This window comes from Pseudorca crassidens, chromosome Y (assembly GCF_039906515.1).
Source record: "Pseudorca crassidens isolate mPseCra1 chromosome Y, mPseCra1.hap1, whole genome shotgun sequence".
NCBI lineage: Eukaryota > Metazoa > Chordata > Mammalia > Artiodactyla > Delphinidae > Pseudorca > Pseudorca crassidens.
Genome location: NC_090318.1, coordinates 16718916 through 16791004, shown reverse-complemented (window position 1 = coordinate 16791004; position 72089 = coordinate 16718916). Strand labels below are relative to the sequence as shown.

Sequence of the window (72089 nt, the reverse complement as noted above, 5' to 3'; positions counted from 1 at the left end):
GATGGCTTATTAAACCACTTAAAATTCAGAATCACAGAGGTTTAAAATTATACTGACTCGTATCTCATCAGGAGGAGAAAGTGAAGGAAGATAAGCAAAACCAGGCCTGAAATATTGATGCAAACATCTCAAGAAAAGAAACTTGTTCAATTGACAGATAAATAAATCTAATCAGACCACTTTGCCTTGGAGAGTTAAGAGACCAATAGGACAGTATATAGAACCACTTCATTTAGTTCAAAAATCAAAATGTGAATTTGGAAAAGATCATGGGATTTAGAAAAATTCAATTATTTATACCATATATTAATAATGTGAGCGTTCTATGGAATTTATATTTATAATATAATCATATTAACTTATGATTTGAACTTTTACCATTTAGTGTAGAAGAAAGAAGTTAGCTTTTTTTTTTAAAGGACTAATGTTTATTAAATCAGACTTTACAGTAATGAAATTTGGGGATGTTTTGTTTTCAGAGTTCTGACAAGTCTTGACTATCTTAATGATAATAACAGTACTACCTTTGGGAATGTCAGACAGGATGTACTATGGAAATGAATCAGCACACACACATTAACAGAAATATTAGACATCAATGAGAAATTATACTAAGTATATCTATATCACTTTATTTTCGCTTTTCTTTGAAAATTCTGTAAATTGAGCCCTCTCGTGTGGAACACACTGTGTGCAAGATAGTATTTAAAAGCAATTCTTGCCACATCATGTGTATCCTAATGCAAGTAGAATGCTGAAAAGCAAAATAATCTATTTCCATTTTGTAATGCAGCCTGATGTAGAACCTGTTAGACGCAAGACCTCAAGCTTTGCTAGATGTAAAACTGAAGACCCCTAAAGGGATAAATGAAGTAATCTTTAGGTATGACATTTAAAGTCTTATTAGGTGAGCCATGGCTGCTGGGCCTGCGCGTCCAGAGACTGTGCTCCGCGGAGGGAGAGGCCACGACAGTGAGAGGCCCAGGTACCGCCAAAAAAAAAAAAAAAAAAAAAAGCCCAAGACCAGATGGCTTCACAGGCGAGTTCTATCAAATAGAGAAGAGCTAACACCTATTCTTCTCAAACTCTTCCTGATTATATGAGGCCACCATCACCCTGATACCAAAACCAGGCAAAGATGTCACAAAGAAAGAAAACTACAGGCCAATATCACTGATAAACATAGATGCAAAAATCCTCAACCAAATACTAGCAAACAGAATCCAACAGCACATTAAAAGGATCATACACCATGATCAAGTGGGGTTTATCCCAGGAATGCAAGGATTCTTCAATATACACAAATCAATGTGATACACCATATTAACAAATTGAAGCAGAAAAACCACATGATCATCTCAACAGATGCAGAGAAAGCTTTCAACAAAATTCAACACCCATTTATGATAAAAACCCTCCAGAAAGTAGGCATAGAGGGAACTTACCTCAACATATATGCCATATATGACAAACCCACAGCCAACATCCTCTTCAATGGTGAAAAACTGAAACCGTTCCCACTAGAATCAGGAACAAGACAAGATTGCCCACTCTCATCACTATTATTTGACATAGTTATGGAAATTTTAGCCACAGTAATCAGAGAAGAAAAAGAAATAAAAGAAATAAAAGGAATCCAAATCAGAGAAGAAGAAGTAAAGCTGTCACTGTTTGCAGATGACATGATACTATACACAGAGAATCCTAAAGATGCTACCAGAAAACTACTAGAGCTAATCAATGAACTTGGTAAAGCAGCAGGATACAAAATTAAAGCACAGAAATCTCTTGCATTCTTATACACTAATGATAAAAAATCTGAAAGTGAAATTAAGAAAACACTCCCATTTACCATTGAAACAAAAAGAATAAAATATCTCAGAATAAACCTACTTAAGGAGACAAAAGACCTGTATGCAGAAAATTATAAGACACTGATGAAAGAAATTAAAGATGATACAAACAGAAGGAGAGATATACCATGTTCTCAGATTGGAAGAATCAACATTGTGAAAATGACTCTACTACCCAAAGCAATCTACAGATTCAGTGCAATCCCTATCAAACTATCACTGGCATTTTTCACAGAACTAGAACAAAAAATTTCACATTTGTATGGAAACACAAAAGACCCGGAATAGCCAAAGCAATCTTGAGAAAGAAAAACGGAGCTGGAGGAATCAGGCTCCCTGACATCAGACTATACTACAAAGCTACAGTCATCAAGACAGTATGGTACTGGCACAAAAACAGAAATATAGATCAATGGAACAGGGTAGAAAGCACAGAGATAAACCGAGTTACACATGGTCACCTTATCTTTGATAAAGGAGGCAAGGATATACATTGGAGAAAAGACAGCCTCTTCAATTAGTGGTTCTGGGAAAACTGGACAGCTACAAGTAAAAGAATGGAATTAGAGCACTCCCTAAGACCATACACAAAAATAAGCTCAAAATGGATTAAAGACCTAAATGTAAGGCGAGACACTATCAAGCTCTTAGAGGAAAACATAAGCAGAACTCTGTATGACATAAATCACAGCAAGATCCTTTTTGACTCACCTCCTACAGAAATGGAAATAAAACCAAAAATAAACAAATGGGACCTAATGAAACTTCAAAGCTGTTGCACAGCAAAGGAAACCATAAACAAGATGAAAAGACAACCCTCAGAATGGGAGAAAATATTTGCAAATGAAGCAACTGACAAAGGATTAATCTCCAGAGTATACAAGGAGCTCATGCAGCTCAATATCAAAAAAGGAAACAACCCAATCCAAAAATGGGCAGAAGACCTAAATAGACATTTCCCCAAAGAAGATATACAGATCGCCACCAAACACATGAAAGAGGGCTCAACGTTCACTGCAGCTCTTTTTACAATAGCCAGGAAATGGAAACGACCTAAGTGTCCATCAACAGATGAATGGATAAAGAAGATGTGGCACATAAATACAATGGAATATTACTCAGCCATAAAAAGAAACGAAATTGAGTTATTTGTAGTGAGGTGGATGGACCCAGAGTTTGTCATACAGAGTGAAGTAAGTCAGAAAGAGAAAGACAAATACCGTATGCTAACACATATATATGGAATCTAAAAAACAAATGAAAAGTCACAAAGAACCTACGGGCAGGACAGGAATAATAAAGACGCAGACCTACTAGAGAATGGACTTGAGGACACGGGGAGGGCGAAGGGTAAGCTGGGACAAAGGGAGAGAGTGGTATGGACTATATACACTACCAAATGTAAAATCGATAGCTAGTGGGAAGCAGTCACGTAGCACATGGAGATCAGCTTGGTGCTTTGTAACGGCCTAGAGGGGTGGGATAGGAAGGGTGGGAGGGAGGGAGACGCAAGAGGGAGGGGATATGGGGATATCTGTATATGCATAGCTGATTCACTTTGTTATAAAGAGGAAACTAACACACAATTGTAAAGCAATTATACTCCAATAAAGATGTTAAAAAAAAGAGAGAGGAAAAATAGGGGTCAGCATTTGTCTCTCAAGTTATAATGTTTGAGGACAATGGTTACATACAATTTCACCTCTTTACTAAAGGAAGGATTGCGTACAAACTCTCTGTGCTCTTGATGAAGCAATGCCCAAAACACAAAACAACACAGAAGGTTGGGGGGCTGGCTACCGTGGGGCCCCTGCAAAGCCAACCTGCATACTCGGACCCAGCACCTCTATCCTCCTCTGGTCAGATGCTGTTTCCACCTTGTCGTCCTGGGATAACGTTGGGGGAATTCATGCCTGACATCCCTCATCCTAGGACCCATCTGAGATGAGCTGGTGAGCAAATTAAATGTGGAGGGAGCCTGCAGGAGGCGTCGGAAGGACATGGAATGGGAATGGGAGGAAGACTAAGGACGGAAGGGGAGGAGCGCCCACGTTCTCTCTCTTCCGACAGCTCTCCATCCTTTCTCTGAGCTTAAACGTGTCTGTGTTACGACCTAATGACAAAAGAAAACATCACGAAGGGAAGCACCCGCTGACTTAGTTCACAGGTGTACTTACGGACACAGACTGGGGTGTGTCCGGACCACTTGGGGTCTTGCAAGCATATCCGGACGGAAGTCCCCATGAGCCGGAAACCGGGGTTTGCACTGATAAACCACGGTGTCCCTGTAACTGAAGCCGTCGCCGCTTCAGAAAAGGATGGAAGGATCTCCAGTGAGAGCCCAGATTCCTGAACTATCTGTGCAATTCCAAAGGAAGGACTGCTATCAGAAAATCAGTTCAATTTCAGAAAACGTCCATTTGAATTATGTCTGAACTGATGTCTAGGGGAAACTGTCGCATACTCAGTTAAACACAGAAGTCCAGAGCTCAGGGGAGGGACATCCTGCAGACGGAGCAGATTTAGGAAAAACTAGATTACAGATGGAGGCTGAAACCCAACAGGTGGCTGAGCTTGCCCGTGAAGAGTATGTACAGCAAGGAAAGAAAGGGCCCAAAGACAAAACTGGGGTGAACATCAACACTTAAGGGGAGGAAAATAGTACTGATGTGAGGACTCTCAGGGTGTCAGATAAACTTCAGAACCAGAGGGCTTCCAAGTGGGGAAGGAAGTTAGAGGAATTTTCAGTCCTTCGTGAGTTGAAGGCTGAGGAGTGACAAAGCTTCTTTGCCTGACCAAACTTTAATGCGGGTCCTGACACTTCTCTCAGGCCCACCTGTGCACCTCCTGGTAAAAGCCAACTTTAGCAAGCACCCTGCTAAGTCACCCTACAAGGACCCTCCAGCCTCAACACCTGATCCAGTTTCTCATCCCCACCCGCCACTGGTAGGTGGGTTGAGCCAGAGCCCCTCCAAGCCCTGAGGTTCCCTCTCAGGAATGTCCCACCTGTGCCCCCTCCTTGCCCCTTGGCTGTGACCCCCACTGGCCCACATGGCATCCGGAGCTGAGTCGTATCCTTTGTAAAATCCCATCACCCTGGTCCCTGCACGAATCGCTAGGGACCTAAATGAAGTCTGCCTCATTATCTTTAAGGAGCGTCATGAATATTCTTTCTCTGTAACAGTAGGAAGGTGCTGTGTGGCCCGGGGAAAACTAGGAAAGGCGGGATTCCCTTCTTCTCTTTCATTCTCCTTCCACTTTCTCTCCTTCCCCTCCATCCGTCCTCCTCTCTGCCCCTCCCGCCCACCTCTCCCCTCCTCACGTACATGGAAAGAGTATCTTGTTAACAAACTATGGAGCATTAGGAGTAACTGACATGCAAAGGATGTGAGTCACACAGGGGTTTCGGATAGACAAGGAGAGTTCCTGAATTGTCCGCCAAAACTCGCTCCTTAGGCTGGAGCGGCTGCAGAGCGTTTTGGGGTGGATTTCCCCTAGCCGCTACCGCCCCGAATAGAGCACCCAGCTGCCAGTGCTTTACTCAGAGCACAGGAACCCCAAAGCTGAGAGCATGGCCAAATGACACTCAGGGTTAATGCCACCATTCTGGAAGAAATCACAACAATACCCTCTATTTCTGTTTAAGGCAATGCAGCTGCATTGTGTTATCCTAGGTTTGAACTAGATCTGTTATCAGCAGGATGACTTTGCAGAGGACAGGGGGAGAAAACCGCATCGGTGATAGGTATCCCTCTTTGAGCAGAATCTCTGCCCCAACGTTTGTAAGAGGTCGGGTCAAGTTGTGCTCGATTCGCTTGATCTTTTGTCCCCTCTGCAGCTTTTACACTCAGCCAGATCCAGATCAGTAAAGCTGATTCTGACCAGAAGCCAGATCGCCTCCCCCCACACCAGGCATGAAACAAGCAGGGAACTGGGAGGAGGCTGAATGTTCTCCGCGGGTTGAAGGGAGAGCTTCTGAGGCTGTTATCCTGAACCACGGATGCGGGCTCCTTCCCAGAGGCTGGGCTTTGCACGGCGATCTCCGTCAGGTAGAGACATGGAGCCCCACTCACATCCCCGAGACAAGAAAGGAGCCAGAGCCACCACACATGGGCTTACTACTGCAGGGATCCAGCCACTTCCGAGGTGAGAAGGAAAAGATGTAATTTCTAGAAGCACACACCAAAATAACACACTCCAATCCTCAAAGAGAGTGTGGGCCACCTGATTCCTGGCTGTTACTCTAGAGAATGTCAAGCATTTGGGGGGTATCCTGAACCTGATCAGCACTCCAAGAGGAGGGACCCGGGCTCAGGGTAACCGAGATGCTGAAAAGGGTACATTGCGACAGAAAGTCCCCATCCCTCTCCGTGATCTGCACAGCCTCACTGTTGACTTAGACAAACACAACTGGCTAGGCTCACTTTTAAACCTCAATCGTAGTTTTTTCATCTAAGTTTTCAGTAAGAGCACATGATTCAAGGCTGCATCCTCTGTTGAAAGCCTGGCAAATAAGCACTCCTAACGGCAAGGAGATAGCTGTACACTCTAGAAACCAGATGGCAAGGTTGACAGGCTTGTGTGGAAACAAAGGCTTCCAACAGCACCTCTTCTCTGACACGTGGCCACTTCAGTTCTGGGAGGAACTGGCCTTAAAGACCTAAAGAAAATCGGGGATGTCCTTCAAAAACACTCCCTTTCAGCTCAGTGCCTGAAGGAGAGAAGAACTGACAGCATCACCTCAAACTTCACTTCCTATTTTAAGTAAATGTGGACGATGTGACTTCTGGATGAAGCTGGTAGAGAACAATCTGTTTGTCACTTGTGTAACTTTCCAGCCCTCAGGTGAGTTCCTCTTTAAAACATTCAAAGCCTTAGACCAATTACGGGGCTATTCAGAAATATAGAATATTTCACGTACAGTATTTAACCAAAATTTCAAGAGTAATATGTCAAAACGTTGTAGAAGGGAGAAACTGTATGAGGCGGAATTTGAATTCAGTATACTCTGAGCTCTGTTTCAAATTTAAGATTCTGTTATCCTGTGATAATACTGGGATATGTCCTTTATGAGTTTTTTAATATAGCCCCAGTTTTGTTATAGACACACTATGTAGAAAGCATTTCTCTATCTTTGTAACTATGTTCAGATATCTGCTGACAGTCTAACATGTATTAGTCACTCATTAAACATTTGACGAAGTGAATAGAGATAAAGTAACTTCACATTTTCAAAGCATTTCCAAATCCACTGTCTCCTAGGTGGCTTTCCTTTATTGGAAAAAAATTGAATACTGATTCACTTTGTTATAGAGCAGAAACTAACACACCATTGTAAAGCAATTTTGCCCCAATAAAGATGTTAAAAAAAAAAAAAAGGTGAGGAGCAGGGGAACTTCCCTGGTGGTCCAGGGGTTAAGAATCTGCTTTGCAATGCAGGGGACACCAGTTCAATCCCGGGTCAGGACTAAGCCCTCGAGCCACAACTAGAGAGAAGCCCACGCACTGCAATGAAGGGCCCTAAGACCCAACGCAGCCAAAATAAATAAAGATTTTTTAAAAATAAAACATATACTAGGAAACAAAAAGAGGTGAGGAGTGGGGAGGGACTACGTGTAGCCCAGCTGGGCTAAGCACAGTGATGAATATGCATTGTTTTTTAATGAGCACAGGATGGTCCCACAGAGGAACACTCACTGTTGTACTCCAAGTGGTGGTGTGCTTTTCAGAGAGCACTGAATACACTCCAAAGTTTGGGTTTTACTTTTCTCCTACAATAGCTTTGGAAATACCTTTTGCTGGAAGCATCTCACATTCTCTATCTGGGAGCCTGAAAGCTGAGCCCTATGGCAGCTGCCACATTTTTATGGGCATTTTGGACAGTTCTTTGCATAATATTCAAATAGTGACAGGAGATTTGCACCTGGGCTCTACTGTTTCCCGTGGCTCCTGGGGACAGGATTTTTGCAATAACTCAATCTCAGACCAGAAGACAAGGAGGAACATCCATTTATGGCCTGCAACGATGGAAAAGCAGAGGAGAGAAATACAGAAACAGAGACACACAGAGCCTACCTATGAGAGGCAGTGGTTCCTGCGAAACAGCTATCAGGGTGGAAAAGGAAGGCTGTGCTTTGTTTTTCAGGCTGGCATCCCCCAGGCGAAGAGAATTGTGTTTGGGATTAGGGTTGTCCTCAGACCTCTTATGCCCTGCAGCAGAATTAATAATTTAGCAGGCAAGTCTCCTGCAGTTTTTGGTTCCAGTGCTGTTTTTTTGGTGGGCTTTCCATGGGTTTAGGGGCCTTCCGCCCTGGTGAAGGGGAAGATCTCTGAGGGGGGGTGGGAGTGGATTTCATGGTGGAACTGAAACTCACCCAACCGCCTCCTTCAGCACTCTGGGTTCCCTACAGCCCCTGCCTGCAAGCCGCGCTTGTCCAAATGAACTTCCGACAGCCTCACGTCAGTCTGGTCGCCATGAAGCCCTGGATAGTATGTAGCACTGCACACTCCCTGTCACTTGTATGCAGCACAAATGAAGACAGCTTTGAGGTTCATAAAGTCTGTTCAGCTGATGCACTTCAAAGGAATCTCTTTTAAAATAAAAGCTTGCTTGGAGTTAAATACATTTTGCATAGTAGAGAAAAATGAAGAATAATTGTTCTCTCCCTAAATTTTATTGCTGTTGACTTTAAAACCCACTTTTTTCTCAAAGTTTTCCCATTTGAATATGACAATATTTTGGTCTTCAAAGTTTTCCTTTTTTTGCTACCTGAGAAGTATGTAAACTGTCGCCATAAAGTTTTTAAGTACATTTAAAATATTAAATGTAGTTAAAACATAAGGATCTTAAGACTGTGGGGCTTATAGAATAAAAAATAAAATGTAAACTCAATATTTGTTTCACAGTTAACATACAATTTGTTAGCCACAAGGAGAGTTTATTTCTTCCTTTGCAGCAGAAATTCATTTTTTGTCAGTTGTAGGTTATACCATTATGAGTACTGAACACAAATATGTAAGATAACTGTTCTCTAAATTTAGTGTGAGCATCTAAGTGCTATTTATAGGTTCCTTCTGCCATGCCAGACCTGTAAAAGATTCCTTTTACCTCGAATCTTTACTCTCACTTTAGTGACTGATTTGATAAACAATCCAAAGTTTCCATTTGGTGTTGATCAAATATTCAATACCACTACGACTATGCAGAAGCTTTACATGTCATTTAGCCCAATACTAAAATGCACTGCATATAAATATTAATTATAAATGTATGAATCGATTTGACATCCACTCTCATTACAGCATGTGTGGAAAGGTGAAGAAAGGGGGCACCTCACTGTGATCTCCAGCAGCTGAGTTTACTTAGGGTATCAACGAACAATACTGAAGTTACAATGCTCTTATGTCTGAATCCCTGAAAGAAATTTAGAAAAGACACTTAAAAAACATTTTTAAGTTTTACGTTTTTCCCTTATCAGCATCTCTTCTTTGAATGTATCTTAAATTTTGCAAATGATGATTTCTGACAAGAAAAGAAAAAGCAACTGGAAAATTTGCTTATTTCCCCGTCCACTGCTGAAAATGACACATTGTGTGACAGGAAGTCTCAATAGGACACTTGGCAACTGATTCCTAAATTCATCTGTATACGTAGCAGGACCCCATAAAACGGCAACACTTATATGAGAAAATAAAGAAAATTATCTGTTTCCAGTCACGGTGGGCTAACTTAGACAAAATCCTCCAGTGAGTAAGTAGAAAAAATGGACAAACTATGTTTAAGAAAATCTGCTTGAAGATAACAGGGAAGGTACTGAAGTTCTATGTGGCCAACATCAAGGACAAGATCGAGCCCCAGCAAAGGAAACCTGCAGTGAAGGTCTCCCTAGTTCTGAGAACATTGAAATTGGAAACGGTGGCCGGTGCACTGAGGTGCCAAGGGCATCTTCCCTCAGACTCGTGGGTCGCGGCCTGAAACGTTGAGGTCAGGGGCCACCAAGGGTTGGACAGAGGGGATGCTGACAAAATTCAAAATGTGCTGCCAATTCAAAACCAACCCAGAGTTGCCCTTGGATTCATGAGGTGAAACGTTTCAGAAGAACATCACTCCTGTAAAAACCAACAGAAAATGCTGAATGATCTACAGAAGGCTTAGTTGTACTGGAGCCCACCGGAGAGCTGAGATTTCAAGAAGTTCAAATGCACGGACTCCACGCAGGAACAAGCTCTCCAAAGAGCTGGTATATGGATCCCTCCACCTTCCTAGAGCACGGCGGCAGGGGGCTGCCGTGAAGGAGGGGAAGACTTGGACAATTTTTTAGCAGTCCTAGGTGGCTTACTCGGCTGGTTTAGAATCACTGAGCGCTGAAGACACAAGGGAAGTCGGTGCACCCCTCAAGCCCTTTCCCTTGGGCCTCCTCCAGATGTTCATGAGAAAGACTCTTGACACGCCTCGCGTTGTCACACGCTTAACTTCTCTCCAGGGTTCCCAGCCCCACTTGGGAACCGCAGAACAAAACCACAAGTATACGATTATGTTTTCTTAACAAAGTAAAAAGAGCATCTTACACCTTTACTAATATGTACACCAGGTGGTATTGGTAACGTTTGTTTCCCCTTTCGGAATTAAACTCTACATGAAACCTAAACGGAAGAGGATTTTCCAGTGTGTGGGGAAAGGGGGCATCCGGGGTGTTAGGAAGGCTTATTGTGCAGGCTCTGTCTCTGTCTCTCTGTCTCTCTGGTCTATCTCTCCCATCTCTCTCTGTCTCCTGGTCCCTCTTTCTGCCTCTGTCTCTGACTCATTCTCTTCTGTGCTTGTATATAAAAGACTAATCTTGGACACTGCTGGACATGCATCCAGTCGAGGTACAGCCCGTCCCTGAGTTGCCCCCAGCAGCAGCTCAGGTCTCCTTGCTGAAGGAGGGGGAGAATTCAGAGTAGCATGCACGTTAACTCTGATGGAATCATATGAGAAGCTTACTTTACAGGAGAACAGAACAGAACGTGCGGTCAAAGCACAGAGGAAGGGTTATCACCCTGAGAAATGTTACCCCCTTTGATGAACTCAGTGCTCCCGACAAGCACTGTTCCAAGAGAATCACCCGCGAGTCTTGGGGCCGCCCGGGAAGGGCCCTCCAGACCCCCTAGGAAAGGAGGGCACACAGATGCTACTAGGACAAATGCAGCCATGTGTACACTGAGGTCTCACTTACAAGGACACAGAGGAACAAGAGAAAAAGCCTCAAATGCACGTGGGAAGGATGCACAGGGAAATCTGAACTAGCAAGTCATTTCAAGAACAAACTGGAATCCCAGCTTTCCAGGGTCCAGGCTGACGCAGCTTCTCTTGTGCTGACTGTCCTGGTCACACAGGAAGTGCCACGTGCTGGTCTGAGTGTCTCTGTGTCCCGCTCCATCTGACTTCCCACTCTCCTGCTCTCTCCCATCATTTAATTCACTTTTTACATCTTAATTTTGATTCAACTAGTCTGTGTCTCTAATAGTTTATTATTCACTGAACTACATGGTCAGCAGACAGTATTCCCTCATCCTCCCTCTTCTCACCATGGGGCAGACATAAAAATGCAAACACATTTTTTTTGGTGGGGCGGCTCTTTGAGGGGGACGCTAAGCAAACCATTCTTTCAGATACATTTAATGTACTGAGAGCAAGGGCACTTGGAAACTAACATAATCAATTATCAGTTTCTCCACGGATTCTTCAAAAGAATGTCAAAGGAAATGTGTTAGAAATGAACAAAAATGAGACCTTGGCACTACATATCTGGACACTTGGTGAAGACAGTGTATTTGTTTTTGTTCTCTCCTTTAAATTTAGAAGTGCCTCAAATTTGGTGCCTAAAAGGTTAAAGGAAACACAGTGAAAACATAACTTTAACTTAAAACATAACTTAAAACAAAATAAGGCAATACCAGACCACTATACTTTCTGGATCCCAGCATATATAATTTTATAAGCCACATATAATGCAAAATATAACCTCATCTTTCTATAACTATACACATTTTTTCCTACAGCATTTATTTCTGCCTTATAGCAGGTGCCACATAGTCAACAAGGTAAAACACTTTCCACAATTTTCAGCATATCAGTTTTATACCCCCTATGACATCATTCCTACGGTTGCTGTTAAGCCTTGACTTTTAGGCAGTGAAAATTCACCGGGCATATTCACAAGTCTGGGAGCGTCCTAAGGGCACGTTACCCCTCTCCTCACCCTCCCACCTTCCTCTTGGGAATCTGTGGGCAGCGCTGTTAATGCTACCTGACACATCTTCTGGACCTCAGCAGGCTTGGGTGCCTTTGTGGGTTCTTTCCCAAGACTTTCCATGGAGCTACAGGATCCTGCTCTACCCTTGCCTCACCTCTTCTAAGTGTGGAGTTTCCCAGAACATCCCCTGGAGGAGTCTCTCCTGCTTTGGGGCTCCTTCTGACATCTCCCAGTCCAACCACGAGGCCTCGGTGCCTTTAACCTTCTGGGGATCCCCCTCGTCCAGTCTATTTAATTTGAGGACAGCGTAGGCCTTCATTTCAGCTTTTCCCCTTTCCTTGTTCATGTCAAATTTCCAGGGCTGGGCCTTCTGACACTCAAAAGACAGGACACTTGAGGATTAAAAACATGATTCAAGACCACACTGTCTCACCTGAAAGTTTCAAGATCCTGTTTTTCAACTCAAAAGACAAGAAAGTGTTTGCCATTTTCTGCAGTTCATTTGTAGAGTTAGAAACCAGACTCAGAGGCCTGTGCTGAGCTGTCAGCTTTGGCCGCACCCATTAGGCTAAAACTTAAACCAGGTCTTACTCACATGAGGGAAGAGGGTCGGCGGCAGCTTCAAGCCCAGCCTGTGAGCCCAGCGACTCTGCATCTCCGACAGCTTCAGCGGGGTGAGTCCCAGAAGAAGCCACCGTCTTATCCCCCGGAGATAGAGGTCCTGAACTGATCAGTGACGACGAGGCCTCGGGTTACCTTCCCCGTCACTGTGGCTTCATAGGGGCGGGGCTCTCCCTCACAAAGCTTATGGTGCTGTTGAAGGGCCAAGCACTTTGATTTAAAAACAGGGTGGCAAAAAATGGCAAATTTCAGAACTATAACGCAAGGTCATGGGTCATTTCAGTGACCCTCTACAACTGCACAGAACTTTTCCAAGGATCTGAATATATATTACCATGTCTGCTTCTCAGGACAATTTTGTAAAAGAGAAAAATGATTATAATCCCTGCTTCATAATGCAGGTGAGTCTCACGTTAAGAAGCTAACACGGGGATACACATCTATATCAGGGCTTTTAATGTCTGTTTCCGTTTTATATATGCAACAACGTGCTGAACTTCAAACTTTAGCATTTTCCCAAAGCCTGCTACAACTTTTAAAAATTTAATCAAGTTAGCTGAGTAAAATTTATATATATATTTATAAATTTAACTCAGCTAAGTTGATTACATACTCTCTCTCTGCCTCTCTCTCTCGCGCGCGCTCTCTCTCTCTATATATATACATATGTGTGTATATATATATATGTGTGTATATATATTATACATATATATAGATATACACATTATACACACACACACACACATATATATATATAATTTTAAGGAACTATGAAAATCAGGCTCAATTTGATAATCATATAAATTTTTCTTGACATTCAGCCTCAAATTAATCTGTAAAGAAAGAGAGTGTATTTGGGATAGCACATCAGGAATACAAGCTTTCAGGAACAAAAAGAAGGGCCAGATGTAAGGTGGATATGATCTTTGCAAGCAGTGTTGTTTGTGGCAGCCGTAGGGTAGCCCAGGGACGCTGTAGGGTTACTTGCCAAGAGCAGAAGTAGACAGTGGTTATTCCCAAAGCTTTGTAAAGAGTCAAAGTAAAAACTGAAGTTCTGTTCTCATATTTTATTAAATTACGAAATGAGAAATAGTAGCTTCTTTCTGTATCTCTCCTCCCTCCACTGACTTTTCGATTTGGAACCTCTAAGATAAATCCGTTACATGGAATACCAAGTGTGAACCAAGCATGGTGGTATGAAAAATAAAAAAAAGAGAAACTCTTTAGTTTCCCAGTTTGTGGAAGCATAGAAACTCAACAGTATTTTGACCTGTCAGCAAAGCAGATATGGATCTGAGCACACACTGGCCTGTGAAATCCGTCTGCTTGTTGTAATTGCTGTTGTTTAGTCTGTAAGAGTCCTAGGAATTTACGTCAGTGATGTGACAGTGCTAATGTATTCCAGTGGACGAATGTCGATGAGTGTTATGTCACCCTTGGTCCTTCAGTCAACACCATGTGTTAAGGAGAGCCTGGCACCTACAGAAATAAGGATGGGAGCTTGTGCAAATCCGATTTTTTAAACACAGAGTAGGTCAGAGCAGCCTGACTAAATACCAAGATTCATGGACGGAAAAGTGAGAGATAAGATCAGAAGGAGGAGAATCACCAGACCAGCCAGAGGGCTGTGGACACCGTCCCAGAGGTAACTTGGATAGAAATAAAAATATACTAATTTATTCTTCCATTAATTCCTATTGTTTTCTAACATTGTTACATTTCTCCTGATTAGAGTGTATAAAAACCATCCAAATTCAAGCATTACAAAATCCACTCACGTATTAAAAGAGTGGAAGTCTCCCAAATTGGTGCGGTACCTAATAAATTACTACTGCCTAACATTCTGAATATTTCTTTGATTTTTCCTTCTGAATATACAAGTGTGTATAAAATTTTTATAAAAAGTAAATTATGCCTTGTACAAAAATTGACGTTTTATTTTAGCTATTCTAAAATTTTTGTCTCACGTATGGCAAAATGTCGCTTTCTTTTGGCTATTCTGCTTGCACAATATTCCATGTTAAGAAATACAACTATCCCATCATTCTTTTTAAGCATGGTATAGTAGTTTCTTATAAAAATATGCAGCAATTTATTATATTTGACGAGTTATTCCTAACATGTCGCTAATATACACAGTGCTAACTTCTTGTATATGTTTTTTTAGACTTGAGGAAATATTTCTAGAGTATAAATTGCTAAAATCAGAAATGCCAGGGCTTCCCTGGTGGCGCAGTGGTTGAGAGTCCGCGTGCCGATGCAGGGGACACGGGTTCGTGCCCCGGTCCGGGAAGATCCCACATTCTGCGGAGCCATGGCCGCTGAGCCTGCGCTCCGCAACGGGAGAGGCCACAACAGTGAGAGGCCCGCGTACCGCAAAAAAACAAAACAAAACAAAACAAAAGAAATGCCAGGTTATGAAGCACATAATATTTACAATTTTACTAGACATTACCAAAATGCTTTCTAAAATGTAGTATCAATTTACACTTCCACTAAGATTGTAGAAGACAGACCATCTCACTGCAACTTCCCAGTAAGGATATTACCTTTCCATATTTAAAAAAATGAATACTCCAGAGGTGACATTTTATTGTTGTTTAAGTTATCGATTCTGTAAATTTTAGTAAGGTTGAAGATACCTCAATATGTTAATTAGGCCACATTCTTTTTCACTGAATTGCCCACTTGAACAATTTAGTACAACATTCCTGCCAAAGTTCTACATGCAATTTGTTAAGAGGACTCCATAGGCAGCAGAATGAACCTTCTATGTGTTTCCAAAATACATACATACAACATTTGATTGCAAAAATTATACTCAATAATGATTGGCAGCTTGGATATAAATATATATTTTTCTAATGTTCCTTCTTGTTTCCCTTGTATTTACTATATTCTTTAAAAGCATAAACTATGGGACTTTTCCCACTGTTTATTCCCAGAAGAAACTGTTTTGTGCTGTCAAGGCTCTTACAGATCTATAATCCTCCCAATGCAGACCACTAGCGTTCTCAGCCACACGTGCACTTATAAACGTTAGTCACTGGCTTCACCTACACGCTTGTCTGAAGTTTACGCCACATGGACATCTTCTTAGTAATCTTCCAATTACTGCAAAGATGAGTCAGAGTTAAGTATTATCTAGCACAGCTTTCACTCCCATGCCAAGAAAAATACGTCCTACAGCATAACATCTAGAGCAGTTCCAGTCCCTGGTCATACATCCTCCTGGGCCATACTCGTACTACAGATACAGAACAAGCCTGTTCGTTATGTTTCTTTGCCTGCCTAACATATTTTTATTATACTCAAGATGTCGTTTGACACAGAAATACATATATTTTTAACAAACTGATTCTCTTAGGTTATATACAAAAGTATAGCTACTGAACTGACTACTTGTCAACAGAGCCTCCATGTGCCACCACACATGCTGTCGCTGTACACAGTTCTCACTTCCAAAGGCTCAGGGTCTCCCAATTCAATGATTGGGCTACACTCTGGGGACAATGCAAGATGCAAACATGACTGGCAGTGGAACCCAGCCTGGTCGGGAACTGATTTCATTTACATCATATAAGACTCCTCAAAGCATATAAATTTTAAGGATTTCTTTTTAATTCCCACAACATATTATTTGCAGAGTTTAAAAAGCTTTATTTTGGCCTTCTAAACCCTGAAAGCAATGTTAAATCTTTCTAGAAATCAGTATGTCTATTGCTTACAAGTATCTTTAGGAGCTGTATTTCCTCTGTTTCTAGGGCTTCACTTTTGTGTAGAAATTATGGTGGGGGTCATGGACCACTATATGTGTACCAGTTGGTCCCTTCCTGTTGTCTGAATTCTGTGGTGAACATCACACATTGTGAGGAGATCAGCAACAGCAAAGCCCATACACTTAGAGAACAGTAGAGCTGAACTGAGCCTTGCAAGAATTTGTATTGTTAAAACATAATACACAAAAGTGAAGAAAAGTTAACTCCAAAAAGTAAGATAGCAGTTTTCAAATATTTAAAGGATAGATATATCGAGTAGGGATTTCATGTATTCCTAACCATTCAGTCAGAACCAGAACAAGTGTGAGTTACTGAGGGACGATCCATTAGGAAGAATTTGACAGCAGGGATCTCAAAGGTGGATCCGCTTGCTTTAAGAGGTTCTGTATCTCCTGTCTGCAGATTTCAAGCTCAATGGCCAGTAGGAAGCTTTGTGGTTGGGGAAGTCTGAGTGTCAGATAAGGTGGGTTCAAGAATGGCTTTAGGTACAAGTTAGGCTTTGTAAGGGAAAGGCAGGCAGTGAAAATGGATGGAGGAACACATCTGTGATCTGATTAGTTTGCACGTCAACTTGACTGGTCAAGGGTGACCTTATCAAACATGACTTGTAGGTACGTCCAAGAGTCTTTCTGGATGAGCTTGGTCCCATTTTGGTGGAAGGCTGAAGTGCTGCAGCACAATTACCAGGCCCCTGTCCAACAACGCCCTAACCACCACCACGTCTTCTTCCCGAGAGGACACATCTTTGGTTCTCCGTCAAATCAAAACATACTGAATGGGCTATCTTCGGTCTCTGTTTTCCTAACTCCATATTCTCTCACACAATTCTAGCTTTACTTCTCACCATCCCAGCTACACTAAACCTCTCAAGCTCCCGGGCAGCACCCCTGCTAGTCCTCAAATCCAACGATTACTGCTTTGCTCTTGCAGACGTGACATGTCAGGACTGATGGCTGAGCAGCATTCCACGGGGGTAAACACTCTGCTTTTCGAATCTTTTTTTTTGGTTGGCTTTCCTTTCTCCTTCTCCGTCTCCTTTAAGAGCCCCTGCCTGGTGGCTCAATAATTAAATGTTATAGAACTCCTAGGGATCTCTTTGGGGTCCTTTACCCTTCTACCTTACAAATGTCTGCCGTGGAACTGCACAATTTCATACTGTTAAATACCACGTATATGGGAACAAATCCCTTAAGTTCAGACGCGACATCTCCTCCTACTTGTGTAATGGGAATGTCAACATCAGGATCTAAAAAAAACTCTGAATTCCAACCCATCCTCAATCCTATACCATTTCCTTTCTTCTCCAGATCTATAAAGGTCACCATTTAGCAATTCAATTGCTGAAGCGCCAAATTCTTTCTACCATTAGCTCTGATTTTTGTTTCCTCATTTTCAATCCACCATTTTCAATTCCCGTCCATTCGATGTACAAAATGCATCCAGATGTGTCTTACTTTCTTGAACTCCACACTGCTCCAAATCCTTATAATCCTTGAGTGTAACAGTCGCCTGAATCCTCTTTTTACATCCTCTTTAAAATGCTTTCTCCACACAAGGAGCCAGAGTGATCTTCTAAAAAGCATTTAAAGGTGAAGGTGACAGTGTCACTACTCTGTTTAAAATACACCAAACGCTTAAGATAAAAAGCAAATTTCCTGGCCTGGATTAAAAGTGAAAACAATAAAAGTAAGTAAATAAAATCTACCTTATCTTTAAATCCTGTCCTCTTTTACTCACTACACTCCCAGACAAGTAAGCTAGTTTTTACTCTGAACAGAAGTCTGTTTTCACATCACACATTTACTTGTGCTCCTCCCTCTGCCTGGAACGCTTGTCTCCCTGGGGTCTAGCTCATTCTTCCCATCACCCAGGCACTTCTGGACAATGTCCTCTGACTATTCAACATGCAGAAACTCTCAGTCATTCTTTATTATGTCACCTCTCCCATCTAGTTTAATCCTGCTATCACCCCAGTTAGGTGATAATTGAAACACTCTCTTCAGATGGGTCTCTCCTCTAAACTACACACCACAGTGGATAACTCAAGAAGGTAGCAGCTTTGTATTCACAGAAATAATTTAGCCTACCTGAGGAAGAAAGGATTAATACAGTTTCTCTCCTCTGCATGCCTCAGGGATATCTCTATCAAAGATCAAATATTCCATTCAGTTTTCAGGTGAAAGACTTCATTCATTCAAATGTTTTAAAAATAAACTTTGAGTGAATTTACTGTGTACCATGCACTGTTTAAGTAAACAAAACAGACATGGGTTGTGGCCTCACGGATATTAATTCTATTCAGAGAACAGACAATAAGCAGCTTTAAAAAAAAAAGTTCCATTTTTATATGATAAAAAATACGCGGAAAGGGACTTTTCTGGTTGTGCAGTGGTTAAGAACCCGCCTGCCATTGCAGGGGACACAGGTTCGAGCCCTGGTCCGGGAAGATCCCACATGCCACAGAGCAACTAAGCCCGTGCACCACAACTACTGAGCCTGTGCTCTAGAGCCCACGATCCACAACTACTGAAGCCCACCCGCACTCCCCAACAAAAGAAGCCACCTTAATAAGCCCGCGAACCACAACAAAAAGTTGCCCCCGCTCGCCCCAACTAGAGTAAAGCCCACGCGGCAATGAAGATCCAACGCAGCCATAAATAAATACATCAATTAATTAAGTTTAAAAAATACCCAGAAAGATCTCTCATTCTCTGATACACACTATCTTTGTCATTGACACGCTGGCTGCACGATGTTTAATGTAGTTGGATAAGATAAAATCATTATTCTCAGTATGAAACTAAGACGATTCACTTTTTTTATTATCACGGTATGAATCAGTGGCCTAATTAAATATCTAACTCCCGGAAGCCGACCTCTCACCACCAGTGAATTCAACAACGAGGACAAGGATCTGTTTTGTGTCCAATTCCTTCCACCTCTGGAACACTATTTTTGGAATGCTTTAACAAGGCCGTCTGTTCCTGTTTTGAAACAACTGCATTCTCTCAGGCACTGGATTGATAAACTGCTTTTAGTCTAACAATCCAAAGTTGAATTTGGTCATGGTTTTCTTGAAGAAATTAAAAGGCTTAGGTACTTCAAGGAATTTCACTTAAAGCAAAACATGGGTTGGATCCCATCGACATTGGTTTTCGGACCTGGCACGGCAGGATGTGAGGAAACTTGTGTATCTTTTCTCTCGATCACTTCAAACATGCCAGCACCGTGATTTTATAAGCAGGACTGCATGCAACTTTTTCAACAACACTGTACGGCAGGTGGTAATGTCTCAATTTATCAGATGAATTTTAAAAAACAGAGATTCCATGACTTTCTCAAGATTGCATAGCTAGGAAGTGGCGAGGCTTGGGTTCACCCGAGACTAAAATGCGTGATCCTAAACATCCATTCCTCTACTCATCAAGTGTTTGTCAGGTACGAACCTAATACTAGACTCTCCTTGGCACCACTAACATGGAGATGGGTGCACCACAACAGTTTTACACACACACACACAGAGTCACAGACATCTAAAGCAAGAAAACTCAGATTTTAAATATCTGCCACAACAATAAATGTAAGTTTATAGAAGAAAAAAGGCTTTTCGTTTGTGTCATCAACAAAATTCCACTCAATGTTCCCTGCACTTAAACAAAGTGATTTAAAAAAGGATATAGGTGAAAAGATAGACAAAGGCAAACAAAAACCAATGCGAGGAATATGCTTTTGATACAAGCCAAGGCAGATCCAGACCAGAGAGAGACATTTAAAAATCTAAAGTATGCAAAGCACATACAAAAGGTTAATGCTCCCTGTGCCACAAATGAAAGACACAACTTCCTTGAAGCAAAAACTAGAGAAAACACAAAGTTTTGAGGCGGTCAAAACAACAGAAGGAGACACAATATCTACCAGTCCCAGACGAATCAAGTGAATTAAGAAAGTCGCACATAAAAGAGCTACACAACATAATCAAAGAGGCTGAATGATTGTTAGATCACTTTCTTATGCTGAAGGGGCTCTGAAAAGTGACAAACAAGATCATCAGATAGTGGGGAAACTAAAGGTCCCATTAGGTCAAAGGAAGAAAAGAAGAAAAAAGTAAACTTTGATTCTCATGATTTTTCAGGCATTATGGAGTATGCACTATTTTCTTAATAAAATAGATGATAAACATTGTGTTTATTATGTAATGACACTATACTTGGGCTAAAATAATACAATATACACCAACATTACCAGATTATACATTCAACCCACTCTTTCCACCTCACAGAAAAGCAGCATTCAGAAAAATTACTAAATGTATAAAGCAGTCTAACATCAGGACAGAATTCCTTCACAAATACAAAAATAATAATAAATTAAGGCTGCAATAAAGTAATTTTCTGAGTGATTCTCTTTCCAGTCAAGCAGGGAAAGCAGGGTCCCCATGATGAGTTATCAATAATTACGTCTGACTGCAGCAGTTGAAGCAATGTGTGTAAAGTGGCCTTTTTAAAGACTATTAGTCTTTTGGTGAGAACAGTTGTTTGATGAGTTAATGACATTGGAAGTATTATCATTAGTCAATAAATACCAAGACAAATAATTTCAAGTGAACTTTCTTGGCCCTTTATGAGTCAATGGATGTTACCAATACTACCTTGTTGTTTATTCCAGGAGTCAATGCCAAAGTTGAAATGACTGAAAAAGTAGCGTCTATGAAGAGTCTATTATATAACTACAGTTGACATTATTTTCAAAGAAGTTGAGGAAACACTGATTCAGTACAATGCAAAGTTGAATCTGTGTATTGCAAAGGATGGTGGTGAAAATTTATGTAGAACATAAAAAGTCTTACAAAAATGTATAAAATGTCTTTGAAAACGTAAGGTGTCAGAACACCTGTGACTACTGATTCATCACCAGTTATTCTGCAAAAAAAAAAAAAGGAATATATTATGTGTTACTGAATCAGTGGTGTCAAGGATACCTGTGAATTTCTGTCAGAAGTTGAACGCTGACTTGTCCTACACACAGCAAGAAACGGGATGATTAGGTGCAAACCGGACCAGTTAAGGAACTAGTCAAGGACTAAACATATTTAAATTGAAAATATAACTAAAGAAAAGTGCAATGAGGATAGGAAAAAAGTATAATAATCTTAAGTGTCCTTACAATTTAGAAATAACACAACTGTAAATGAAAAGAATCATCAAGAGAAAGACAGGAAACAGGGTGTCTTTGGGGTGGGGGGGAATATAATAGGTGGGAGTCAGAAAATTAAAGGTAATAAATAAATGAGTAGAAAACTAAGAAAGGAAAAATGAGAATAAGGACATTATAAACATATAAAGGTCCACATGAAAACAAAATACAAATATTCCTGAAATTTGGGGTTATATATTGCTGCGTAAGAATCCACCCCCAGTCACTGTGGTTTAAAACTCAGCCACGTTGCTAGGGGAAGGAACACAAGCTCTACTGGTGGAAGGAGTGGTCTTTGTACAAGGAGAGGGGCAGAACTGTGTGGAGGCTGTGTTTGGAGACCTCCTAACACTCAAGACAGTGAAATAAATTCAAACAAGGGAGCAAAGAAATGGACCACATAGAGATACAAACAAACAAACAAAACCCCATATAAAACATAATACACACAGTAAATAAACACAAGACAAGGTTAGCCTGTATCTAATGATGTAGAAACAATCAATTAGACAAACCACCTCTGACACAGTCCAAAAGGTAACAGGCATGCTTATTGCTTCCTAAGTATTATTACCTACAAATGAAACGAAAAGCTCCCAAAAGAACCAGGGAATCTTAGTTCAAATTCTAGCTATGAGTCTCTGCTATCAGCCCTAGTGCAGTAACTAGAATGAAACTTACCCTCCTGCTGTAAACAGCTGGAAAACCCATTAAAATACACGAAAATCAGTTTCATACAGTGGAAAACACCTCTATCAGGACTCTGATTCTTGAGAGAGGTGACACAGATAAGATGGTTTCTACAATTACCCTGTTTTTCTTGGAGGAACTTTTCATACCCACTACAATGACTAAACAGGTTTGAAAACACCAAGGGGTGGTGAGAATGTGGGAAACCTCGTATGTTGCTGGTGGGAATGTAAAATGATGCAGCCAATCTGAGAAATACTTTGTCAGTTAAAAATAAAAAAATTTAAAGTGTACTTCTCATGTGATCCAGCTATTACACTGTTAGGTAACATATGGAATTTCTTAAAATTATGTAGACTGCCTAAATTTCACTCAGTCTTTTACAAAATGACAGTTGAACATCTTTAACTTGGTATTTTATAAGTGAGCCCACTGCTGGTTGGGGTGTTACAATAAATTTAGTTGGTTCCCCTTTGTAGAAAACAGGTAGATTCCTAGACAAAATGTGAAAAACAACTATTTCAGTTTCCTTAACATTCGACCAATGCAGACGACAACAAATTGGGAAGCGTTAATTCTTAAAAAACAAACAAAAAACTGTTACAATTTTGGGCGAGTTTTGTCCGTGAGTCTCTAGCTTTCCTGCTCAACCGTCATAGCATTCTCTGCTTAGTCTGGATGGCCTAGAATTCCTAGCTAGTCCATCAGAATATTAAAGGACGATATACTAACTAACAATGATTCAACAAAGAAGGATGGACTAGCTACTGGACTAGCTTTACGGCCAGAAGTGGCTCACTGAGTCAGGGCAAAGGTCACTCATAAACCATGGCTTTGTTGGCTAAAAGTGGCAGATTTAGTTCAGAGCAGATGGGGAGAATCACATAGATTTCGTAGCTCAAGTTGGCTGTTATGTATTCAGGGTGAGTGGCCATCCAGTCAGAGATTTAATAGGAAGACCCTAGAAGGAGGAAAACCATAGAAGCACTGAGATATGCTGTCCACACCTCTTCCTGACTACTGTCCTATGCAAGCCTGAGGGAGACCCAAGACACTGTGATAAGTGAAAGCCAAGAGAGACTTGAGCATCGGCCACACATCTGAATATATTTCTCAACCCACAGACAAGTCAGTTGGCGGAAGTTAGAAGCCTTATGAAATAGAGCTGCCTGATCACAACTCCTGTCCCAGCCACTGGAACTGACCACTGAACTACGCAGAGATAGAAACCACCTCTAAGGACGTCGGCAAAACTCCATAAGTAAACAGATGGGCAAATAAATAAAATCAACGGACACGGCAAGAGCTGCACATCAGGAGAGACGCTAATTTTGTAGCTGAAGTTCAGGGAAGTTACAAAAAAGTAATTCAGCAGCCCTTATGGGAGAAAATCTAGAGTCCTTGCTGTACGTCATCTTGAATGTCAGTTTTCAACCAAAATTTACAAGCTACAGCATCAGGAAAGTGTGAGCTATATTGGAAAAAATAAAAGTAAAAACGAAGCAGTCAATAGGAACTGACTGCGTGGGACCAGGTGTTGGATTTAGTATAAAGAGATGTCAAAACAGCAATTATAAATATGTTCTGAATATTAAAGCACGATAAACTAACAATGATTCTACAAATAAGAAATATCAAGGGAGAAATGGAAAGCAGAAGAAAGAGCCAAAGGGAAATTCTAGTGTTGAAAGTACAACAACCGAAATGCAAAAATACTGGATGGGCTTAACGTCAGATGTTTAGGTGGTGTAAGAAATAAACAGTGAACTTGAAAGTAGATAACAGAAGTTATCCAGTCAAAATTTTAAAAAAGGAAAACAAATATTGAAGGAAAAAGAAACACAACCAGAGCCTCAGTGCCAAGCCCTCCAATACAAGTGAAATAGGAGTTTCAGAAGAAGAGGGCAGGAAGGAGCAGAAAAATATTTTGTAGTAATGCCCCAAGTCTTCTCAAATTAATTTAAAAATTAACGTAAAGATCAAAGAAGCTCAACAAACTACGAGTAGGATGAAAACCCAGCAGCACACGTCAAGTACTGTGACATTTCAAAGATTTTATCCTAGCTGCAAGCTACAGTTAGCTGGTGCAGTAGCATGCATGGCGTGTTCCTGGGGGCGGAGGCGGCTCAGGCGGAGGCGGCTCAGGCAGTTGCGGCACGCACGGTGGGCATGTATTACAGTTAGGAAACCCCAACCTGCAAGCAGACCTGCTTAGCATCTCAAGGGACACTTTCTCTTTACTGCACTCCACAGCAGGAAAACCTGCCTTCTACTCTGGAAGGAGACACCGCATCTATTTTCCAAGGATGTTCTCTACAGAAATTTCCTTAAAAATAGAGCAGAAAAAAGGCACTTGGTGTTTCTGCTCACAAGAAGTGCAGAGATGCAAGACACCCATGGAACACTGTTTTCTGACAGACGTTATCACAGGCAAATCTTATATAATTGTGCCTTCATCTATATTTTCACTGGATCAGCCCTCTGCTCCATAACATGTAAAATTATGTGACCAGGATTATACAACTTTTAGCTCCTTTCCACTAACATATATCCTTCAAAGAGTACGAAGCCATTTCTGGGTCTTACCCAGATCGACTTCATTAGACTCTTTAAAGAGAAACCCTGGAGGCACCATTTAATTAACAAGCTGATTCCTAAACACAGCACAATTTCTGAATCGCTGTCCACAGACTCTAATAGAAACTCTTGAAACCTATGAAACCCTCTGTGATTTACTCCTGCTTACCTTCTTCTCAGCCTTTCTCTTTCCCACTGCCCGCAATCCCACCTTATCAGAATGCATGCAGCTATCAATACTCCCCAAGTTTTTACACACCAATGCCCTTGACAGTATATGGAAATTAGTCCCATATACTAATTAGTCCCACATATGGAAAAAAAAAAAGTCCCAGCTCTGAAATGATGTTTGACTCTAAGTGTTCACGAGCTGAAGTATGATCCCACCTATGTGGTTTCCTACTGATCGGTGAGAAACTAAGGCCCAATTCTGGAGGCTGACTTAATTCTTTTTCCTATAGAAACGCAGGACTTTACATTTTAAGCATAGTGGTTGAACAAGTAACTTCTCCCTACCTATCTGAGATGTCACTTATTCTAGGCCAATGGAACTAACTTGTGTTTGATGATGAAAATAAAATTTAACAACCTTGCCTTTTTTTCTAAGAAAGAAAAGAGAGGTGAATTACACAGTAGAAAGGACACAGTGGGAAATGTAATGGGTTTGTCTGCTCTGGTAGCGTGGTCTCGTTCACTTCAAATACCCCTGTGCTCAAAATTTCCCAGAGCCCCATGTGGATAGCATTACTCACACCAGAACCATGTTCAATCTGTACTGAATATCCTGTGTATACACTAATATGCCTCATCTCAAATTTAAAATATATATCTCTACTTTAGGTCTTTAGATTCTACAGCTGTAGATGGGTGTGGGTGGGTATGGGGTCCTTCCTCCTGTAATTCCATCAACTCCTTAGAAGTTACGTGCAATGAACACTTCAGTTATGTGAAATACAATGGATCTGCTGAGAAGAAGCGGCTTGATTCACATCCCTTGGCCCCTATGCTCCAGCTAGAATACCAACCCTAAACCCTTCTACACAGAAAATCTTGCTGCCACCACTGGACAATGGTGGTGTCTCAGTCAGTCTGTTAAAAGTCTTCTGCATCTTGTCTGCTGGCAGCTGAAGTGGTCCTCAGAGGTCTCTCTCTGCTATGTGGAGAAAGTATTGGGTGGTGAGACCATTCACTGGGCCTCTTTGACTCTTCAGAGGGTAAAGGACCTTGATCAGGACTTGAGAATCGTCACTTCAGGTGCTGCTAAGTACATTTTACAGGAAATCACCACATACTTAGAGCAGGTATAAGACAGAGAGTCAAGTGGAACTCAGGTCCCCTTCCTCCAGGGCAGCTCTCCCTCCTCTCAGTACCCTGGACCCCTGGCTGACTCTGGGGACGACTGTCGTTACAAAAGGAACTAAACGCGAGCCTGGTACAAACTACTGACGATGGGACTCCTCTGTTTGTAGTGTCACGTGGTGCTTCCACTTGGCTGTGTTACAGACGTTTACAACATTTACATTTTATGATAAGCGTGGGTTACTTTTACACACATGCAAAACTTTATAAAGACAAAAAATATGAGACGCTGCTGTGGTAAGAGAAGTTGTCATGATAGAAACCAAATAATAATTCTCTACTGTTTTATCAAACTGGTTTTCATTAATGTTTTATTACAGCTTATTCCTGGGTTTAAAACTGAAGGATCCCACATAACCGACATCTACCGAGGGGAGGGGGCTCGAAGGTGACGGAAAAGCTTGTGCATGTGTTTCCTATTCACAGATTCTCCTGGCTGGCTGCTGAGCACACTCTTCTGCAGGGAAACTTGATTTTACTGCCTTAGTTCTCTGTCATTTAACTTAACCTCTTGTTTTTTCGTTTACTTAATATATTATTTGTGTCTCCATGCCTGAAAACCACCTAAAAGTTCTGAGAATCCCCAAAGTTAATTCACTGTCACTACAACACATAACTTTCTTACACTGACAACTTTAAATTCAACAGAATATATGGGATCTAACTACTAAAGACTCCAGATATTGACTTGTTAGCACTACTATCAAGGTAGTTTATAAAAATTGTATGACACCAAATATTTTTTAAAAGTTAGTACACAGAATAATCCATTCCATTTATAAGCTTAGGTTTTTTTTAAGCCCTTAATAGCCTCAGTCAGTAGTAGGAGTTTAAAAAACGAAAAAAGAAAAAACTCTGTTCCAAATGTTTCTACCTTCTGACTTTCATCTTTCTATCAATAAATAAAATATTGATATTCAACTAACTTTACCAATTACAATGGTGATAAACAATTAACATGCATGAATTAAAATTCTTTCTTCTCTAATTGATACTGAGGCTAACTTTTATTTGTTCTTTCTGGACTTTTCTAAGGAAATGATACTACATTTGCACATCATAAGCTACATTTCCTTTCTTTTCATAGTTTCCATTTTCACCCTAGGTGATTAGATTAAGAAAATAAATATTAATGAGCAAACAAGCCTGATTTAAGAAGATATTTTTAAAATACATTAAAATAAATGTATTGCCCACTAATTGGTTTGGGGTGTAGAAGTCAACAGAAGTACAGCATGTTCACTACAGGTACTCTGAAGGGTAGAAAGGATAACTTCACGGGGTGCACTTTTTGCCTTTTCTGCAACTGAGAGAGAGAGAGAGAGAGAGAGAGAGAAAGAGAGCGCTACATTCCTCTCTGCGCTGAGCTGCTTGACCAACTGAAGGGACATTCTGGGTCTCCAAGTCTACATCACAGAAATCTGACAGCATCTGGAATCCTGGAATCCTTGAGGCCTCTTGGAATCTTCTCGGGTGGGCATTACCAGCTGAATCCAGACTTCCATCCACTTACCAGGGCAACCAACTTGTGAGTGGAAGCCCCCTGGACCCTCCAGACCCCATCTGCCATCTGCACACCGCTGCGAGACCTCCCTCAGTGCCAAGTGGAGCACAAGGGCCCAGCTGAGTTCTCTCCAAACACCTAACCCGCGAAGTCATGAGCTACAACCAAAACATGGTTGTTGTTTAATGTCCAAAGTTTGCTTATCTGAGATGCACTAGCTACCCAGGTCGCTCATCGTCTCTTTAACCCAGGTTACTCGTGACACTGTCACATCACACTCGTAGTGTCTGATAAATGACCGGTAGTTATATTTTGCAGCAAGTGCAATTTTTCATTTTATTTCTCGCCATTCTGCTGAGAGCCCACTCACTCTTTCTAATAGTTGGGTCTGAATGACTTCTTGTGTCATGTGGATGCCTTCCAAGTTCCACATCCATGTTTTTCAGCACCGTTATCATTGCCTAAGAGTCAGTGATAAACCCTCATATAAATGAGCATATAAGCACACACAAGAGCAAACAGAAAACGTGGTCATAGAGATTCACCAATCACAGCTGATGCTCACTACCTGCAGAATCCCTGTATAGGAATTTGCCTAATCCAAAACTGATTTGTAACCCTACAATCAATACTATGGTGCTTAACGAGCATCAACTGTACATCACAATTTACCAGAATTACGTATTTTGGTGCAAATGAGAACAAATGTTGTCATTTTGAGAACAAATGACAAAGACCAAGAAGACATGAGATGTACGGAGATTACTCAACATTTAAAGCATCCTCAAAATTTCTGCCATGCATCCCACCCTGCTGACTTCAGAGTAGGATCGAGAAAGGAACGTGGATATCTCTACATTCCTGCTGCTGTCGATGGGCTGCACGTGTTTAAGAGCCGAGGGGCCCAGAACTGACTTTGCGATTCTATATGCACTTTCTGCTGACACCACCCCAAGTGCTTTTTGTTTCGTTTCAAATAGACGTTTAGATAAATCATTATTATAAACTTCTGTTAATGGAATTGTATTTATCTTCAAGCTTCATTCATCTAACTGACCTCACTCTCAACGTTCGACCATGGGACCTGAATTATTTACTGTACTTCATCAGAATGAGATTCAGGATGTTAAAAAAAATTATGTATGTATCAGATAGCCATGACTATCTGTTGGAGTTAATCATTTATGACACCTAGTTATGAATGGCGCTTTCTGGAAATGAGATATTAATGGAGCTTGAAACATGAAGGACCAGATAACTGGTCACCAAGAGCACGTGTCCAAGGACCACAGACTTGGGACCAAAAGCAAAACAAAACCATCTGTAGGATGTCTGGGGGTGAGCTAGACAGAGGAGGCTCGGTTTAAACATTTGGGGTTTAGAACTAACCCAGAGTTTTCCTAAAAATCAAGAGAGGGGCTAAGTGCTGAATATCAGGAAGGCACCGAGAAGACTCTGGAGCAGGGGTGAGGGGTGCTGGGGGCATGGGGAGGAGGCAAGTGATTCGGCTCCTAAATCCAATATATTTTGAAAACCTACTGAGAACGACCCTGATGCCTCACTGACAAGTACAGACTTCCCTCTGCGGGCAGGGAGTGCAGATTTCAAGGAAAACAAACAAACAAACAAACGAATCTCAGCTATGAGATTCTCTGACATGACTCACACTATGGTTATAGGTACCTAGTAGTTTTCTTGTGAAGGCCTTAAGGCAGGCTTACGATGAACTCTTTTCTTTCCTCAGTTGGGCAATGGCCAATCTTCATGTAATATCTTTCATCCACTTACATAATATCCTAGCCAATGAAATTCCCCGAAGGGTACTCCCCAAATTAAGTAAGAATCCTTCCTTTCGTTACTCTTAAGGAGGAGGATGAAGGCTGATGAAGTTGCTGGACTTACCTGGCAATTTTCAAGTACACTGAAGAAGATAAAACTGACACAGAATTCAAAGGAAAGTGTTTTGTTAGAAATAGGTGCAGAATACTTAGAATAAATAAGCAACACTTTCAACATTAACCCTAAGAGATGCTTCCCAAGTATATCCCATATCAGAGGAGAAATGCTGCAGAAAGTAACTGACCATCTATCTGTATCCTCGGGAAACCATGAGAAGAATTTTAGAAGGGATCTTAACAAATTGTTTACTCAGACTCAGGATCTTTAAGCACATGTTAGTTCACCACATACTTTTAAATTATTGAGAAAGTAAATGATTCTGGTGATAGTCCATTTCAACAACTGGCAAGTCCTGATTTGATTTCCAAGGAAAATAGGCTAATTATATGAGAAACTGGAATATCTCCTTGTAAGTGTGTCTTCCAAGGTGTGCCTACCATTTGCCACTTTAGTAAGCTAAAACATATGTGACTCTAACTTTAGAATATTAAGTTAGTAATTTATTGATTAGCATAGCATAATGATATTAGAAAGCAGTTTGCTTCAATGTAGTACTCAACACATGGCAGGCGAAGTAATGGCCCCCCAAAGACACGGACATCCAAATCCCTGGAACTGGTGAATACATTATGTTACGTGGTAAAAGTGAAGATGTGACTAAGTTAAGGATATTGAGATGGCAGAGCCCTGGATTAGCCAGGCAGACCCAGCAGAATGGCAACTGTCCTTCAGGGCAAAGGGAGATCCGACTACAGAAGAGGACTGTCCGAGAGACGCAGTGTGGGGAAGACACTGCGTGGGGCAAGGGGCCACGGGATAAGGAATGCAGGGCGGCTCCAGAAGCCGGAAAAGGCAAGGAAGCGCACGCTCTCTGAAGCTTCCTGAGGGAACAAAGTCCTGCCAACACCTTGACTCCAGACCTCTGATCCCTAAAGCTGCAGGATAATACATTTACGTTGTTTTAAGCCACCGAATTTGTGGTAGTTTGTTACAGAAGCAATGAGAAATTAATATGCAATACGGAAAGGAAGACAGTGCAGCCCCTCAGAAACATAAGGCACAGAATTGCAAAGGCTTCCAAATATCTAGTAATCATTTATTTTTGTGCTTGCTAATATGCCCTGGACAGAACTGTGTCCCCCGAAAACTCTTATGTTGCAGCCCTAACACCCAAGGCAACAGTGTCTGAAGACAGGGCTCTTAGGAGGTGATTATGATTAAATGAACTCGTAAGGGTGGGGCCCTAAGACGGTAAGAGGCGGAGGAGAGACACCCCTCTCCCCGTTCCTCTGCGCTTGGAAAAGGCCGCGTGAGCAGTAGGCAGGCAGCCACCCACCTACAAGCCAGGAAGGGGCCCCTCATCACGAGCCACAATAGCCAACACCTCCATTGTAGCTTTCCAGCTCCCAGAACTACGAGGAAACACGCCTCTGGCCTGGAAACCACCCACCCAGTCTGTGGTTTTTGCGCGAGCCCCTGTGCAGACCGGTGCATGAGCAGGAATGCAGTCGCACTGCATCGAAGCAGTGAGTGTCTGCGCAGCTTCCTGGGAGGCAGGATGGCATGGGGTCCTGGGCTGCCTGACTCTTGAGTCCACGAGTCCCTGTTCACCGTGAGTGACTACGAGCGAAAATCGGAATTTCTCTGGGCTTCGGTTTCCTGATCTGTAATGTCGGGTAAATGAGAACCACAGGGTTCACATTCAGGATGGGGACCGAGGAGGATGCTGAACTCGCTCCCCTGCACCCCGCAAATACGGGATCTACAGCTACACTTGGAACCACTTCCTCTGAAAACCCCCGAAACCCGGCTGAGCGATGCCTACTCTGGGACGGGGGCTCGCCATAACCCTGGGCTGCTCCCTGAAGAGCAGGGTTTGAACCCCACACGCGGCACCCGGACTTATAAGACCTCCTCCCGCGTGCAGCCCCAGAACCCCTGGCTCTGAGAACCGCCAGGGCCGGGCCCACAAGGCCCCCGGAAGCCGCTCTCAGAGGCCCGGGGACTCACCGCCTGGCTGCTGCGCGGCGTTGGGGACCCGGAGACGCCGGAGGGGCAGGGCTGTGGCCTGAGGCGCACAGGGCGGCCTGGTGTCCTCGGGGTCAGAGCCGGGCCTCCTGCGGCCCCCGCGCCGCCCAGCACACCAGGGACTCCGCCTGGGCTTGACAGGCGCCTGCAGCCCTGGCTTCACGTCCGAGGCCCCGGTTTTACTAAGTCTGAGGCCCCGGTTTTACATCAGTGACCCCAGTTTTACGTCCGTGGCGCCGGCTTTACGGCTGAGGCCCCGGCTTTACCTCTGGGGGCCCGGTTTTACGTCAGTGACCTCAGTTTTATGTCAGCGACCCCCGGATTTACGTCACTGATCCCGGTTTTATGTCTGAGGCCCCGGATTTATGTCGCTGACCGCGGATTTATGGCGCTGAACCCTGATTTACCTCGCTGACCCCCGGATTTACGTCAGTGACCCCGGATTTACGTCAGTGGCTGTGGCCCCAGTTTTAACTGCCACCGGGGGACACGGCCGGGCCCTGGTGGCCGAAGGGACTGAGGCTTGAGGTCCCACAGGACTGCCTACATTTGCCTCCGTGCAGAGCTTCCGCCTGAGGGTCAGCCGGAGGCTGGTGCTCACGAGACCGTGCCCCTGGGGCCACTGACGGGGCTGGGCAAACCCTCAGGGTCAGCACCGACTCAGCCAGGTGTCTGCAGCGGCGCATTTACCCCAGCGCTCTTCGCAGTAGGCGCGTCGGGGGCCCCTGCGGGTCCGTGAGCGGAGAGCAGATACAGAGGAGGGGCGCTCACGCGCACACGATGGGTGCCACTCAGCCGTGAAAAAGGAGGGCGTGCCGCCACGTGTGACGGCAGATGGACCTGGAGGGCCGTAGGGTGAGTGAAAGTAGCCAGACGAAGACAAACAGCACACGGCCTCTCTTCTCCGTGGGATCCAGGCCACAGACAGACAGAAAACCAGCTCCTAGATGCAGAGAACGGAGTGGTGGTCGCCAGAGGTGGGGGCGGGGCGTGGAGGAGATAGGGGAAAAGGGGTCGGAAGGTGCAAACTTCTAGTTGTGACAGAAATAAGCCCTGGGATGTGATGTCCCGCACAGTGACCACGGCTAGCAATACTGTGCTGCGTAGTATTGGAACTCTACGGGGCGGTTCTCACCATTAAATCAAACCATGTGCTGCGCACACCGTAGACTTAATGCAGTGGCGGACGTCAGTTACTTCTCAGTAACACTGAATGAAACACGGTCTCACTGCAGGAAGAAAACTGCACCTGTGTGTCGTGACAGACTTTAACTAGGCTTATTCTGGTGGTGATTTCACAGTGTATACCGACGTCGAGGCATTACCGTGTACCCCTGACGCTAATGTAAGCTGTGTGTAAGTTACACCTCCAGAACGATGCCCGCAGTGTACGGAATTTGTAATGGTCAGACCAAACCATAACGTAGGTTAAGTGTTTAGAGCACTGTGTAACCTGGCCTACAAAGGTTCCTAGTCTTGTATCATTTCATTTTACTGAAGCAGTTACTTAAATGAACGTAATTTTAAGTAAAACAGCGAGGCGTGGTTGCAATAGAAGAGGACTAAGATACAGGAACCTTAAATTCAGATTTCTTTTTGGTGATCTCGAGTAAGTCACAGTCTCTCTGTAAGTTTTTTGACATTATCCTCACTCGCATGAGGACGTTGAGATGGAAATCTGACAAGTTCCTTGCGAGGACAAAGATGAAACGACACATGTGAATGAGCTTAGAACTAAGAGAGACTATAGGAGTGTCATTTGTCAGTGTTGTTCACTGGCTGTGATGATTATTACCATTTTTACATGTCAGGAAACGGAAAGCACCAACCTATGAGGTTTTTCACACTTATGTTATCATTTAGGAAACTTAATGGCCTTTTAGAAAGTTCCCCTCTGGGAGTTTTAGACTCGGTTTTTGCTAAGTTTTCCTGGGTTTCTGTCACTGGCAATTGTCTCCGTGAAGCAGAAAAAGAAAAGGAGGAATCCCATGTCTCTCTGGCAGTAAAGCACTGAGCCATGGAGACAAGAAACAAAAAGCAAGCAGGTGGTCTCATGCGGGGATCCTTGGGTGACCAGGCTGAGTGGGCTTGGAGTAATTCAGAGAGTAGAGTCCACACGCCACACTCCTGACGGGGGCACAGCCGCCGCCTCCAGGTTTACCTCTGGTGTGAAAACTGAAAAACTAATGACTAATACCTATAGAGCTTTGTACATCACAGATTGTAACGTACTCATATTCTCTTCTTAAATATAACCTAGTCCACACTTCCTACCTCATTACGCTTGCTTCTATTTTATCGTGGATGAAAACCTTCTTCACAAAATTGATATGTATTGTCCCCACAAGGGGATGGCATGGCTGAGGTTTAAAGGTGTTGGGATCATGTGGATAGAGTGCGATAAAGCTGGAATATGCCCTTAATGCATCGACTCACTTCATTTGTATTTTATCACAACTTGCCACTTTTTATCAGTATTTTTAACGTGGTTAAACTTAAATGTACACCAAAAAACTGAGATGGACCAGAATATACCCATCCAGGGTTTGGATATTTTGCACATAAAAGCAAGGACACATTTTATGTCTCTATCGATATTTCTCTGTTAGTGGCGATTTATCGTGTTCATACCCTTAACACTACTTACTATGTAAAAAAACAAAGCAAAAGAAAAGGAAGAGTGAAGTCCTCAATCACTTCAGAACTTCAACTAACGTCAGGTTGTCCTGCCGGACTGGGACAGGGTGGCAAGTGAGGCTGTTACATTGGATACAGAATTTAGGGGTGCACCAAAAAAATTCAGTAATCGAGGTGAATAATATTTAATGCACTATTTTAAAAACTCAGAAGTGATGCAGAATACATGATGAACAAGATATTAAGACTTTAAATAAAGACAGGATCAGTTTTCTACCAGATAAAGGGACTTGGACACACAAATCCACACCCACCAATTGATACAATTTTGCCCTTCATTTCCAGGAATGCAAGCAAGTATTTAGTACAGTGAATTCAGCAGACTCTTCAGGGACATAAAAGAGTTTTTATGTTTAATAACTCTGAGAGTGGAGAACCTGCGACTTCAATTTATTGGCTTTGAACATTCCTGTAACATAAAATGAAGGACAACTTACAGGGTTTGAATTATCAGTTGTGTTGATGATTAAATTTCTCAAGAAAAAACACAGGAGTCAGGTTTTAATAGCTCCTGGGACATCTCATCACCGCTAAGCAGCAAGTATACTGCTTTCCCAGAAGGGTATCAGGTTCTCAAAGGAGAGATCGCACACTGTCTTTTAAAGATTGACATCTCTACGGACTTAGGGATTGTAAAGAATAGCAATCTCATCAGCATCTTCCCCAGATATACATGAGGAGTGTGTGTGTGTGTGTGTGTGTGTGTGTGTGTGTGTGAGAGAGAGAGAGAGATAGAGACAAAGACAGAGACAGAGAAAGAGACAAGAAGGAGGAAGAGGAGAAGAAGGAGGAAAAGGAAAAAAATAGGTAGGTATTTAGAAAGGCAGATAGATACAGAGATGGAAATTTTAGGACATGTTATAGAGCACTGAATAGGACTAGAATGTCTCCTTTTCCTAAATCAGGAGCGAGTTTCCTACCTTCCAGCTAACACTCAGTATAGGAGGAAGAAAATGTTTAAATATATAAAATTAATAGGGTGTAGTACTTATCAGAAGTAGAGGAGGGCAATTCCAGTTGTCCAAAGAAACAGGTACACTTTAGTAGAAATCTTGGAGGACTGTCTCTCCGAAATATCCAGTATACAATCGTACATCTACCCATAAGCTCAAACTCTGAGTCTCCGAGTTGAGAGGCATGGAAAAGACCTCAGACACTTAATTTAGAAAATGCCTCTTACAATGCCAGTGCAGAGTGGTAAACTACGTCATAAAATTGGAATTTTAAAACCATTGTTGTTTAAGAGGAGGGCTGGCTGAGAGAAAGGAGATGTCCAATTCTGACTAAATAATATTCCTACAGAGAGAGACCAAGTAATTCGTTAAGTGCTGCACCATGGTTAGTCCCACTAGTATATAAGTGATTTGCTTAGAAATGATTAAATTCTTAACTGGACTTTCAGAATAATAATTAAGTAAAACTGCTTTGCGTTATTAGAATGGACCAGATTAAGAAGTTAATGAGCACAAAGTCTCTGAACAATGAGGGATTCTGGGGTGAAGGCCAGGCTTTCCCAAGGAAGATGGAAGAGCCGGGTGGTCCCGCATCTGGGGGCATCCCCCGGGCACGGTGAGCACGCCCCCTCCCCAGAGAGCCTTGAAGACAGGAGTTGAAGCGCAAGTCAATATGGAACCCTCAGAATAAGACTGTCCGTCAGAGCAGTACTAGAAATAACCTAGTTTACATTTCTGTTGGTATTGTAAAAATAGAATGTTAATAGAGGGGGTTGTCCCTCTCTTTTATTCAAGTAAAACCACTTCATACTGTTAGGGTCACTTCAAAATTATTCCATCTGAAATTGCACAGGCTTCCCTCACTGAACCAGGCTGGTTTCTTCCTCTACTTCCCATAGATCACATCAATTTTAGTTGACACTTTAGAGGTTGCCTTTGCCACCAAGGAACTGTGCTCACTCTGAGGACAGGAGACATTTCCTCTTGTTATTCCTAATGCCTAGTAACCTTTATACATATTTTAAAATAAGGGAACAAATGGATGAATTAACTCCATCATTTTGAAGGTATTTCTCCTTTGCTCGTAGCATTTTTGTTTGTTTGTTTGCAGTACGCGGGCCTCTCACTGTTGTGGCCTCTCCCGTTGCCGGGCACAGGCTCCGGATGTGCAGGCTCAGCGGTCATGGCTCACGGGCCCAGCCCCTCCGCGGCATGTGGGATCCTCCCGGACTGGGGCACGAACCTGCGTCCCCTGCATCGGCAGGCGGACTCCCAACCACTGCGCCACCAGGGAAGCCCCTGAAGATTTATAATAGAGCTATTTTTTTTCTAAATCTATATTAAAGGCACAGATGGAAGCACAATTTTGAACGTAATTAACCGGGATAAGCTCCTGGAAACCCTAGAAATCAGATGGTGGAGTTCCTGGGATGCGTTTGTGTGATGAACAGGGAATAATAGTTCCATTAGTGTCAAATACGTAATACATTTGCTCCACACTTTTATTTGTCAATAAATTACCATAGAATTTTTTTGTAGCCTAGAGAATAGATGCCATAAGCCAGTGGGAATTTAATGAATAGCATATGTTATAAAAATTTAACGTAGTTTTCACTGCAGTAGATAAAAATGAAATTAGCAATAAATATGATTTTGACTCTTACAAAGAATATCTGAGTGTACGTAGGTATAGTCAGTGCTTATGTATATAGTAGCTATGTTTCTGTATTTCACCTATTCCACAAAGGATTTGAGGTTCATTTGGGAAATATACTTAAAACGCAAATCTCCTCCCAACCCCCAGCAAACCTCTCCACAAAGCAGAAGAGAAAGACAGCAGTTTTATCATCAGATAAGCGTTAAATCAGAATGTGGTGCACACCACAGGGAATTCGCCAAGAGAGGCAAAGACAGAAGGAAAATCTCACCCTTTTATGTGGCCAGGCAGCTAGAGCTCCTTCTGTGAATGTTCTCAAGATGAGCACTGACTAGGCCTCAGCAAGACCTGGCAGCAGCGTGTACTATACACATACACAGCCATCCTGAGTTGACCTGCGAATTGCAGGGACCGTCTGTGGTAGCTAATCAGCTTCGTCCAGAGGAAAGACGAACCGCTCCTGTCTTTGTGACGAGAGGTAGGTTTGCAGGTTGGGGCCAGGAGCCTACAGAAGCTCAGCCCCTCACCTCCCACAGAGCCTGGGAGATGGGCTCCCTCTCCCTTCCTGGTTTTGTTTCAAAGAGATAGTCCCCAGGTCCTTGAGAAGGACACTTCTGGGTCACAAAGCTGAGAAAAGTCCCATCGGAAAGTTTTATACACATTTCAAAACGAGGAGAGAGTACTTAACGACAAGTTTTCTAAAATAATTGCTCTGAGCAAAAGGCAGAGGTGGAAACCTCTCTCCTTATTATTTAATGGAGGAGAATTAAGCCCGTTATTCATAGTTTGTATTTGTCCTCACAGGTCTCCTGGGCTGTACAGTTTTACGAAAATACAAAGTTTCAATCAGAAAGATAGTGGAAGTCTTATTTTATTGCTTGGTGAGCATTTCAGGTACTCTTTGCCTGTTTCCGTGTAAGAAAATACTATAGCATATAATAGGCCAACTGGGTGAACTGTATTTCCAATGAGTGTTTTCTGCCTAAAAAAATTCCTTTTTCAGAGGTGCACGCTGGTAAAGATCCCTAATAGAGACAAAAGGAGCCTCCTAGATGTTCTAAATCAGATGGTCTTGTGCCCCAGTGATCTAAGTTACGTGCCATTAGAACAGACTAGGGGGATTGGGAGGAACACAGATGCCTGTCCTCTGTTACTGTCAATTTCCCCTTTCATGGCTGTTAACGTTTGCCTTAGGTTTTGAGGGGCTCCTATGTTGGATGTGTAAATATTTACAACTGTTACATCTTCCTCTTGGATTGATCACTAGGTAGTCTTCTTCTTTGTCTCTGTAATCGTCTTTATTTTACATTTGGTAGTGTATATATTAATATAATAAAGGTACATGTAACTTTACTGAAAGAAAAATAGTCTTTATTTTAAAGTCTATTTTGTGTGACATGAGAATTCTTACTCCAGCTTTCTTTTGCTTTCCATTTGCATGGAATATCTTTTTCCATCCCCTCACTTTCAGTCTGTCTGTGTCCCTAGGTCTGAAGCGGGTCTCTTGTAAAGACAGCATATATACAGGTCTTGTTTTCATATACATTCAGCCAGTCTGTGTCTTTTGATTAGAGCATTTAATCCATTTACATTTAAGGTACTTATCGATGTGTGTGTTCCTGTTACCATTTTCTTAATTGTTTTGGGTTTGTTATTGTAGGTCTTTTCCTTCTCTTGTGTTTCCTGCCTAGAAAAGTTCCTTTATCATTCGTTGTAAAGCTGGTTTGGTGGTGCTGAATTCTCTTAGCTTTTGCTTGTCTATAAAGGTTTTAATTCTCCGTTGAATCTGAATGAGATCCTTGCTGGGTAGAGTAATCTCGATTGTAGTTTTTCCCTTTCATCACTTTAAATATGTCCTGCCACTCCCTTCTGCCTTGCAGAGTTTCTGCTGAAAGGTCAGCTGTTAACCTGACAGGGATTCCCTTGTATGTTATTTGCTGCTTTTCCCTTGCTGTTTTAATATTTTTTTCTTTGTATTTCTTTTTTGATAGTTTGATTAATATGTGTCTTGGCGTTTTTTCTCCTTGGATTTATCCTATCTGGGACTCTCTGCGCTCCCTGGACTTGACTATTTCCTTTCCCATATTAGGGACGTTTTCAACTATAATCTCTTCAAATATTTTCTCAGTACCTTTCTTTTTCTCTTCTTGTTCTGGGACCCGTATAATTCGAATGTTGGTGCGTTTAATGTTGTCCCAGAGGTCTCTGAGACTGTCCTCAATTCTTTTCATTCTTTTTTCTTTATTCTGCTCTGTGGCAGTTATTTCCACTATTTTATCTTCCAGGTCACTTCTCCGTTCTTCTGCCTCAGTTATTCTGCTATTGATTCCTTCTAGAGAATTTTCAGTTTCATTTATTGTGTTGTTCATCATTGTTTGCTTGCACTTTAGTTCTCCTAGGTCCTTGTTAAAGGTTTCTTATATTTTCTCCATTCTATTTCCAAGATCTCGGATCGTCTTAACTGTCATTCCTCTGAGTTCTTTGTCAGGTTGACTGCCTATTCCCTCTTCATTTGTTTGGTCTGGTGGGGTTTTACTTTGCTCCTTCATCTGCTGTGTATGTCTCTGTCTTCTCATTTTGCTTATCTTACTGTGTTTGGGGTCTCCTTTTCTCAGGCTGCAGGTTCATAGTTCCCATTGCTTCTGGTGTCTGCCCCCAGTGGGTAAGGTTGGTTCAGTGGGTTGTGTAGGCTTCGTGGTGGAGGGGACTGGTGCCTGTGTTCTGGTGGATGAGGCTGGATCTTGTCTTTCTGGTGGGCGGGGCCGCATCTGGTGGTGTGTTTTGAGGTGTCTGTGAACTTATTATGATTTTAGGCCGCCTCTCTGCGAATGGGTGGGGTTGTGGTCCTATCTTGCTAGTTGTTTGGCATGGGGCGTCCAGCCCTGGAGCTTGCTGCTCGTTGAGTGGAGCTGGGTCTTAGCAGGGAGTCAGAGATCTCTGGGAGAGCTCTCACTGATTGATATTACGTGGGGCCGGGTGGTCGCTGGAGGTCCAATGTTTTGAACTCGGCCCTCCCACCTCAGAGGCTCAGGCCTGACACCCGGCTGGGGCACCAAGACCCTGCCAGCCACACGGCTCAAAAGAAGAAAAGGGACAAAAAGAAGAAAGAAAATATAAATAAAATATATTAGAGTTATTAAAATAAAAAATTTAAAATATTATTAAAATAAAAAAATTAAAAATAATAAAAACATAATACACGGAAAAAAAGAAGAGAGCAACCAAACCAATAAACAAATCCACCAATGATACCAAGGGCTAAAACTGTACTAGGATACACATAAAAATCATAAACTAGTAGTCACATACAGCACACCCCAAGTCTACAGTTGCTCCCAAAGTCCACCGCCTCAATTTTGGGATGATTCATTGTCTATGCAGGTATTCCACAGATGCAGGTACATCAAGTTGACTGTGGAGCTTTAATCCTCTGCTCCTGAGGCTTCGGGGAGAGACTTCCCTTTCTCTTCTTTGTTTGCACAGCTCCTGGGGTTCAGCTTTGGCCCTGCATCTGCATGTAGGTGGCCCTCTGGCGCCTGTTCTTCGCTCAGGCAGGACGGGGTTAAAGGAGCAGCTGATTCGGGGGCTCTGGCTCGCTCAGGCCAGTGGGGAGAGGGAGGGGTACGGATGCGGGGCGAGCCTGCGGAGGCAGAGGCCGGCGTGACGTTGCACCAGCCTGAGGCGCGCCGTGCGTTCTCCCGGGGAAGTTGTCCCTGGATCCCGGCACTCTGGCAGTGACGGGCTGCACAGGCTCCCGGGAGGGGAGGTGTGGATCGTGACCTGTGCTCGCACACAGGCTTCTTGGTGGCGGCAGCAGCAGCCTTAGCGTCTCACGCCCGTCTCTGTCCTCACCGACAGCTGCGTCTCGCGCCCGTCTCTGAAGCTCGTTTCGGCGGTGCTCTGAATCCCCTCTCCTCGTGCACCCCGAAACAATGGTCTCTTGCCTCTTCGGCAGCTCCAGACTTTTCCCTGGACTTCCTCCCGGCTAGCTGTGGCGCACTAGCCCCCTTCAGTCTGTGTTCACGCAGCCAACCCCAGTCCTCTCCCTGGGACCTGCCCTCCGAAGCCCGAGCCTCAGTTCCCAGCCCCCGCCCGCCCCGGTGGCTGAGCAGACAAGCGTCTCCGGCTGGTGAGTGCTGGTCTGCACCGATCCTCCGTGCGGGAATCTCTCCGCTTTGCCCTCTGCACCCCTATTACTGCCCTCTCCTTCATGGATCTGAAGCTTCTCCTCCGCCACCCCCACCCCCACACCGCCCCCCCATATCCCCACCCACCCCCATGCCCCATACCTCGTTTCCACCAGTGAAGGGGCTTCCTAGCGTGTGGAAACTTTTCCTCCTTCACAGCTCCCTCCCCGTGACACAGGTCCCGTCCCTATTCCTTTGTCTCTGCTTTTTCTTTTCTCTTTTGCCCTACCCAGTTACGTGGGGGGTTTTTTGCCTTTTGGGAGGTCTGAGGTCTTCTGCCAGCGTTCAGTAGGTGTTCTGTAGGAGTTGTTCCACGTGTAGATGTATTTCTGGTGTATCTGTGGGGAGGAAGGCGAGCTCCACGTCTCACTGCTCCAGCATCTTGAAGGTCCTCCTACATTTGTTAGTCTCTTGCTAAAAGGCTGACTGGAGAGTTAGCTGGTCTCTATCTATCCTACTGCCCCTCTCCAAATACTCACTGTGCGCCCCTTTACAACCTAATGTAAAGGCTCTTATTAACCTTTACTTTTTCAATGCAAAGAGTACCAACCAAACACTTGCTTATGCCAGTTTACCAGCCCCTGGCCTAACTGATCTGACTGCTGGTCATGCCGGCCTCTAGATACTGCTAAAGGACCTGAACTGTTCTCTGTTTCTGCCGATGTGAACATCTGGTGGACCAAGTATGGAAGGCAGATAAATGACAAGGTATGGCACCCATGTCTAAGAAAACATTACTCTGTCCCTCCTTCTGGTGAGTTATTTGGGTCTTGCATAACCTACATGGAAGGGCAAGAACTTTCCCTTGCCCACATAAAGACCAACAGGTGAAAAATTGTCCCTTTGCTTTGGAACAAACATGATACTCGGCCTTTCCCGAGTGACACTCGGGGACCAATAGTACATTCAGACTCTGTGGTTTGACCCCACAGGTGGCATCTTCAAATCCCTGGAAAAGATTGTAAGTGGCTCTAGCGCTACCATTCTTGGTACAAACGTCTGCCAAATCAACAAATGTTTTGGATGACTCGTAAGCCACCTCCGTACAACTTGGGGTACTACGGCTGCTCCCATGACTAAGCTGCCTACTACCATAAGCTATGTACGGGTGGACCACTATAAAAATCTGGACTCGCTTGGCCACAGAACCAAGCCTTAGTGCTGCCCAAACCAGACCACAGGCCTCCTGTACCAACTCTTTTGCAACCTGTCCTGCTCTCACAGATTGACAGGAGCACACGGGAAATGGAGGGTATGGATGCTAGCATTACCAATGGCAAAGGTCGTGGAATACTCCAGTTCCTGGAGATGCAGGTTCCGTTGTAACCTTGTCTGCAAACCACACTGGTCTTTTTATGTTGGGTGGCAGCAAAGTATATAAAGGGTGTCCACCTAACCGGTCAGGACAATGGGGACTTGGATACCTGGCTCCTTCTGTCACCAAATACTCCACCCTAAATGCAGCCAAATTACAAACCTGGGCTCCTTTGTTCATAAAACTGTGTCCCATAAAGGTGCCAGCAGGGAAGTCATAGACAATCCATTGGGTATCACAACTCCAACTTCTTTTCATTGTTCAGGATCTTATTCCCAAGCTATGGAGGTTATGAATTAGAACAGCCATCTTAACTCTCCATGGTAGTGGAACAAGAGTTCAGTTCCCCTATGCAAAGTGTGAAAATACTTCAGTCAGAAGTTAACAGCCTAGCATCAGTGGTGCTCCAAAATGGACTTGCTCTGGACATCCTGACTGCTCGGCGAGGATGAGCTTATGCAATCATCAGTGGAAAATGCTGCTTCTACGTAAATCAAATGGGAAAAATAGTCTCCAACTTACTAAAAGTGAAGGAAATGCTTTCGTCACATAAATGAAGCAAAGCCGTTTTATTGGACTGATGTCTTCCCGGGACTGGGGAACTGTTTCGGTAGGGTTTGGGGAAATGTACTTTGATTTGATTTGTTCTTTTCTGTTTTTCTTCATCCTCATTCTAACCTATGTTCTTTTCTCCCTTTGCAGATCTCTTAGCACTGAGCTACTCACCCAGTTTTGCTCTCCACGGCCATCACCTTAGCCTTTTCTTTGTGAAACATCAAGGGAAGTTGCAGAGGAGGGAATCCTTGGGGCTCAGAGCGGGCCGCCCAAGATATGCCTCACCGGCACGTTGATTATTTTGAACGGAGGCTACCAGGGAAACGGTCAGTGAGGGGAAATGATTGAAAACCACAACAAAAATACTCTGGCCCCCTGCCTTCCCCCAAAGTGCGAACTAAATCCATGTGACGGTATCCTCCCTATGGCAGGAGGCTAGAAAGCATCCTTGTCACCACAGTTAGGAAATTCAAGGCTAAGAAAGCTGGATAAACGAACGCTGACACTTCTTCATTAGGCTGCTTGCCCAAGCAAGCACAAGCCTCTTTGTTTTGTCGAATGTACAAAAATGTCTTTGTCCAAAACTAAATACATTCAGCGGGCTTTGGTCACTTCAGGCGGTCCCATTTCTGAGACCTCTGTGTACATGAATTAAATTGGTTTGTTTTTCCTGTTAATCTGTCTTGTGTCCACATAATTATTAGGAGAGCCAAAAGGACCTCAACAGGGGTAAAGGAGAAATTTGCCCGTCCCCGTGTTGCTAGACAAGGTCACACACATTCACTGGCTCAGAAAAGATTTGAGGAGACCCTAAGTTTTCACCTCTGGCTGATCTTTAGTCTCCAGGTGTACTGGGTGGGAAGACTTGGGAAAATGAAAATGGTGTATACGGTGATGAAGCTGTGCACCCAGCCCCAAGGTAATCTGCAGAGACCAGGAGAGTGGTTTTTGAAATTTGTGTTTCCTTGCTACCTCCCCAAACCCCCTGACCCAGCACCCCGGCGGTTTAAAAAAATAATAATCGGTTGTGTCCACCCACGCAGTGGAACAGAAACACCAGTGACTACACAGCACACGGCAAAGAAAGCCGTCTAACCAAAAATAGTTCGGCACAGTAACGGAAAGGATCAACTACAACCAGCAGCCACACATGAATACGAGGGAGAAAAACCTCCTCCCCATTTACTGCATTCCAAACTTCAAAATCTCCAGTTTTCAACACCACTTACAAGGCATGCAATGAAACAAGTGTGTATTTGCCCCATCACAGGTCAGATAAGCAAATTAATAGATACTGTGCATGAGGAAACCAAGTACTTTAACTCTGTAGGCAGACATTCAATCAAGAGTCATACCTACGCTCACCTGACAAAGGAAACGATGGAGCAAGAACTAAAAGAAACCAGGAGACCAAGGTCTAGCGAAATAGAGACTCTCAACAAAGAGACATTTAAAGCAGAAACAAATAGGAATAATGGGCTGAAAAACCACAGCATGTGAATCAAAACCTTCAGTAGAGACTTCAAAGGAAGGTTTGAGCAGGCAGAAGAATCACAAAACCTAAAGTCAGGTTAATTGAAATCATCCTGGCTGAGGAGCAGAAAGAGAACAAAAATAATGCAGAAAATGTAACAGCCTAGATTATTTGCCAGACTCCACTGAGCAATCCGAGGCTTACGTATTTGCAGTCCCAGGTGGAGACAGGAGAGAAAGGGGCAGGACAAGTATTTCAAGAAATCATGCCCCTCACACTCTTCAGGTATGGCAAAACTCATGAATCTACACATCACACTTTCCTTTACTCATACCTCTCTCTTCCTGAAGCCCTCACCTTCCTTCAGCACCACCTGATCCTCTGGGTGAGGTGCTTGGTCCACGAGTTTCTATTCGGTATGCCCGTATTTTGTTCATGCACCCCCTCTCCCTGGGTCATAGGAGGTCACCGAGGGCAAGGATTCTCTAACAACTTTTCTCTTCACAGGAAGACTAGCCCCAATTCCTATCGTTCGGGTGATGCTTCATTAAAACTCATGAAGAAATTGTGCCCACATAATGTCGGTTTAATGACCAACGCAAGAATAAAATGGGGAGGAATAAGAGTCATCTTCCTTCACTCCTGCACTAGTGTTTACAAAACACTAACAAGTCAACCCCAAACGTTCTCCTCCTGGAAGCTTCCCTGGCAAATGCATTCCCTCAATGTCCTCATCACCCTCTGGGGGCCGTAATTGATATTCTCACCTCCACAAGATATTCTTGTCTGTCGGTGATTTGCCACAAGGGCATGCCTATTCCTCTGTTTCCAAATGTGTGTCACTGCTAACTCCACCTGCAATAAAGCATTTCTTGTTGCTCACAAAGACAACGGAACTCACAAAAAAGTCCCAGTTCAAGGTGGTGGAAGCATTTGATGCAGGAATGGAGGAAAGGGTGGAACGCAGGCACAGACCAACTCAGAGACACAAACCTTAACAAATAAGTAAGTGAGTAACAGCAACCCAGAGCACGTGTATCGAAACAGGGACATGAACAGACTGCGACAGCTATGGCACTAGAGGCGTGCATATGGGCACAGGCATGGGTGGAAGATCAGAGAGACGAAGGCATGGGCAAAGCCAGAGGAAGGAACACCAACTCACGCTCAGAGTGAGAGATCATGGGCAAACACAACACGGACACACCATCTTCATTTCAGACAGAGGAAAACATGAACATGTCCAGAGACCAGGACACGCAAACGTGGCTCAGAGTGATTGAGCCAGAATGCTCATAGATTGATCAGTAATCTGCTGGGCCTCACATGCCCTGAAGTTCAACGGAAGAAAACCTCAGGCAATGTGTGCAACTGTGCATTCAATCTACTCGCACCTAGATATTAGGCCCCACGTGAAAAAGCCCTTAAGAGACCGGGTCACACCTACGTCTAAGCTCTGTAGCCCAGGAGGAAACTCAGTAAGCTATAGCCTCTGGGGCACACATCATGCCAAGTCTCCAGAGAATGACAATCAAGTCAACCGTCCACAGTTTACGGTTCCACTACCTGATCCATGAACGTCTGCCCAGCTTCACTCCAGGACAGGTCAGGCCTAAGCATAGCCTTGGTACCTAAGCACTGGCAGGAGATGTTAGGAGTTGGGGGAGCCTGTCCCAACCTTTGCTTTGGTGATTAAGTCCTTTGCAAGACCTTACTAAATGTTCTGGATGTGGATAAATATCCTGGAGTCCTTAGAACAAGCCCCGTCTGAGGTTGCCTAAGACCACGCACCAGTATGCTGTCCCACTCCCACTGCAGGGTTATCAGAGCATAGTTTATTTTTACCAGCACCAGGAAAGACAGGGACCAGCATGTGGAAGCCCCAAGGGTTCCTTGAGGTGTACAGTGCAAGAAGCTGAGAAGACCTGTTTCCACAGTGTCTGTGGGGTGGTTGTGGGGACAGCAGCGGGCAAAGGCCAAGCCTCGCCTTCTAGACCTTCGGATGTCTCCACTGTAGAAGGGGCATAGCTGGGATGTAGATGTTCAAATACAAAACCTGACACTGAGCAGGCGATCTAACTCAGTGCACTTTGAAGGGGACATCCATGACTCCATGAACTTTGATTGTCAAACCCTCGTCCTGGAAAGAGCTGGGGCTTTTGGGAGAAGGCTCTTCTACCAAAAGTCGTTGAGCGAGAGCTCAACATGTGGGACGGAAATGGTACTGTCAATATGCCACCCTCAGGGACGCCTGTGCTGGAGCCGCTGTATCTGGGAAGAGAGAACACTGGGGGGACAAGCATTGAACATTCCCTGCTCCGTTTGTGGCAGAGTCTGTCCTTTGCCTGGTCCAGAGACAGACGTGCTTCTGGGAAGCAGCCAGCCACTTGGCAAGGAGCACCCGAAGTGCTCACCACTTCCTGGGTGAGCTCGGTATGCTCTAGGTCTTCCCATTGGCCTCAGGGGCACAGACTGCTGGCAAGGCCCCAGAAGAAGGACAGTGCCTCTGTGGTTGAAACACGGTGTGCCCAGCCATTCAGCGAGGATGGGACACCTCTACCAGACTGTTCATGAGAAAAATGTTTACTTTCTGGGGACCTGGCCTGAAGCGGGCCTTGGGCAGAGGGCTTAAGCCTGTCTGAAAATAGGGATATTAACCACTGTGCCGTCACGGGACAGAGAGCACACAGCTGGGTGGCCTGGCACTTGCCTGTTTAACATCCCCAACTCCCCACTCCCCCCACCTCTCCCCTCTCCCCGTGTGCCCTTTTGTACCCAAACTGAGTCCCCCGGAAAAAAGAACAGAGTTCACGTGAGCTCACTCAGATGTGAGGGACTCCATTTTTGTTTGCTTAGCCGTTTCCCAGCAAACTTACCTTTTCCCCTGGTCACCTTTGCCAGAGCAAACTAACATCCTCACTGCCTTCCCACCCGTGTCTCCCTCACCTCCCCAGATGTCCTCCATACACCTTATACCCCCATGTCCTGAGATGTTGTCTGGAACCCTAGCCCTGAGAGGCTAATTGTCTCAGCAAAAGACCCTGTGTTCATATGCACTAGAAGGGCATCCGGTCCAACCGTGAATTAAATGCTAAGGCTTCCTGCCGTTGTATCCCATTAAAGTGTCTGATGATATGCAACAGGGAGGATACATGGAGGACCACTATCCAACAAAATTAACTTCCAGCATTTCAATCTCAGGCCCTTGCTCATCAGGCCCTTTCCTTGAACTTCCGCATTTCCCTTGGAAAAATGACAGGCCCCAGTTAACCAGTCCTTCTCTTATTTCTCCTTCCTCCACAACCCCCATCCCACAGGCAGAACTGCATCCTCTGATGCAATCCCAAAGTATGATTTCCCCCCACCTCTACAACTCTCCATGGACTGGTAATTCCCAGGCAGCAAACTGAGAAGCCTGCCTGGGGCTGATGTGTCTACCCTGAGCCCCTGCACAAACACCACACAAACACATACAACTGATGCTGCTTATTTATCTTCCGGTTTTATTCCAGGTTTACTGGTGTCTCCCTCTCTGTACGTCTCACCACCAGACCTCTCTTCGTTTCTTCGTGTGCACGACAACCACGTTGACCGTTCGCCTTCACCCAAAGCAGCTTCTTAGGTCAAGGGTGATGCTCCATCACACGCATCTCAAGATCGGGAGTGCCTTTGAAAACACACACAGGCACACACATAATAACCCAACCTCTCTGAACGATGCTAAAGACCGCTTTAACTTTTTAAGGCCCTGCCCAGGAGACAGAGTCACATCCCCTGTGATCTCTTACATTTCCTCCAACCGCATATTAGAAACTTTTCTTCATAATCGACGCAAAACGGCCACTGTTCTCACAATAGCCATGGCAGGTGAAGGAGATGCATAAGAAAAGTAAAAGATGACGGTGATGATCAAAACAGAAAAAAATGATGGGACAGCAAGGTAAGGCTTTGCACAAAGGGGACTCACACACCTTTGTGGAAACGAGGTGGTGGGGGAAACCTGAGGCAAGCCCAAAGGCAAGCCCAAATTTAAGGGGGCGGTACAGGAGGCCTGAGCGTGGGGCTGATGGCCATGGAATGACAGTTCGGAGACGTGCACCTTTGAATCTCAGTGACTCTGACTCTCATGCTGCTTCACTCGCCTAAAGCTTCCCTAATCAGAACCAGTCCTGCACTGCAGTTTTCCAGACGTGCTGTCGCACCCTGACGCCCTCACGGCCTGGTGTCACTGTATGCCTCTGAGCCTCAACTCCTCCATGAGTGAAATAAACGACCCAGCTTACTCGTTTCAGCGCCCAGCCCCTGGGCTCCTTACCCACCTGTCCTCTCGGTGACCTGTCCCGGTGGGGCCTTTCTCCCTCAGGTAGTAGCGCAGGGGATCGGGCCACAGGTCCTCGCCGATGATCTGGTAGGGGAAAGGGGCCCGGTCGGGACAGGCCAGGCCAGGCCAGGCCCACACCCCTCCCCCCGACCAACATCGCCATTGCTGAGGAGGCCCAGAGGCACCCCACCTCAGCAATCCTGCTAGATCCTACACAGGTGTGGTCAGAGAACCAGTTGAAGAAATTAAGGCCGCTGTTGTTGTGCCTGAGGCTATACACCTCCTTTTCAAAACGACGGTGCCACTGAATTGGAGCGAGATGAGATGCCCTATATCCTGTGGGAAAAGGAGCGTGGGACAAGGGCCTAAATCACGTTTCAAGTTCACCTCACCCCATCTGCCCTCCCCCACGATCCAGGGAGCTGTCTCTTACCAGTGACCTCAATGAGATACTCCTTAACAACCACCTCATTCTGGAAATAGGGGTTCTTCCGGAAAAACAACATGATCTTGCGGTAATCACTGGGATATGTGAGTTCCTCCACCTGCCGGGACAAAGTGGAGGCGGAGGGTGAAATCTCTCTCCAGCAGACCTGCTCTTTCCTGCTTTCCGGGATAAATCATTTCCCCTCTCCTCCCCAGCCTGACCTTCAAGTTGGTCATGTAGCTAAGCATTTCTTTATCTTGGGTACTAATCATGGCCGACATCCGGGGGTGGTTCACAAACTGCTTTACGTCAAGGAGCCTCTAGATGCCGGAGGCGAAAGGGCTGGGAGAACAGAGCGAGCCTGGACAGCGGCCTGGGAGTGTCTGATCTCAAGGCCCCACTAGCATCTAGTCCTATTCCTTCAATACAGACTGCATGAAGGAACAATGAGCCCCTCGGGGTGTGCATATCTGTGCACTAAAACAGGGAGCCTCCGATTCTGAGAGGGAGGCCCTGATCTCCATCTGGACAGAACAAGCTTACTTCCGCACAGCAAACACTCCTGGCTCTAACTAGGATGCGCTTTCATAACTCCCCACTTTCACCTCCGTTTCCCTGATGGTTATTCCAAGAAGAACCTGTGCACGAGACAACTCTTGTGTCTCAAGAGGCCCTGGTACTAATGACGATACCTTTTTGGACCTCTGCAACTAAAGCCCTAGTCTTACTTCCTGCTATGCAGAAAATCAGCATGCCCCCACAATTTCAGGATCACATTTCCCTGAGTGTGCCCACAATGCACAATCCAACGGATACATTTTGGTACCCAAACGGCCCGCTATGTTAGGTACCCCTTGCACTAGCCCGGCCACAACGCGGTCTCTCAAATACAAAATTAAGGATACAACTTTGACCCAGAAGCCAGGGATGCTCTGGATGATGGTGCTTCTGTGTTCCAGATAAGGCTTCCGTCTCCGAAGTGTTGTGACCTTGAGACGAAAGAGTTGTCGGCTGCACTCTGCATTCACAGGCTCCAGCTGTAACTGCAAGACCTCCAGCGCCTCCAGCGAGGCACTCTTCGGCGACGGCCCCGGCTCTTCCTGCCCCTGCTCCTGGAGCTTCTCCTCCTGCTCTTCCGCCACCACCTGCTGCTGCTGCTTCTCCGCCACCACCTCCACCTCTTCCATCATGTCCTCCACAGGCTGCCAAAACACCTCCATGATCCGCGCCACCTCTCCCTCCAACAGGGCCGCGCATTGCCGCACCACCTCCCCGATAAAGATGGCGGCCTCCTCGCCCCACCCATCAGCTAGGGCCAGCACGCTACCCACCTCCCGCACCACACCTGGGGACCCCCTCCCTCACCTAGGACGACCCCGGGTCCCGCCTCACTGCCCATGCGGACCTGGCTCGGAGCTGGGGCAGCGGCGAAGGTGCGGCAGTTGGAAGCTCAGCACGTGGGCCGAGCACCACACAGGCTCAGCGACTAGAATCACGCTTCGCTGCGGACTGAATCGTTCCCAGGAGCCTCTGCGGTGAGGAGCGCTGAAACGCATGCACAGGAGCTTTGGACACCAGGCATGCGTGTCCAGGTGGCAGGAAGCAGCTCCAAGCCGCGCCCAGGCCGCTCGGCCCCATCACAACCAATCAGGGTGAGGACAGTGGGCGTCACCCTCGGCTGCCTCGCCCCTCGCCCTGTGGAACAGGCCGGCCTCCGGGATTGCCGTGTCCCCCCAAACACCCGTTCCCCTCGCCCGGCTTAGCAGCCCAGGTTCCACAAAGAGCTGGCCTCCAGGGAGGCCTCCGGCCTTGTGTCTGGGGTGCCCGGGTGCCCTGTGATACCTAAGTGGCCTGTACCAGTTGGAGCCAGGAGTTCCCGCTGCAGCTCAGAAAATCAGAATCCGGTTTGCCTCGGGACCTTTAACCACTGGGAGCTCTCAGAAAATGTACAAGGAAATGCATGGTGGCCGAAGTTACTGGATACTTTTCTTCCAGGGGACAGAGAGCCCGAAGCTCTGTGGCATGAGAGGGGAGTGTCCGGCAAACCCAGCTCTTTGCTCGACTTGAATTCCTTTGCTCAAGAGCAGAAAAGCCACGCAGTGAAGAGCTCCGTCTGAGTGTCTGTCTCCCCTTTGTCTTTCTGTGTGTGTGTGTGGTGTGTGTGTGTGTGTGTGTGGTGTGTGCGTGCGCGTTCTTGTTTCTGTATGTATCTGCTCCCTCCCTGTGTGGCCCACTCTCCTGGGATCCCCTCTGGATGCTTAAACTCTCCGAGAAATTCTACCTTGCCTGGCACCAAAAGACCTCTCCTCGTGTGTGATTGGCACCCACGGGTTCTCGGACTTTGTGTGACCACACGTTTGCATAGTGCCTTTCAAACGCTTGAGTGGCAGGCAGAAATTGCCCTTCTGCTAGCCAACATAAGGTGACAAGCGTCCCTCCGGGAACGGACATTGACACATGGCACAAGACGAAGTTGACTTGGCCATGCTGTGTTTTGAGAGATCGAGAGAGGGACGACACGCTTTGGTGGCACTGGGGAACGCCAGAAACTTTATTTGGACACGTGCGCACACACTGAGGTGCTGAGGACTGCACCCAGTCGAGGGCCACCACGCATGCATGCATGCCTTCACCACTGCCAACCCGAGGATGTGAATTTTGCCGACCCTAAGGATGCCCTGTGAAAGTGGTTCTGCTCTCGTCCACCTTCTAAATGAGATCACATCCCAGCCCAGCCCTTCGCCCCAGTCTTGTGGGACAGGGGAGCAGGGGTAGAATCCAGCTAAGCCATCACGGCCATACTCCTGAGCCACAAGGGTTGTCAGAACATTAGAGTGATGTCTTAAACCAGCAAAATCAGTGTGAGGCAGTCGGTTATGCCTCGGTGTGGGTCGGTGTGCCAAACCTTACGAAACAAAGGCCAGGTGTTTCTCAAGGGCCTACAGAGGGGTGGGGGGAAAGGTTGCTCGTGCACTGGAGAAGGAGATAAAGGTGGCTGTAGCTGAGATGGGAGTGGGGCTGGAGGGGTGGGGGGTGGGTCTTTCTTCTTTGGGCCTGGGCATCGGGCCCTTTATGATTCTCATGTACTTTGCATCCTCCCTGTCCTTCCACAGGTGTTTTCTTCCTCCCTCTAGTCTCAGCCCCTGGTCGAGGGTGCTGGCGTGTGATGCCACTTACACTTTGCTCCACGGGCGGTATCTCCGGGCTGGATTCCCTGGCTTGGGGGCTTCAACTGGCCCACAGTTCACGTACGTTCTGTGAGCTCTTTAAGCTTTTCCACGTCCCCGCGTCCATCCCAACATCCACGCATCCATGACAGTAGTCGTGCCTATTCCTGACCACGCACGTGCACACACGTGCCCCCCCACGCCCCCCCCCCCACCACACACGGGCAGGTACCTGAGCAGAACTCTACACGTACGTGTTTCCACGAGAAAGGATTTTGGTCAGCGCACCCTTGTTTACTGTTCCAGTTGATTTCTGTCCCCGCCTCCCCTCTGTGGATCTAGCCCATGTGCACATTTAGCTCCACGGGTTGTTCTTGGAACGATTGCCTGCCTACGGGACGGTGTGGTTGAAAGTGGGCGCAGTGGGAGCTGAGTCACGTGCACCTGTGTTCTGTTTCCTCCCGGTTGCCTTCGACAGGTTGACCGTGGGGAGCACGCAGGCTCGATTCCATTCCCTGTGCCCCTGTCTGTGGCACCATACAGGAAGACAAGGTGCTAGGGGCCCAGCCGACTTGGGACACGCTTTCCTCTTCCTGGAGCTCTCAGGTTGGTTCGCGTGTCCCCGGGCCGTCTGCTTAGAGAGGTGCTCCAGGGCTCCCTTTGCTCTGTAGGTGTTTGCCCTCAGCTGGTTTCTCTTTCCCCCTCAGGCAGCTGTGGGAGGCCACTGGGAACCAGGTCGTGGCTACGTGTGTGCTACAATGTCCTGAAGATGGACAGCACTTGGGTGAAGAAATTAGGCTCTGAAGGTGAGGCTGAAAAGAGGAGGTGGGCTCCCTTCCCGTCTGCCCTGCTGTTTACTGCTAAACACGCACAGAGCCCCCACCCTGATGGCCACCCTGGGAATCTTGCCTGCCCCGGGGGCCAGCGTCAACCCGTCCCTGGTGCAGAAAGCAGCACCCTCTTCATTCGCCGGGAGGCCCTCTGCCCACTCGGGGTCTCACTGACTTCGTCAAGGACAAGGCTACCTTTCCGTTCCTCTCGGTAGCTCTGTGTTGGCCGAGGCTACCGCTCGGCTGTAGGTCCGCTGACCCCCTGGTAACGGGTTGGCCAGGTGACACCGAAGAGCCTGACTTAGAAGCCAGGGGCCCTGTCAGTGTCACCTGGGACAGACCTCCTTCAGGTTCTGTGTGATACACAGAGAGAATGTGCCCCCAGCGGCACTGGGCAGAGACGTGCCAGGAGAGAAGGGCATAGGGACCGGAGGATGTGATCGCTTTAGACAGGCAGCGAGGCGGGATATCTGACAGAGGGGCTCCCGGCCGCAGTCAGAGAAAGAGACACGAGCTCACGCGCTGAAAGTGTAGAGCCCCCAACACGGTCTCTGCAAATGCATCCAGGGCCCATTCTGTGATTGTATTCACCATAGACTTTGGCCAGGGATGCGATGCTAGAGATTCAGCCTGGGTCCACAGTGTGAGTGCATTGGCTACAGCCTGTGTCAGTGGGTTTACTGCTGAATATTCAGCCTGGGCCCATGGTATGACTCTGGAAGCTACAGCTTGTATGCAAAATTTACTGATGGGGATTCAGCCTGAATCCACAATGTGACTGTCCTAGCCTGAGGCTGTATTGGTGGATTTAGAGCTAGGGATTCCGTTTCTGTCAAAATACTTACTGGTAGTGATTCAGACTGTGTCCAGGTATTTACCACTGGAAATGGAGCCTGAGTCCACATATTTACTAATGGAGATTTAGTCTGTGTCTACTTTGTGACTGTGTCAGCTGCAGGTTGTGTCCAGGGATTTACTGCTGGAGATTCAGGCTGGGTCCACTGTGTGACTGCAATAGGTACAGCCTTTGTCCAGGGAATTCCTGCTGAAGATTCAGACTGAGTCACAGTTCAAATGTACCTGCCTCAGGCAGTATCCCAAGTTTTGCTTCTGAAGAATCATACTTGGTTCCTGGTGTGACTATATCAGATACAGTCTCTATCCAGGGTTTACATTCCACGAACCAGCCTCTGTCCAGGCATTTTCTTCTGCAGATTCAACCTGGATCCATGGTGTGACTGTATCAGCCTCAGGCCTTGACCAAGGATTTACTTCTGGAGTGAGAGCCTGAGTAAATAGTGTGACTTTGTCAGATATAGGTTGTGCAAAGGGATATCCTGAGTCCATGGTGTTACTACATCAGCCAGAGGATGTGTCCAGGTCTCTACTACAGGAAATTAAGCCTGGGTAAATTATATGATTGTATCAGATACATTGTCTGTCCACTGATTTTCTGTTGGAAGTTCAGTTTGGATCCAGTATAACACTATCAGATGCAGGCACTGTCCAGGGACTTACTGCTAGAGAATCAGCCTGGGTCCATAGCATGTCTACATCAGTTGCAGCTTGTGTCCATGGATTTACTGCTAGAGATTCAGCCTGGGTCCATGGTATGTCTGTGGAAGATACAGTCTCTGTCCAGGGATTCGCTAAAGATTCAACTTGAGTTCATGCTGTGACTGTATCAGTTTCAGCCTCCATCCAGGGATTACAGCTGAAGATTCAGCCTGAGTCCATGATGGAGCTGCATCAGCTACAGCGTGTGTCCAGGTGTTTACTTGCGGAGTTTCTGCCTGCTTGTGGAGTTTCTTCCAAGCTGTGACTGTATCAGTCTCATATTGTATCCAGGGATTTATTTCTAGATTTACTTTATTGGTCCATGTTGAGATAACTGCCAGTTTCAGACTGCCTCCAGGAATTTACTGCTAAAGAGTCTGTTGGGGTCCATGTTGTGACTGTATCCATTTCAGACAATGTCCAGAAATGTAGTATACCGCGTGACTATATCAACTACAGGCTGTGTCCATGAATTTACTGCTAGAGATTCAGCTTTTTCCACTGAGGAACTGTTCCAGCTGCAGTGTCTGTCCAGGGATTTACTGCTGAAGATTCAGCTTGAGTCCATACTGTGACTATGTCAGTTTCAGACTGTGTCCAGGGATTTACTGCTGGGGTCTCAGCCTGAATCCAAGGTGTAGCATCAGCTTCAGCTTTTGTCCAGGGAATTATTTCTGAAGGTTCGCCTTGGGTCCACTGTGTAAATGTATCAGGTAGAGGCTGTGTCCAAGAATTTGCTGTGAGAGAGTCAGTCTGCGTCCACGGTCTAACAGTATCATTGTCAGACTGCACCCAGGGATTTACTGCTAGAGATTCAGCCTGGGTCCACCATGTGAATGTGTCAGCTATAGTTTTTGTCCATGGATTTATTTCTGAAAGTTCACCCTGAGTGCACTGTGTGACTGTATCAGTTATAGGCTGAATCCAGGGTCTCATCGTGTCCGCTTCAGACTGAGTCCACAATCTATCTTTATCACCTTCAAACTCATCCCAGGGCCTGACCGTAAAAGCCTCATGTTGTATCCAAGTTTCCACCTTATCGGGTTGGTTCCAGGGCTTGACTATTTTCCTTTGTGGACTGTATCCAGTGGTGGGATGTTTTGATTACTGGCTCTGTCCACAGTGTGACTGTCTCCATTTGAGTCTGGAACCAGTGTTTGACATTTTCAGCTTCAAACTGAGTCCAGGATCTGGCTAGATCACCTTCAGATTGGGCCCAGGAGTGGGCTGTTTCAAATTCTGTCTCGATCCAATGTTTGCACGTATCCATCCATTTGAGTATTCAACCAAGGTCTGACTCTATCAGATTCAGGCTCAGACCAAGAAATGATTGTCGGAGATTCAGGTTGGCTCCAGGTTCTGATTTTATCAGTTTGTGTTTGCAACCAAAGTCTGACAGCATCAGCTTCACGCCTAGTCCATGCTGTGACTGTATTAACTTTAGACTGTGTCATGAGTCTGAACGTAGATGATTCAGGCTTTGTCCATTGATGGATACTACCAGCTTCAGACTGAATCCATGGTCTAACCACGTCAACTTCAGGCTGTTCCAAGAGTGGAGTGTTTTAAAGTCTGCCTGGGTCCTCTCTCCCATTTGATCAGGTTTTGTCCAGAACCAAGATCTGGCTGTACCAGCTTCAGGATGGTTCCAGGGTCTGATTGTTTCAGTTTCAGTGTGGGTCCAATATTTGATTGCATCTGCTTCTGGCTGAATCCAATGTCTATCTTTACCTTCTTCAGTCTGAGTTCTGGGTCTGGCAATTTGGAATTTAGTCTGAATCCAGGGTCTGCTTCCTTTAGTCTGTAACCATGGTTTGGTTGTATCGGCTTTTAATTGAGTCAAAGGTCTTGCTGATTGCGTTCCTGACTGGGTCCAAGTTTGGACAATGTCGGCTTCAGGCTGAGGCCACGGTCTGATTGTACCAACTTTAGAGTGGATTAAAGGATCATTTACCTGAGTAACTGTATGAACCAAAAGCCATGTTGTATCTTTAGTCTGCATCTGGGGTTTGACTGTACAGTGTCATGTTTATTCAATGGACTCCTTCTACCCACTTGACTTAAGGATCTGATCGTCCTTGTCTTATACTGGGCCAAAGATGTAATTGTATTGACTGCAGATGGAGCTCAAGTAAAGTTCCTGTTAAGAGTTGATGCAGTCCAAAATTGAGTTGACTTAGATTCAGGGAGAAGCCTGTATGCTTCTGTCTTTTCTATAGGTCCTTGGGATCTAACTATATTTAAGACAGGCTGAAACCAGGGTTCCAAGGTATCGGTTACCATAGGATATTGGGATCTCTCTTCATATAGTATGGAATGAGCCCAGAATCCAATTTTATGAACAATTAAAGGGACCCATGGTTGCAAGTTATAAGTTACTGGTTTAACAACAGCATCAACTCTATCAGCTACATGATGTATTTGGGTTCTAACACTCTCCTCACTAGATTGAATTTGCATAACCATTCCTGTTTTATCAGGCACAAAATGGGTCCAAGGTCCAACACCAGGTGTAATTTCTAGCCAGGGTCTAGCTAGAAGTTGACCATGGAAAGGAGCCTTACTAGACTGAACTTGAGACTGAACAGTATTAATCTCAGAATGAACTTTTGATCCAGCTATGTCACTTGAAAACAGAACATGTGATCCACCAGCATTACCTAACGGTGGAGTATGAAGCCCAGTTATACCACCTAAAGGTTTAACCCAGGATCTTAGTGAATCTGTCATAGTTTGATACTTATATTTCATTGCGTCTCTGTGAGGAAGGTTCCAGGGTGTAGGTATATCAGGTGTTGGAGTGTTCTGAGGTCCAGACAGAACAGAAGGATCAGAAATATCAGCCACTGGGGTACTCCAGGGCATAGCTGTATGAGAAGGATCCCATGATGTGGCAAGAGGAGAGGTCCAAGATTGTACCATTGGGAATGTGCTAGCGGAGGAGAGCTGACTGCTTTGAAGGCGTAACTGTGTGCTGCCAGGAAATGAGTCTCCATTATTTGACCCAAAAAATAGTGGAGGAGGATTTCAGCGCTGTCTGTTCGGTGGGAAAGTACCTAATCTTCTCCTCCATGACTGTTCAGAGAATCCATGGGAGGTCAAAATGGTAGAGGCCCTGTTCAGGCTAAGCCTGTCTTGTATACCACGTCCTACCCCAGGAGAAAAACTGCAGGGTAGAGAAAAAATAGGATCCAGTGGCTTCTGGGGTGCCTTGATTAGCCATCTCATCCAAGATAGGCAGGGGGCTGTCTTGGTCACAAGAACTGGGTCATAACAGGCCACCGAGGACTCACTGACCAGGCCTACCAGTTCCCAGTGGTTGCCAAAGTGACAGAGAACAGGACTACCCTGCTGTATCTGAATAAGGCAACAAAGATAACCCATATATATATGAGATAGATAGGCATATATTAAATACATAAGAAACATATCCACATTACATATAGGTATATAATATAAGTGAATTATAAGATACATATTTATACATTATGTATATGCCTAACATTGTTTATAAGGACATTAAAATATATAAGGTTTATCTTTTTTTCTACCACATATAAATTCCAAATGACATGACAAACATGTGCCTACTTCAAGGAGGTCCATTAAACCACTTAGGTACAAATAACCATAACGCTGATTAAAAGAGGAAAATAGTAGGGGGAATTTAGAGAACATTATAAAAAGTAAACTACATATTCAGCAACTTTATTTGGATGTCACTTATTATCCCCTTAGCTGGGTATTTCTAGGCAGACTACCTCTACTGCTTTTAGTCTGGTTCAAGCCATCATTCCTGCTTCCTTCTCACCCATCCTTATCCCAGCATTTGTTCTCATCCAAGCAGGCAGAATGACACTCAGAGTAAAGGCCAAGGGCTTTATGTTGTTACCCCCTGATCTCAACGCTTAACGTTTTTCCTTTGTTCATTTTGCTACAATGCAAGCATCGTAACCTCCTGTTCTTTCCATAGCTTCAAAGATTATTTTTAGTAAGTTCTCTACTTCTCAATGAAAATATTCCAGCTTTATTTTATTTTATTTTTCTTTTTTTTAAAACATCTTTATTGGAGTATAATTGCTTTATAGTGGTGTGTTAGTGGTGTGTTCTGCTGTTTAACAAAGTGAATCAGCTATACATATACATATAACCCCATATCCCCTCCCTCTTATGTATCCCTCCCACCCTCCCTATCCGACCCCTCTAGGTGGTCACTAAGTACCATCCAGCTTTCTTTTTGATCTGAAGAATAAATGTCTCTATGCATCTTCTTTTACATAGTGATGATATATGTTTAAATATATCTATATGATTATGTAACCCTCATAAAGATTACATCTGTGAATTGCAGTGGAAAAAACTTTCTTTTTTTTAAATTAAATTTAATTTATTTTTTATACAGCAGGTTCTTATTAGTTATCTATTTTACATTAAACTTTTTTTATGTATCGTTTAACGTGACATCTACCCTCTTAAATTTTTAAGCATATTGTATAACATTTGTCAATCTGTATACAGCATGTTGTACAGCATATATCCAGAATTTATTCATCTTGCATAAATGAAAGTGTACATATATTTCATAGAATTTTACACACAACTTTATATGTCACCGCAAAGGTAACTGCCCCTATACAGTAAGTACCCAGCAGTCTTCTGGATGACTCCAGATGCAAAAATTGTTACTTTCAGTCGGGTGGATATGTTGATGGTGGGAGAATGAGAGGTCCACCAGCTTAACTGACAGCTTCTTGGTACTGTTCCCAGAGTTACCGTGGTCTGAAGGAACAGATATAGGAAGGATTGTGAGATATGGGTTATTATGTCTCTTACGTATTTTATACCATAGCTTCCTAAGATTTTTACAGTATATCTTTCAATTTTTTTAATTACATAAAATTCCTGAAATACCCTCACTTCTTAGCTTCCATCTCATCTCATATACACTTATGTTATACACTCTTGGAATTTGTAGCTGTTCCCAAACCCTTGCTAAACAGAATAATAGAACACAGAATAATTGTAACCATTGATAGTTACTTTACTTCCTTAAGGACTCAGTTGTTTCTCCCTGTAAAGTGGAGTAATATGGATTTAATTATTAATAGTTTTTAAACTTTCCATTTTATTTTCTGCTTCATTTGCTTTTTTATATTAATTTCTAAACTACATTTATGATACAACAGACCATAACTTTTGTGGCTTACTCTGATATTGGTATACCCTGCAGTGTCTGTATGAGCAGTTATAACAGCTCTTCCAGAAGATGTTATAAGTGTGAGAAAGCAGTATTTCTTCCCTCCTGATAGGGTATCACAGGATGAGCACCCCTGTGTCTCCTTTGACTTGATCTTTTCCAGCCTATAGCCATGTAAGGTACCTTCTTGGTCCGTGACTCCTGAAATGTCAGAGTTTAAATGTTTCCTAAGGGAAAAGAAAAATAAAGAACATAATAAAATTAGAGTGAGAAAAACATCCATTTAAGCCAAAATGTCTGCCAGTATAAGGTCTTTTACTTACTTAGCAATATAATCCAACAAATTTCTACTTTATATCCCTGTAAACTGAAGTTCTACATTACACACTGAATACAATTTGAGTTTTAGAACTTCAAGCTTCCTTTTTAATATATTTTCCAAAGAAGATAAAAGTCCTTTTAATGCATCAAAATCCAAAGCCAATATAGTTAATTGTAATGAAGCAAATATAAAAAATAAACACAACTGTGATTCCCTTATGGCTCTAGGTATACCTAAAGTTTAGTCAGACAGCTGGCTATGGAGAGGATCCACCACCGACTCATGAATAATAATGCCCTGGCGGGTTTCAGCCATGGATACTAGCCATGGGGAGTCACTGGATGCTGACGGTGGGGCAGTCATTGGGGTCGATGAGCTTAACCACTGCTTTTGAGAATTAGGTACTAAAAGGGTCAGATAGGGAGGGGAAGAGGTAAACATAACATGACAAACAACATCTTGTTGAATGACTAATGAGATTTGTCATCCTACATTTTTTATTTGATGAAGAGGGAAAAGAGGAGAATACAGAGAAGAGTGAGAAGGGATAAAGGTTGCAAAAATGGAAGATTAAGTGAAAGAGAAGAATGAATAAGAAATAGGAAATGAGATTAAAAAAATAATGAGAAAAACAGAAGATATTTTAAGAGGTTAAAGAAAAACAAAAGTATCTTCCCCAGTACTAAGACAAAAAAGAGGAGAAAAATCCCAGGTATCTATCACTCACTACCACATCAGTGAAAAAACAATCCCCAAAACTGGTAGAAGCAAAGTGGAGCTTTCATGTTGGCTCACGTGTATGTGAATGCAAGAGAGGATTCTAGTAGAATAGCTCTCAAGGTTGAGACTGAGATTACAGAGTACAGAATGTCTGACATCACAATAACTACTAGTGAGATAGCTACCTTCCTTCTATCACAAGTAATCAACTAGAAATGTTATATGTAAGAAATTTAATGAAGTTAAATATTTTTAAATTAAAATTTTTATCTATCTCAATATTAACTTTCATTTTTGGAATGGGCCAAGCAATATCCCAGTTCCACACCATGAAAAAATTATGATCTATTTGGGCATTACCACGTGGCTTTCTTTACCTACTACACACTACTTATTAAGTAAAGGAATTAGGTAGGCCTATATGACCTGACATAGAAGTTAATGAAATACTGATTGATTATAGTTTAAATAATTTACAGATATGAATACACAAATGATACCATATTTTACTTATACACTTATTCACATGCCCATACATACTTACTCATCACTCTCAACTCAGGAACACTTATCGTATAAATTTGTAGAAAATTATCTCAAGACCTAAATTCACTTTGCTATGATGGCAGTCTGGGGCAAAGAGAAACTATTCAATCATTGTTTGCCAAAGTCCTCACATAGAATGTGCTATATACGGAACACATAAACATGAGGAAAGAAGCTTTTACCCTAATTGAGTTTTCAATTTAGGGGAAGAGTATGTTATTTAAGGTGAATTTCTGCTGGCCAATCCAGTATAAAATCCATTATATAAGAATAAATTTATATTTCATATCATATGAGTCATGAGGTAGCAGCTAAGTCAGCTTTATGATTTGATCAGAAATCTGAGTTCATTCTATCTACTTGGAAATTTTTGTACTTGACATTCATCCTCGAGATGACTGAAAGATGCTTTCTGTATTCCAAAGAAGAAATGAAATAGGGCAAAATCTCATACCTTCCAGCTGAGTCAGACATTTAAGTCTCAATAAGTAGCCTTTTCTGACACTTCCAGTGCTCCCCATTGTATTTCTCCCTTTATTTCGTACCCTGTGCAAGGAACTACTCTTATCAATTCAGCCTTACAATAACACTCAGAAACATTTTAAAGTAATAAATTTGTAAAAATGACCACTCACAAACAAGAGGAGCACAATGCTATAATAATGAACTATGGAAAAACTATGGGTATTAAACTTACGCTTGAATCGAAATCTGAAGGATGAGTAAAAATCAAGGAAACAAAATTCGAGAAGGGAGTTACTACCCTTTAAATAACTTGTTTAGAGGAAAGAAAGCATGTGGTATCCAAGGTATTTAAAGAGAGCCAGTTAAAAGAAAGTAAAAAAAAAACGAGACGGGGAAGCATCATAAGGGCAGAGAAGGAGATGCTTACTCAATATAACCCTGTGAGAAATTCTCAGCGCCCCCTCTTCCCCCAGCAGTGGTCATGAAGTTTTATACTGGGTTTTTAATTATTTTTAAAGGTAACAGAAAAATATTCAAGGACTGAGGTGATATCAAGATGGCAAACTAGGAAGCTCCAGGATCCTGTCCCGCATTCCAACACCAACTCAACAGTAATATATTAATTCAAATACCTTTGTGGGAGCTCTAGAAACCAGTCAGGACCTGCAGCAAGCAAGCAAGTGCACAATCAGAAAAATCCACACTCCGGATCTTAAGAAATTCCATAGCGCTCTTGTCCCAACTCCTCCCAGTCTCAAAACTCTGCAATTGGAAGGAAACAACCGATCCCCGGTTCCTCCTACAGGATGGAAGAAAAAAAAAAAAAAGAACCAAATGTTCACCGTTTTATGGACTGATGGTGGCCAAAGGGTTGGTTTCTGTCCTTACTGACTGAAAGCTCAGAACGGTTTGGAAGCATGGTTTGGACATAGGTTGGAGGCCACTGAACAATGGCAGGTGCCACAGCATGTGAAACCTGCCGGAATAGTAAAGACCTGCAAGTGGCTGAGTACGAGAGATTACGGGAACAGGAATATAATGGAACACCTCAGGCCCTAGGAGAAACAAGACTGGGCCTCTTAGAAAATAAGACATGTAAAAGTAGATGTATATAGGACACAACTGACAAAAAACTACACGTGGAAGCCTACAGAGGCACATACCCAGAAAAGGCCTGAGAAGACCCAAATCTTCTCTCCATAATAGTTAGTAGATGTCTTCTCCTGCACCAACCCAGACTGCAATGTTTATTACAAATGCCAGATTTTCAAAACAGAGATAAAAAACAAACAAACAAACAAAAACAATACAACAGGAAAGCATGGCCTATTCAAAGGAACAAAATAAATCCCCCAAAAACCAACCATTCAGATATTAAATCTTTGGACTTACTTGACAAACAGTTTATATCTTCTGCATTATTGAGGTTGTTTGGCATATAACAATAAATAAAGTTAAAGTGTACAATGTGTTCATTTAATACACATATGCTAGAGATGATTCCCAACAAAGAGTTAGCTAAGTCCTCCATCATGTCACATAGTTAACCATTTCTTTCTGTGGTAAGAACAGTTATGACCTACTCTCTTAGCAAGTTTCAAATGCACAATACAGAATTAATTACAGTAACCATGCTGTATCTTGATCCTGCCACAGCTAATTCATGTTATAACTGGAAGTCTGTACCCTTTGACCAACATTTGCCCATTTTCCCCACTCCCTAAGCCCCTGGTAACTACAACCCTATCTGTTTCTATGAGTTCCGTTTTTCTAGTTTCCCTGTATAAGCAGTTACGGTATTTTGCTTTCTCTGCCTGACTTAATTAGGATAATACCCTTGTGGTTCATCCATGTTGCCTTGCCAAATGGCAGAATTTCTTTCTCCCTCATGACTGAAAAATACTACACTGTATAGATAGATAGATAGGTAGATAGATAGATAACATGATGAATGGGTAAAGATGCAGCGTTTTCTTCATCCATTCATCCCATGAATGGGCATAGGTTGTTTCCACCTCTCTCTCTCTCTTTTTTTTTTTTTTTTTTCGTTGCATCATGCAGCATGCAAGATACTAGTTCCCCAATCAGGGACTGAATGCTCTTGAAGTGCGGAGTCCTAATCACTGGACCACCAGGGAATTCCCTGTTTCCGTATCTCGACTATTGTTTCTATATCTTGACTGTTGGAGATATTGCTTTGTATTTTCTTTCTATATATCCATAGAAGCTCAGTTGCTGGATCATATGGTAGCTCTATTTCTAATATTTTGAGGAACCTTCATACTGTTGTCCATAGTGGTTACACCAACTTACATTCCCACCAACAGTGTAGGAGGTCTCCCTTCCTCCACACCCTCTCCATTACTTGCTATCTCTTGTCTTTTTGATGATATTATAGCCATCCTAACAAGTATGCAATAATCGCTCATTGTAGTTCTGTTTTGCATTTTGATGATGATTACCAGTGTTCAACATCTTTACATGCTTTTGTTGGCCATCTTATGTCTTCTTGGGAAAAATTTCTATTTAGTTCCTCTGCCCAGTTTTTAATCACATTGTTTGTTTACTTGTTTTTGGCATTGAGTTATATGAGTTCTTCACATACCTTGTATGTTAACCCCTTATTAGTTGTATGACTTACAGATATCTTCTCTCATTCCATACATGGCTGTTTCATTTGTTGTTTCTTTTGCTGTGCAGAAGCTTTTTAGTTTAATGTGATCCAATTTGTTAAGTTCTGCTTTTGTTGACTGTGCTTTTGGTGTCATATACAAAACAATTATTGCCAACACCAATATCAAGGAGGTGTTTCCCCTATATTTCCATCTAAGAGTTTTATCGTCCCAGTTCTTATAGACTTACTTAAATCTGTAATTCATTTCAAGTTAATTTCTGTGAATAGTGTCAGATAGGAGTAAAATTTCATTTTTCTCCTTGTTGTTATCAGTTTTCCCAACACCATTTATTGAAAAGACCATTCTTTCCCCATTCAGCATTTTGGTTCCCCTGTCAAATATTAGTTGGGAGATTTATTTCTGAGTTCTTGATTCTGTTCCACTGATCTAGGTGTCTGCTTTTATGCCAGTATTATACTCTTTTGATTACTCTAGCTCTGTGATACTTTGGAATCAGGAAGTGTGATGCCTCCAGCTTTGTTCTTCTTTCTCAGGATTGCTTTGGCTGCTCAGGGTTTCTGTTCTTCTGTAAAAATTTTAGAATGGCTTTTTCTATTTCTATAATAAAAGACATCAGAGGAACCTCCCTGGCGGTCCAGTGGTTAAGACTCCGTACTTCCACTGCAGGGGGGCACAGGTTCAATCCCTGGTCGGGGAAATAAGCTCCCGCACACCGCATGGCGTGGCAAAAAAAAAATTTAAAGCCATTGGAAATTTGATAGGGATTTCATTCAGTCTATAAATGGCTTTGGATAGTATGGGAAATTCAATTAATTATTCTGATCTAAGAATATGGGATATTTTTCCATGTTTTTCCTAACTTCATCAAAGCCTTCTTGTTTTAATGTACAGATCTTTCACCTCCTGCATGCAATTTATTTCTAAGTGTTTTATTATTTTGATGCTTTTTGTAATTGGACTATGTTATTTTTTTCAGATGTTTTGTTGTTAGTGTACAAATATGCAGTTATATGTAAATTTTGTACCTTGCAACTTTAATGACCTTGTTGATTAGTTTTAGCAATTGGTGGTGGACTCCACAGGGTTTTCTACATATAATATCAAATCACCTGCAAACAAAGATAATTTTGCTTCTTCCTTTTAAATTGGATGCCTTTAATTTCTTTTTCTTGCCCACCTGTCCTAGCTAGGACTTGATGTACAATGTGGAATAGGAGTGGTGAGATTTTACCCTTTCTGCTTAGAGTATGATGTTATCTCTGCGTTTGTATATGGTCTTTATTGTGTTGAAGTATATACCTTCTGTACCCGGTTTATTAGGTATGTTTATCATGAAAAGACATTATATTTTGTCAAGTGCCTTTTCTCCATCTATTGAGATGATTACATTACTTTTATCTTTCATTAATAATGCGGTGTGTCATACTTCCTGATTTGTATGTTTTGAAGCATCCTTGCATCCCAGGGATAATTTCCACCTGACCGTGGTGAATGATCCTTTTAATGAGCTATTGAATTCCATTTGTTAATATTTTGAGAAATTTTGCGTCTATCTTCATCAGGTATATGGGTCTATAGTATTCTTTTGTTTGTAGTGTCCTCATCTGGCTTTGGTATCAGAGTAGTAGCCTCATGAGATGAGTTTAGGAGTACTTCTTGTTCTTCAATTTCTGGAATGAGTTTGAAAAGGACTGGCATTAATTCTTTAAATATCTAGTAGAATTTATCAGTGAAACCATGTGGCCCTGGGCTTTTTTGCGTTAGGAGGCTTTTGATTACTGATTCAATCTCCTTGCCTGTTATTCGTCTGTTCAGATATTCTATTTCTTCATTATTCAGCCTTGGTAGGTTGTATGTTCTCAGAATTTATCAATTTGTTGTCATAAAATTGTTCACATTAGTCTCTTAGGATCTTTGTATTTCTGTGGTATCAATTGTGATGTATTCTCTTTTCCGATTTTATTTATTTGAGTCTTTTCTGTTTTATTCTTAGTTAGCCCAGCTAAAGGCCTCTCAATTTTGTTTATCGTTTTGAAAATCTAGATGTTAGGTTCTTTGATCTTTTCTTTTTTTTTTCTGGTCTCTATCTCATTTCTATTTCATTTCTACTCTTTGTTATATCCTTCCTTTTTAAGAAATTTTGGTCTTAATTTGTACTTATTTCCTTGAGGTGTTTGTTTATTTGAGATCTTTCTTTTTTCATAATGTTGGCATTTATTGCAATAAACTTGCCTCTTAGAACCGCTTTTTCAGTACCCCATTGGTTTTGATATATGTTTCCATTTTCATTTGTTTCAAGATATTTAAATTTCTTCTATGACTCACTGTTTGTTCAGAAACGTGTCGCTTCATTTCCACATGTTTGTGAATTTTCGAACTTTTCTTCTGTTATTCATTTCTAGTTTCATACCATTATGGTCAGAAGAGATTCTGGGTATGATATTAATCTTCTTACATTTGTTAAAACTTGTTTTGTGGCCCATCACATGGTCTGTCCTGGAGGATGTTCTGTGTGTGCTGGAGAAGAATGTGTATTCTGCTGTTGTTGGATGGAATGTTCTGAAAAATGTCTGTTAGGTCCATTTGTTTGAGGTATAGCTCAAATCCAATGTTTCGCTGTTGAATTTCTGCCTGGATGATCTATTACTGTTGAAAATGAGGTACTGGAGTCCCCTACTATCACTGTAATATGTGTTTTTCTCCCTTCAGATCTGTTAGTACTTACTTGGTATATTCAGGTGGTCTAAGGCAGGGGTCCCCAACCCCTGGGCCACGGACCAGTACTGTTAGGAACTGGGCTGCGCAGCAGGAGGCGAGCGGCAGGGGAGGGAATTAAGCTTCGTCTGCCGCTCCCCGTTGTTCCCCATCGCTCGCATTACAGCCCGAACCATCCCCTCCCACCCGCCCCCACCCCCACCCCCCGCAATTTTTCCCAGTCCGTGGAAGAATTGTCCTCCATGAAACCAGTCCCTGCTGCCAAAAAGGTTGGGGACCGCCGGGCTAAATTATGATCATCTTTGTTTCATTAATGTTTTGGCTACAGTTGATGTTGTTTGATATAACTATAGCTACCCTATTTTCATTTGGTTTCCATTGAATGTCTTTTTGTATACTTTTACTTTGAGCCTATGTGTGTCCTTACAGGTAAAGTGAGTCTCCTGTAGGCAGCATGCAGTTGGTTGTTTTATTATCCAACCAGCCACTCTATGTCTTTTCGCTGGATGATCCAATCCATTTACACGTAGATTAATTACTGATAGGTAAAGACTTACCAATGCTGTCCTATTATTTTCTGGCTGTTTTGTACTTTCACTGTTCCTTTCTTCCTCTCTTGCTGCTTTCCTTTGTAAATTGATGATTTTCTGGATTAGTGTGCTCTGATTCCATTCTTTATCTTTTGTGTATCTACTGTAGATGTTTGGTTTATGGTTATCATAAGGTTTATATAAAAATATATGTTTCACAGATAATTACATAATTTTATATATAATTATACACATATATATTTTATTATTTATACTATATATATTTATGTTATGACACGTAGGGGAACTTCAAACCCACTTCAAGGTACACTGGCCCAGTTCTGCAGACATCGGACCCAGCTAGGAGAAACCAAATCTATTTCAAGTGACCCATAATCAAGTGGCTCTAAATCCACAAGAAGTACCTCAGATCCAGATCCACTTCAGAGCAAAGAAGACTAACTTCAGGAATCCAGACTCAGTTTAGGCATTCCTCAGCAACAGACCTGGAAATCAGAAACATACTGCAAGTTCACAGGGTTAAAGATATGGGGCTCGCAACCTACTTAAAGGAATCAAGCCATCCTCAGGATACCAAAACTCGGTTTGGAGGACATAGATTCAACTCAAGGAAACCAGAGGTTTCTCAAGTGTCCTAACACACCTCTAGAGACCCCAGATTACATCAAGGGACCAAGATTCAATTCACACACTCCCAGATATCAATCTATGAGGTCCCCAGACCCACCCTAGGAGCACTAAGACATATATGGCTAAACACAGACTCACCTCAAACAGACCCAAATTCAACCCAGGCTCTGTCCACAGGACCCAGACTCTGATTACAAAAGCTGACATCTGTTCATGGGCACCAAACTTAGTACATGCATCCCCAGAAAATACTCCAGAGGACCCCAGACACACCTCAGGGACCCCAAACTGATATTGGCCAGTCCTAATCCATCTCAATGACACAGACTTCCACAGACAACATATTGAAAGCCTAGAAACACCTCAGTTGATCCAAAGTCAACTCAGAACATTCAGGCTCACCTTTGGAAATCCCAGGCCCAAGCTCGAGAGGCAGATTCAGTTTGAATAGTCCCCAAATCCACCTCAGAATTGCCAGAACCACCTCAGCAGACTGCAGATCAATTTCAAAGGAACTTGGCTCAGCTCTGGAGACCCAGACACACTTCAGACAAACCAAATGCATCAGGGGGTATCACAGAATAATCTCAGGTGACCCATATTCATTGCCATACATACACCTCAGGGATCCTAAACCTAATTCATAGGAATGAGTTGGGTTAAGCTCAGGCATCGCCAGACAACAGCCGTGTCCTCAGATACTCAAAAGAACACTCAGATCCACCTACAGGTCCAAGACGTGTTTCAGAGTATGTTTGTTTCATACAAACATACCACTCAGGCAGGCCTACACACAGTCCTGGGAACCCCCAACAGGTAGCCTAGAATCACCTCAGATACGCAAACCTCTTTAAGCGCAATAATATCCACTTCATGAATTCAGACTCACCTCAAGCACCCCAGGCAACATACTTGGGAACTCAAAATACACCATAGGGGTCTAAGCCCCAACTCAGGGTAAAATACAGGGGGCCCACAACCTACCTAATGGGACTGAACCATCCTCAAGGAACCTCACTCAGGTCAGGGGAAACAGACTCGGCTCAGGGACCACAGAATCACGTCAAGCACCCAAACTCTCCTCTGGGGTTCCCATATTCAACTCACACATGCCCAGACATCCACTCAAGAGGCCCAGACCCCCCCCAGCGATCCAAGACCTACATACTGGCATCCAGATCCTCTAGCATGGCCCCAAATATCCACCAACATTACCCTGAAGTACATAGACTCAGGTCCCATAGGACCCAGACTCAAATCAGGAGGTCACCTCATGGACACCAGACACAGTATATACAGACACATCCCCAAGTAACATTCCAAGAGACCCCAAACATACCATGGGTACCCCTGACACTATCAGAAAACTCTAACCAACTTCACACTTATGGTGGGCTTCTGCAGACAACATAATTGTCCTCAAAACCCCACAAGTGGCATAAAATAGGCTCAAGACATGCAGATGCACCTCTGCACACCTAGACCCAATACTCAGTTCAAACTGAGCAGACTCATTTGAATACTGCAGACCCACCGTGGAGATGCCAGATCCACCTCAGTGAAACCAGATCAACTTCAGAGTACCCCGGCTCAGTTGTAGAGACACTAGGCCCACATTAGAGAAATAAAATGCACCCGGCAGGTACACAGGTACACATTTGTCAGGGGACAAGGATTCAGTTTTAGGCCCCAGGCCTAGCACTGTATAGAACCAGTATTGTATAGGACCAATACTCAGCTCAGGTACTTCATAAATCTCCAGGGGATTCAGATACAAGCAGACCCAGATCTACTAAAAGACACAAAACAGTTCAAGATCTGTCAGGTGTGCCCACACAACAGTTGAGGCAGCCCGTGACTCTAGGTAATTCAGATCTCTAGAGACAACTCAGACTAATCTCAGGAGACACCTGACCCCCCTACACCTGCAACCATCACAGTGGACTTAGCTTTCCCCGGGCGTCCCTGGGTATCCAGAGGGGCAATAACCCAAACGTCAGGAGACTCAAACATCTTCAGGGACGTTTGGGAACTCAGGGAACCCAGATTCAGCTCAGAGGACCAAAGGCAATGTCAGACTCAAACTGCAACTCCAGTCTAAGAGGAAGGACATACCACCCTCCACAAGGGAACCCACACCCACCTAAGGATATACAGACTCAGTTCAGGAGACCTAAATTCAGATGACGGGACATTAAGTTCAGAGAAATCTGAAAAATATGAGGTTCAGGGCAGAAATGAGGATGTGTCAGATCCAAATAAAGGGTCCTAAAAAGCAATACAAGGATTTCAGACCAACCCAAGGGGATAAAGTCTCAATTCAGGTACGTGAAAACAACACTCCAGTAATGCCACACTCAGTACAGGGGTGCTCAGGTTTGCCTCAAGGGACCACAGATCCACCTAAGGTAATCCGGATGCTACCCCAAACCATAACGGTATCCAAATCCATCTCAGAGGAGGGCACACCAACCAGGAAGAAAGACAGATTCCCACCAGAAAGTCCAGATTCATTTCCCAAGTTCCACACAGGAAAACTCAGACCAAATTCAGGTACACAAACTCAGATACAGCATTCACTGACATCACTTGGGGTGTATAAATATACCAGAAAAGGGCCCAAACATACTTCAGTAAGGCTGAAACATGCCTCTGGGGACCCGGACATACATCATGGACCATACAACCAAGAGGAGAGTGCTGATAATTGTCATTACACCCAGACTCGGCTAAGGTACCCAAGACAACATTACCAGGGTTTTACACTCTCGTAGAAAGAACCAGGCCAGCCACAGTGGAACCACTCCCATATCAGGACACCCAACTCTGTTCAGTCATCCCCAGCTAAAACCCAAGGAGCCATGGACACTATAGGAAACTCAGACCTTCTCAGGAACTCAGATTCAGCTAAGGGATTTCAGACAACATGCCAGGTGGATACAGATCAAACTCAGAGTTTCAGACCAAACTGAAAGGACCAATACCACTAAAGGGATCCCATGCACAATTAATGGGACACAGACCCAGTACAGGGGAGGTCAACTCTTCAGAGGCATCCCCAAACAACACCCCAATACCCACACTCAAAACATATGTCAGACCCACCTTAAGGGACTTTAGACTCACAAGGGACCTAAATTTATCTTAGATTAGACTCAGCTGAGAGGGGGAAGAATCACCAGGAGACCCCAGACAAGGTGTCAGGTAGTCCCAGACTATACTGGGTCCAGACTCAAATGAAGGAGCCAAAACCACGAACAGTGGATGCCAGATCAACCTATGGATATATTGACTCAACTCAGGCATCTGCAAAGAATACACCAATGGCTCCACACTCAACATAGGATCCTCAGACCCACGTGTGGGATCCAGTCTCACTCTAGAGTCCTAGATTCAGTTGAGGGGACTCAGATTCCACCTTCGGAGATC

The 72089-nt window shown here is 43.8% G+C and overlaps 1 protein-coding gene and 1 long non-coding RNA gene across 2 annotated transcripts; both read right to left on the bottom strand.

Annotated features, from left to right (window-relative positions):
• Window positions 1-48864: 48864 nt before the first annotated feature.
• Window positions 48865-50544, bottom strand: LOC137217887 (testis-specific Y-encoded protein 4-like). The gene is made up of 5 exons (XM_067724887.1): window positions 50230-50544; window positions 49546-49623; window positions 49331-49442; window positions 49088-49233; window positions 48865-48981 (listed from the first exon to the last, which is right to left on the bottom strand). Exons 1-5 carry the CDS (start codon window positions 50542-50544, stop codon window positions 48865-48867), a joined length of 768 nt encoding a protein of 255 aa, XP_067580988.1.
• An 8978-nt stretch (window positions 50545-59522) lies between these two features.
• On the bottom strand, window positions 59523-71814 carry LOC137217829 (uncharacterized). Its single transcript, XR_010940283.1, has 3 exons — window positions 68435-71814; window positions 60086-60302; window positions 59523-59657 (listed from the first exon to the last, which is right to left on the bottom strand). It is a non-coding gene; the product is annotated as an uncharacterized lncRNA (long non-coding RNA).
• Between the last annotated feature and the right edge of the window lie 275 nt (window positions 71815-72089).

What these genes read in the sequence shown, in the direction of transcription:
- LOC137217887 (XM_067724887.1), bottom strand. Translation starts at nt 50,544, where the DNA reads ATGGAGGTGTTTTGGCAGCCTGTGGAGGACATGATGGAAGAGGTGGAG. An exon ending in CTGGCTTCTGGGTCAAAGTT is followed by an intron (nt 49,624 to 50,229) that starts GTATCCTTAATT and finishes GACGTAAAGCAG; the next exon opens with TTTGTGAACCACCCCCGGAT. An exon ending in GATCTAGCAGGATTGCTGAG is followed by an intron (nt 48,982 to 49,087) that starts GTGGGGTGCCTC and finishes TTCCCCTACCAG; the next exon opens with ATCATCGGCGAGGACCTGTG.